The following is a 70,182-nucleotide window of genomic DNA, read 5'->3' as shown; positions in this document are numbered from 1 at the left end:
TGATTGGAACCCTAGCTCCTTGCGTGCTATCCCTGCCTATGAAGGCCGGGGTTGGGGTGTGATCACTGTGGCTTTGAATTGCATTTCTCTAATGACTAATCATGTTGAGGAGAGGCTGGGGAGGTGTTGATGGCCAGACCGCTACCACCCCCCTCCCATTCCCAGGCCAGCCGCTTGTCCAGGCGCCTGAGAGGCCTTAATGGTCTGGCCCGCTTCCGGGGCTGGTCCCCAGGGCCATAGGTCCAGGGATGGGCAGGTCCTCCTGCTCAGGTCCTCCTGCGGGTTGGCTGCGCGGAAGCTTCATGACTATTTCATGGTGTTTTGGTTTCTTTGGTCCTGTAGATCTCTTATGTCTCTTGAGTCATGAAATATACATAGCAGGATGTTCTTTAATCTGAGACTACATCACATTTTATGGTTTTATTTACCTTGTACTTTGTTTCTAGACTCAAGAATATTTTGGTTCAAGATATGAATCATCCAAATTTAGTATTTTTCTTGTTGGCTGTACAACAGTAGTTACCGATATCGATCGTTTCCCGCTGGTATGTCTGAGTCTCTGCTGACACTTCTTTGGGTGTATACTTAGCAGTGCAGCTGCTGGGTGGTTTTCTGATTCTACGTTGTACATTTTGAGGAGCTATTTCTGCAGTCGCGGCACTGTTTTATGTTCCCGCCCACAGTGAATGAAGGTTCCGGTTTCTCCGCATCCTCTAGGAACACATTACACTTATTTCCTTAGATTTTTATTTATTTTTGTTGTTATGGATACCTTAGTGAACTGGTATATCATTGTGGCTTTGAATTGCATTTCTCTAATGACTAATTCTGCTGAACATCTTTCCATGTATTATTTAGACACTTGTTTATCTTTGGATCAGTGCTTATTAAAGTCCATTTACCATATTTTAATTGGGTGATCTCTCTTTGTTATTGAGGTGTAACATTTCCTTATGTATTCAGAATATAAATTCCTTTTACACATATTATTTGAAAAAAGTGTTCCCCTATTCTGTGATTGTCTTTTCAAAACTTATCTTGTCATGTTCTCTAAAGCACAAAGGTTTTCCATTTTAAAGTCCAACTTACCTATTTTTGCTTTTGTAACTCATGCTTTGGGTGTCATATCTAAGAATTCATTGCCAAAGGTAAAGTCTTGACAATTTACTCCTAAGTTTCTTCCAAAAGTTCTATAGTTTTAGCTCCTACATTGAGGTTATTGATCAATTTTAAGGTAATTTTTGTATGTCGTTGAGGTAGGGGGCCCACTTGTCATTCTTTTGCATGTGGATATCCAGTTATGCCAACACTGTCTATTAAAGAGATTGTTCATCCCCACCGTCTGGTATTGCCATACTTCTCAAAAACCAATTGGCCATGGATGTATGGGTTTATTTTGGAAATCTCAATTTCGTTCCCCTGGACTAAAATATTTATAAGAATAGATAGATATTGCCATAAGAATTGCCATACGAATGGCAATACCATATCATTTTTATTTCTGTATCCAGGCTTTTGTTAATTTCCAGAGTTCTAAAAGTGTTGATTATCCATATTTTTGTTGTTTTTATGGAGGCGCAAATTTTCAGAGGTCATTTTACACTCATCTTTGTGGATGACCAGTTTGTGTTAGTCTACATATATGTGCAAAATTGTTCCAATAGTCATTGTGTAGTTCAAGCTTCATCATTATAAAAGTATTCATTTCTCTCTCTCTCATTTTCTTTTTCTGTCCCTAAATAAAAGTCTGTCTGATACTCAAGTTATAACTCTGGCCTTTTTTTTGGTTGCAATGGTTTGTGACGTCTTTTATTATCATTTTATTTTATTTTTGAACTTGAAAATTAACTGTGATCAGAGACACACTATCCTATTTGTAAAAAAAAATAATAATAATTTTGCAGTATAATTTACATAGAAGTGCAAAGAACTTCCACAATCTTGACACATCTGTGTAAATATTATACAGCTCAAGGAAAATAACATTACCCAAACCTCAAAAATTTGCTCACATTTCCCTCCAGCTGTTTTTACCCTTTAAGGATAAACTTTATCTTGACTTCTCATAGTGTAGGTTTAGTTTTACCTGGGTTTTTTCTTTTTCTTTTTTTGGTACTGTAAATAAATTATATACTCGCTGTGTGTTTTCCTTTGTGTGAGTTATTTTGCTAAACTTTATGTTTGGAAGTCTCCCTCATTGCTCTGTGATATAGTGGATCATTCATTTACATTCTGGATATTATCCTGTTATGTCAACTGTATCGTGTCTTCTCCTGAAGGGCACTTGAGTAGTTGACATTTTATGTATATGAGGAATACTACTGCTCAGAACATGCAGGTCTGTCTCGTGGTGCATATATGTTTCAGTACATATTTATTAAGTGTAATCTGAGCTTGAGACTGTTGGTAGAAGCATGGGTATATTCAGTTTTAGTAGGCATGGACAGAGTTTTCCAGCAGTGTTTCCAGTTTATTTATATGAACTCAGTAATACTTAGCATTTTAATCTTTTTATAAATCATAGCCAAGCTGGTAATATTTTTCATTTGCATTCCTTTAATCAAGTTGAGCGCCTTTCATGTGCCTATTTGCCATTTGCATTTATTTTTTCAGTTGCCTTGACAAGTCTTCTGACCCGCATACAACTGAATTTTCTGTCTCCCATAGTGATTTCTAGGAAATTACTTGTGGGTGCAAATCTTTTGTTGGTTGTATGTATATATTACAAATGTCTTCTCACACTTCGGATTTTTGTTATGTCTTAATAAACAAAAGCTCCTAACTTTGAAAAAATGATTCATTTATCTTTTCCATTCAGATAATCCTTATCCAACTCAGTTGGAGTAGTGCCTTGTCATAAACAGATGGCAATGCCTTGTAGAACTACTTCAGGGTTCTTTTTTCTGTTCTATTAATCTGTCGTCCTTTTTTGACATCAATGGCACTTTTCCTTAATTTTTATCATTGGTCTTGATATTTAGTTATGGAAATTCTCCTGCTTTTAAGTTCTTTTTCATGATCATCTTGGCAATTATAGGTCTTTTGTGCTTCCATATATATATTTAGAATTCAAATTGTGAATTACCAAAAAAGAAACTTCTGGAATTCTGATTAGTATTTTATTGATTCTGTAGCTCAACTTAGTGAGAAATGCTATTTTTAAAAAGAGATTACCATTCTTGAACATACTGTATCTTTCCATTTAAGTTTTTCATTCCACCAACAATGCTTTTGTCGTTTTCAGTGTGGAGAGTTTGCATATCTCATTAGATTTATCTGTTGTTGTTTAGTCTCTAAGTCATGTCTGTCTCTATGACCCCAAGGACTGTAGCCCACCAGGCTCCTCTGTCCGTGGGGTTTCCCAGGCAAGAATATTGGATGGGTTGCCATTTTCTTCTCCAGGAGATCTTCCCAATGCAGGGATCGAATCCACATCTCCTGCATTGGCAGGAAGATTCTTTACCTCTGAGCCACCAGGGAAGGCCAGGTTTATCTGCAGGTAGTTGTTATTTTAGTGCTACTTTCAACTGTATTTCTTTTTGTTTATTTATTTATGGCTGCGCTGGGCTTTTGTTGTTGTCCAGGCTTTCTCTAGTTGCGGCAAGCAGGGGCCACTCTCTAGTTGCAGTGTGTGGGCTTCTCATTGCAGTGGCTTCTCTTATTGCAGAACACGGGCTCTAGAGTGTGCAGGCTTCAGTAGTTGCGGCATATGGCCTCAGTAGTTGTGGCTCCTGGACTCTAAAGCACAGGCTCAATAGTGTGGCACACAGGCTTAGTTGTCCCACAGCATGTGGGGTCTTCCCAGACCAGGGATCAAACCCATGTCTCCTGCATTGACAGGTGGATTCTTTACCACTGAGCCACCAGAGACGCCCTCAACTGTATTTCTTATTTCAGTTCCATTCTATTTCAACTGCTTAGTCAGTAATAAATAAATGTTTTGTATTGTCCTTGTATCCAGTAACCTTTGAAATTTACTTATAATGATTATTTCTAAATTCTTTTGGATTTTCTACATATGCAATCACATCACAGGTGAATAACGATCATTTTTTCCTTTCCAATTATTATAGTGTTTCTTATTCTTGCTCTTTTGTTCTAGATAGTATCTTCAGCAAAATGTTGAGTAGAAATGGTATAAACAATCTTTGCCTTGTTTCTAAACTTAGAGGAAGAGTGTTCAGTATTTCACCGTTAAATAAGTACTAGATTTGGAGTAGTTTCCCTTAAATATAGTTTGTTCTATTTCTAGTTTGCTGAGAATTTTGTCCAAAAAAGGTGTTGAATTTTACCACTTTTCTTCTGCATCTATTGAGACGATTGAAGGGCTCTCTTTTAGTCTGTTATTATAGTGAATTATATTGACTGGTTTTCAGATATTAAGTGAAAGAAGTGAAAGTTGTTCAGTTGTGTCTGACTCTAGCCAGCCAGGCTCCTCTGTCTATGGAATTCTCCAGGCAAGAATACTGGAGTGTGTAGCTGTTCCCGTCTCCAGGGGGATCTTCCCAACCCAGGGATCAATTCCAGGTCTCCCCCATTGCAGGCAGATTCTTTACTATCTGAGCTACCAGGGAAGCCCAAGAATACCGGAGTAAATAGCTGTTTCCTTCTCCAGGGGATCTTCCCAACCCAGGAATCGAACCAGGGTCTCCTGCATTGCTGGTGGATTCTTTATCAGCTGAGCTACCAGGGGAACCACTGAAATTATGTGACAAACCCCTTTGTTCAGTGTTTATATAAATATATACACATATACATAATATATATATATACATAAATATGTATACATACACTCATATATATGTAGTCTCATTAGCTCTTTTGCATCTTTGATAATAAGGGATATTGGCTTGTAATTTTTATTTCCTTGTCAGATATTGGTATCAATGTTAGGCTGAACACATAAAATAATTTAGAAGTGTTGACTGTTTCTATCCTCTGAAAGAATAAATTTAAGATTTATATTATTTCTTCCTTATGTGTTTTGAGAAATTCATCTGTGAATCCATTTAGTTTTCTTTATTGGATATTTTTAAAGTAGATCTAACTTCTTAAAATATATAGAGAATTATTCAGATTTGCCTTTCTTCTGTGTAAGTTTAAATATTGTATTTATCAAGGAATGTATCCATTTCACCTAAGTAGTCAAAATTATTGGCATAAAGGTGTTCACACCTTTTGATACCTTTCTAATGTTTGTAGAATTTGATGTGATTCTACTTATTTATTCCTGAGAATGCTAATATATGACTTTCATGTTTTTATCTTCATTAGTTTTTCTGGAGGTTTGTCAATATTATTAATCTTTTCACATAACTATCCTTTGTTGATTGTCATGTGAGTGTTCAATCATGATAATTCTACCATTAATCTTTCCTTCTAGGTTCGTTGGATGTAGTTTGTTTTAGTTTTTTCAGATGACATTATCATTGACTATCAACTATTTTCCTCTGTTAATATATACATTCAGAACTAAAACTTGTCCTCAGAACTTTGCTTTAGTTGACAATAATGATATTTTCAGTATCATCCAACCCAAAGCATTTTCTTACATTGTGGTTTCTTCTTTGACCTTTGTTATGTAGAATTGTATTTCTTAACTGAAAACCTTTTGGAGATACTCTAATTATTAATTTATAATTTAATTCTACTGCGGTCAGTAGAAAACGACTCAGGCTTTCTCTTTTGAAATGAACTGAGGTTGTGTTCTCGCCCAGTGTATAGTCTGTTTTGGCAGCATTTGAAAGAATAAGCACACTGCAGATGGTGAGTGTAGAGGTCCACATATGTCAGTCAGTTCAAGTTGATTGAGCATGTTTTTCCCTGTAGGAATTTAGTAGTATCTTTAGTAATTTTTCCTTACTTGTTATACAAGTTACTGAAGAAAAAATGCTAAAACCCAAAACTGTGGTTGTGTATTTCTCTATTTTTTTCTTTTAGTTCTGTCAATTTCCACTGCATAAACTTTGGAAAGTATGCTATTAAGTACATACAAATTTAACATTGGTGTGTTGTTGTTCAGTCACCTAGTTGTGTCCAACTTTTTGCAACCTCATGGATTCCTGCATTCCCTGTTGCTCACCAACTCCTGGAGTTTGTCCAAGTTCATGTGCATTGAATTTGTGATGTCATCCAGCCATCTCATCTTCCATTACCCTCTTCTCCTTCTGCCTTCAATCTTTCCCAGCATCAAGGTCTTTCCAAATGAGTCACCTGTTCACATCAGGTGGCCAAAGTAAACTGCTATTGATCATCATTAAATAGCCCTACTGAACAAAAACAGTATTTCCTACCTTAAAGTTGACTCTAATTTAATATGACTATAGCAGCTCTCTTTTTTTGTTAAGTGGTATATATTTTTATATATTTTGTTAAGTGGTATATATTTTTAAATTTTATTATTCCCCATCTCTTTATTTGTATAATATGCTCCTCTAAAGGGTATACAGTTCTGGGTTTTTATCCAGTCTGACAATGCTTGTCTATTAACTGGATTATTTGGTCCATTTTAAATCAATGTAATTACTAATACATTTTAGATATTTTTAAGATTAACACTTTACATTTTTCTATTTACACAATCTGTTCTGTCCTATGCTGACCTTGTTTTACTTTAGGTCACATACTTAAATTATTTCATTGTTCACTTAGAGGCTGACTGTTCCTTTCAGTGCTGTAAAGATATCTCCACTATCTTCTGTCTTCCATTGTCTATGTGGGAAAGATTGTCATAAATCTTATTGTTGCTTCTTTGAAGATAATGATATTTTCCCCTGAACTTTTTAAGATTTTTCTCTGTATCTTTAGTTTTCAACAAGCTATTGTGTGCCTGGTGTATTTTGCTTTGTATTTATTGTCCTGTGATTAACTGAGCATCTCGAATCTGTGTTCTGATGCTTTGACATCTGGAGCCTTGCTGACCCTGGAGGGACTGCCGCTCCAAGGATCAACCACTTCCCAGAGAGAGCAGATAACTTGCCCACAAGTGCACTTTTCAAACACAGGCCAACCGATCCAGGGTCTACATCCCAACCACCGCCTTTATCAGGCCGTCACACTCCAGGCCATTATTCCCCACCCTAATCACCCTAAGGTCAGGCACCAAATAGTAAGGCACCATCTGTTGGCCTTACTATACACAAATGTCCTATACTTTAGGACACTAGGCTTCTCAAAAGTGTTGCCTGTAGACCGTGTCTCTGATTACTCACTCCCCCTGCCTCACCTTACTCCAGCCTGGAGTCTGTTCCATCATTCCACTGATACTGCTCACACCAAGGTTACCAATAACCTGCTCATCTGACGATGCCAAACAGAACGGGTGTTTTCTGAGTAGTCATTCATTCTTTCATTAAGTTTTTAGTAAGTTGCACTTTTGTGATAGGCACTCAGGTTCTGACAGTGAATAGGACAGATAGGGCACAGACCCCGAGGAGTTTACACACTAGTGAGGCAGACACAAAGTGAGCAAGTGTAACAGAGTGCTAAGTGCACATAACAGGCGATACTCCTGCTGCCTGCAGGTTGGCAACTCAGGCCCCAAACTGAGGACAAAGAAGAGCTGTGTGCCTCTTCTTCTCAAGAGGACTGGCTACCACTAGCACACCCTCCCAAGGGGCAGCCTGTCGGCCTGAGCACCACCCCCAGGCCTCTGCAGCCGGGGAGGGTCTTGTGCAGAAGGCCTGCCCCGTGTGTGCCCAGGCACATCCTGCTCCTCTCTGGGCTGCTGCTAAGTCACTTCAGTCGTGTCTGACTCTGTGCGACCCCACAGACGGCAGCCCACCAGACTCCTCCGTCCCTGGGATTCTCCAGGCAAGAACACTGGAGTGGGTTGCCATTTCCTTCTCCAATACATGAAAGTGAAAAGTGAAAGTGAAGTCGCTCAGTCGTGTCCAACTCTTCGAGACCCCATGGACTGTAGCCTACCAGGCTCCTCCATCCATGGGATTTTTCCAGGCAAGAGTACTGGAGTGGGGTGCCATTGCCTTCTCCCCTCTGTGCGGGCGGGAGGAAAGTGCTGCCCCGCAGAGCAAGGGCTCCGAGATAACCTGTCCTGGCAGGATAGAATGTCATCTCTTCTTCGAATGGCCAGTGGCTGAACTGCAGAGCCTGTGACTCAACCTATGCCCAAGAGGGGTCTTGGGGACCATGCAGCACCCCTGGCTCCTGACGTTTCAACCTGTATGCCTCCCCCACCCCCAACGCCCGTATTTCTGAAGGAGGGAATCTGGCAAGACCAGCTCCCTCAGGAAGGTTGAACAGTTTGCTGATATTCATCAGTTACTAATGGAGAGTGAATATTGTAAATGCTGGTGGTTTGTGGGCTGGGGCTGCGATGTCAAGGAGAAAAATACAGAGTGATCAAAGATCTAGGATTTCAAAGTCCTAGAGAAAGGATCCTTCCCACCGCCCCCAGCTGACAGAGACCAAACCATCTTGAAATCTTTCCTTGACACCATGTTTGTAAACCAAGGGTCCAAGGCCCCCTGACCAGAGGGACAGATATCCTGCCACATGGTCATGGTCCATCTGAAAGGTAGACTGAGGGAAAAGTACCCGACAAGGACTCAAGACTGAGGCCTCTTCTTTAAGGTCATTTCTTGCTGCCTTTAACCTTTGGGGAAGAAAGAGGGGTATGGAAAGAAGGGAGGGAGGGACTGAGGGATAGGAGAGGCAGTGGGCAGGGAGAGAGGGGAAGTGGGAAGAAGGGACATTGGCTGCTTGATTCTACCGGGTCTCATAGTCCATTCCTATCTCTAAAAAAGGGAGAACAAGAACCTTACTTAATTCCTAAGGTCACCATGGGTACCAAATGAAATGCACATGGAAGAATGTTCTAAAGTGTGGAGCACTGGGTTAGCGTGAAGTTAGGGACAATTTAAAAATAGATGAAGGGCCTTTAAATAACAGTTTAATACAGAAAAGAGGCTTCTGACTGAAACTATTTATTTCTCCTTACCAGTTAATTTTTTTTAAACTTAGCTTTGCCACAGAGCTGACAGATCTAGCCAGAAAGGTTCATTTATTTCCATATCCTCAGCCACACAAAATCCAGGGGTCCCAGTTTACAACCTGTGGTCAGGGAGTCTGAAGGGTTGGCACTCTTATTTGTGTGAAAACAGGAGACTATAAAATACTCCAAGTACCTGCTTTTAAGAATTAAGACCAGAGCGTATGAAATATCAAAAAAAGTTTTTTTTCATTAGACTCAAAAAGGATCAAGGAAACAGGAAACGGAAACTAGGAGAATGGTGAGAGTTCACTGAGGCAAAGAAAGCCAGACAGACACTGGGAGGTATGCCGCTGGCACAACAGCCCCACGACCTGGCTCTTAGGGCATTTTATATGGAGACTTTATATCATAAAAAGATGTTTTTAAGTTTGTAGCTGGCCCTGTTTCTGTTGGGCTGGTGGTGCAGCTGCTTTCTTCACTTGGAGCCGTGAGCGTAAATAGAAATGCATTTTGGTATTTGCACTCCACCTGAAGACCAAAGGAAACTAAAGGCAAGCATAGTCTGAGCCGGTACATGAGCAGCGTACTGCTAAGGCAGACCACAAGGAAGCAAGGCTGTTAAGAAGCAGGGGGCGGTGAGCCATGACCAGGGAGGAAGGTGTGCTGGTCTCAGCAGTCAGGTCCCCTGGGTCCACCCAGATGACGGCCCCTTTGGGGTTCAGCCCAGAGCGGCTGCCGCACCACCGACTCGTGTATATGAAATGTCACCACGGGCCTGCTTGTGAGGGCTGGGTCCCACTTGGACAGATGCAGCCAAAAGCCCGAGGACTGTTTTCATCACCTAACCGAAGAGTCAGCATATCTTCTCCCAGCTCTTTAAGATTTCAGGTGCAGTGAAAAGTCTACAAGTTAAAGAACTTTGTAAGTGGCGCACTCAGCTTTTGCTCAGGGGCTGACTTCTGTCTGTGAGGCCCCCAGCAGTGACTGAAAGGGCAGCCGACACTTCCTCCTCATTCCACCTGCCCCTCACCCTGCCTAAGTTTCTTCCCCAAACTCCTACCATCTTATTCTATTAGGTCAGTACAAAAGTAATTGTGATTTCAGAGCATGAATTTTACATCATGATAACTAGGCTCAAACACATCTTCATTAATCAAAATAGGAACCATTACAATCAATATGTTTGTGCCAACAAGCAATAAGTTTGTTTACTCCTGTAGCATAAAAATCTGTGCTTTGAGATTCAACAAACTCTTGGAAAGCATTTTCTGCATCCTACTGGTTATGGAAGCATTTTCCCTGCAAAAAGTTGTCAAGATGCTTGAAGAAGAGGTAGTCAGTTGGCAAGAGGTCGGTGAATATGGTGGATGAGGCAAAACCTCATAGCCCAATTCATTCAACTTTCGAAGCGTTGGTTGTACGACATGCAGTCAGGCATTGTTATAGAGAAGAATTGGACCTTTTCTGTTGACCAATGCTGGCTGTAGGCACCACAGTTATCGGAGCATCTCATCAATTTGCTGAGTATACTCATCAGATATAATGATTTTGTCAGGATTCAGAAAGCTATAGTGGATCAGACTGGCAACAGATCACCAAACAGTGACTATGACCTTTTTCTGGTACAAGTTTAGCTTTGGAAAGTGCTTTGGAACTTCTTTCATACTACTATGGGTTGTCATATAAAACTCACTTTTCGTTGCATGTTACAATCCCATCAAGAAATGGTTGTTGCGTAGAATAAGAGAAGACACTTCAAAATGACTTTTTTTTTTTAAATTTCAGTCAGCTCATAAGGCACCCCCTAATTGAGCTTTTTCACCTTTCTAATTTGCTTCAAATGCCGAATGTCTACAGAATGGTCAACATTGAGTTCTTCAGCAACTTCTCATGTAGTTGTAAGAGGATCAGCTAAGTTGATGGCTCTCAGTTGGTTATTGTCAATTTCAGATTGCCAGCCACTACGCTAGTCATCTTTAAGGCTCTTGTCTCCTTTGAAAACGTCTTGAACCACTATATTTCATTAGCAGTTCCTAGGCCAAATGGGTTGTTGATGTTGCGAGTTGTCTCCACTGCTTTAAGACCCATTGTGAACTGGAATAAGAAAATCACTCAAATTTGCTTTTTGTCTAACATCACTGCCATAGTATAAAACATGTATAAAATATAAACAGCAAGAAATAAGTCATTAGCAAAAAAAAAATAAAGCGAGAAATGTGCATTATTTTGATGTATAACATAACTACATTTTAAAATGTATTCCAATATCAAACTGCAAATTTCAATAATGCAAAACCACAATTACTTTTGCACCAACCTAATACATCTTGTTTTACAGGCTGTGATTTCCTTAGCACTATCACCTTGCTGTCTGTCTCCTGGAAGGGCAGAGGCCTTGCCTGCTCGCTCATGATAGATCCTGAGTGAGTGGAACGGTGATGCATGTGACTGGCCCTCAGGGCACGCCTGCTCAGTGAATAAAGAGAACTTCCTTCATCTCTAGCCTTAAATCCTTCCACAATCTTGTTGAGCCATAAGTAAAATCTGGGGTTGATCAGGGAGACCAAAAGCCAGAGGTGAGAGTAGATACCACCAGAAATGAACTCCTAGGTATAAATAAAAGTTAGAAAATGAACTTTTTTAGCAAATGTTTATTTCTATCAAAATACAAAACATTTCTGAAGCAGAGTAATGTTACATGAGAAGCAGTTAAACCCTAAACTTCTTGAATTTTCACTTGCAACACTCCCAGCATTCCTTCACTGGCTACACATCTCGTCTCCCTGTGTGCCCTCTCTTCTCCCTTTGCTCATTTGCCCATGTCTGTGTTTGTTTGTTTTGCTCTTTAACTCACGATATGAACATGCAGTGTTACTGGAGATGCATTGGTTAGTATCTGGCAAGCCTGGAAATGCCAGCGAGGGGAGCCCAGCATGGCAACCCGAGCCAAGGCTGGCCACACATCCTCTCCTAACTGAGTCTGGGGTGTCACTCAGCTTTCAACTGGCAGGAGCCTAAGGCCAAAGGTCACTGTCTGTGGTAGGCAGGGCAGGCTTTATTGCTTAGGCCACAGAGCAGGCATGGTCAAGGGGCACCTCTGGCTGGGTCTTTTGTGTGGATAGGGAAGAAGGGGTCAGGCAGCCTGAAGGGTGACAGCTAGAACAGGCTGAGGCCCAGGACAGGTGGTCAGGGGACCCTGCAGGAGGAACCCCTTCTGCAAGAAAGCAGCCAGAGCTGAGGGGAAGGAAGGTCCCTCCCTGTCCTGGCAGTCTGTGATTTGGTGGTTGACGGTGCCTGCCTCTTGGACAGGCCCTTTATAAATGCTTAGACTTTGGAGATCTTGAGGAAAAAGCACCTGGTTGAGAGTGTAGCTATTTCCATAAACCTCCACTCCCTGACAGAGGGGACAGGGAAGGAGACAGGAAATGGGAGGAGGAGGTACCCTCCCCTCTCAGTACAACCAGCCCACTCCAGAGCCAGCCTGGGTCTCCCCTTCAGGCCCCCAGTTGGTGCATTCACTTTGGCATTGTGCACCTGTAGCACACCCACACACGAATGTACACACACCCCAGTCCCCTCCCCACACACACACACACGCACACACACACACACACACACACACACACACAAATGCCTGGTGTCTTCCCAGAGTCTACTCAGGAAGCAGATGGTGTTCCATCTTCACCATTACCCTCTGCTCCAAGGGGTCTCCTTGACCCACAGGTTCCCAAGACCCAGCCCCAGGCTTGGCACATGCTGGCATTCCCAGGCTTTTGAGAAGAGGGTGACAGAACAGGGTACTCAGCAGAGACAGGTGGTACAGAGTGTAGGATTATGTTCATATAAGGCTTTGGTACAGCACCGGTTAAATGTTCTTATCATTTGACTTCTAAGTTGTCTCTTAGAAGAAAAAAAAAGCTTACTGAAAAAATAGTGTTTTTATTTACTTTTGAGTTACATACCTGAAGTTCAAAAAGTAAGCCTCTAGTTGCCATTCAGATTCACACTCAAAGGTGTTCTGTGTGCAGCTGTACAATTTGTTGATTTGTCTTTAATAGTTAACCAAAGTCAGCCAACCAGTACCATGAAGTCAGCTGCCCATGATTACCGACTTTACCCAGTGCATACATACAGAAGAGAGAGAGAACACAAAAGCCACCCCTACGTCTCCCACCCCAAACCCCCAGGGGAAAAATAGAGGACAAAATACAGCAAGATTTAAGGAACCAGTGGGACGAAGGAGGTTCAGTCCAGCTGGCCTCATCAAGAACAGCACCATAAAGCACCCTAGCGCAGTTACGTGGTAGTATCGACATTCAAGAAATGGAAACGAGGTTTGAAGGGTCTTCACAAGAAGACCTGGCGTGGATCGGGGAAAACCCCCAAAGAAAGTTGAAGAAGGAAAAAGTGTGCCATGAGAGCAGGCACTCCCACCAGCACGCTGAGTCGTACTCAGATTCCTAGAAGAAATGAGGCGAGAGGCCCCTGGACATCCAGAGGCGCAGAGCTGTTGGGGTCTCGGGAGGTGGCTGTGGGACCCCTCCTGGCCCACCCTCTGTGTGTCTACAGACCACTGGGTGAAACAGGGAAAAGAAATCCACACACATTGCTTCCCGGTGTGCTATGGAAGAATCATACCCAGGGTGATAAAGTGTCTCCTGGTGGAAGAGAAAAAGTCGGGGACGAGAGGAACCAGGCGTCACTGACGTGAGGCTGCTATAGCCCCTTCAGGTCAGCGGCTGTGGAAAGAAGGAGCCACTGGTGGGAGCGCACCCCCCGCCTCGTGCCCCTTCCTCTGGCCCCACAGATGGCAGTTCGGAAATGAAGTCTGAACAAGGCGTTAAGACCTTTGGAGATTGATGTATACAACTTGGCAAGGGGGGCTTTAAACTGCTGTTCTTCCCTAAACCAGCCGTTCAGTCTAAAGTCCCAGCGATCAAGACCACTGTGCAGAGTGTCCCCCCAGGCCCTGGGCACAGAAGAGACCCCCCCCCACCCCAGGCCAACATCGGGGCCAGACCCTCACGGACAGGCAATGTGCTGCATGGGTTCTCCTGCTCTCCCACCTACTGCCCTGACGTTGCCCAAAGTGTCACGAACACCTGCATCAGAGAGGAGATACAGGGCCAGAGGGCAGTGGGAACCCCACTTCCCCAACTACTGCTTGATGCCCAAGGGGGAAGGATACACCCACGCCAACTTTGGGTGAGGAACACCCAGTGCCTCTGTCCACTCCAAACCCTGGTTCCGTGAAGCAGACAGAGGCAGCAGAACTAAAACAACTCCACAGACACCCTCAGCACCCACCAAAGGGGAAGAGCACCAGGGTTCGGTGTGCCTCCCACCACGTGGGCACCAAGGCACAGGCACAGTCTGTGGGGTGGCCTCAAAGACCGAGTCAGCACACTCGTCCCACCAACCTGTCCTGTTAACTGAGAGGTTCAAAGGCAGATGCTGTTCGTTTACATATAATCAGATCTCCATCATCCATTGGTCTCACGTGCCTTTGTGAAAGGCCGGCTCCGCAGAGAAATTGGAGGTCTTGGCTGGGCTACCTACCCTTTCCCACCTTCCTGAGGCTCAGGGTAGAGATAAACTTTACAACCCCTCCAAGCTCTAATGTTTCAAGGTAGGGCTGTGTCACTTGTCTTCACTTTTCTTCCCAATACTGACTCCAGTTAGAGGTAGAGGGGTGGGATGGGAAGGCTGAGGGCAGTGACTCCTTGGTGCGAAGGACCACACCTTGGGTTTCATGTGAAAAGAAGCAGTTTCAGAGTAACCCCAGACCTAGTGCAGTACTGCGATGAAGGATACCAGAAGCGGGACAGGGTCTGTGGAGAAAGAGAGGATCGCTCCGAGAGCCAAAAGAACGGTAATGAAAGCCCTCTGGTCATGGAGGTTCGGGCAGGCTGAACAGGACAGAGACTGTGTTGCCCTTTTTGCCCGGCCTCCCTGAAAAGTCTTACAAGGAACATCTGGCTGCATCCTCCCCTGGTCTCCTGAGAAGACTGCAGGAACAACTGGTCACCTGCCAAGCACGGCCACGGCCACTGGACCCCATGCTGGAGCTCCGCCAACACAGACTGGACAGAGACCACTGTCCTCCAGTGCCTTGGGAAACGGGAAGCATCTTGAGCCAGTATGCCAAGGGCTGAAGGACAGGCCTGAGTGAATGCCAGGACCCCTTAAAGCTACACTGAGGCACGAGAAGGGTCAGGGGTCAGACCCGAGCTGCACCCTCACCCTCTTCCCATGGTACTCCAAAAAAAGCAAAAAAGCCCCACCCATGGCTGAGGCATGCAAGCTCCTCTAAATGACTGAGTTCCCTAAGACAAAACCTCTTGGCCTATGTGACGCCCTGCTTGGGGAGGAGGGGTCAGTATTGGCTCTTCAGTTGATGAGTGGGATGCAAGCAGAGACTGCACCCACGGGTGTCTCCTGGCTGCCGGCACTGTGTGGCCCTGCACCAGCTTCAAACACATAACCCTTGGCAAGTCAGAGAAGGAGCTAGCACCCAGGGACAACTGTTGAGCCGCAAGGTGCGAGATCCTTGCAGCGTATGTGAGGTCTTGAGTTCTCAGAGAGGTATTCTTCAGGGCACACAGTTTCCTGCTCAAATGCTAGTGAGTACCTGTTCCCCCAGAAGCTCCAGCTCTGGGTCAGACTCTACGATACTCTGCTCTGTTCTAGAAGTCCCTGGCCAGGTGCCAGAAGGAGGCTTTGTTAAAATTAAATTTTCATATGTACATATTTCCATCAGAAAGACCCAAGCGACTCTGAACAGAGAATGTCTCAAAAGACAGATGAGGCATGGAGGAAGGACGGGTAGGCAGAGAGGGCACCAAGGCGTGAGCTAGAACCCAGGCCACCCCAGGTGGTCGTGCTCCAAACATGTCTAAGCACGAGTACAAAAATAAAGCAAACTATGACTGCATATAGATATATAGATATATAGACAAGCTAGCTAGCTAGACTTCATATATATGCGTGTGCCAAAGGCACAACCCCGCTCCTCTCCCCGGCTGTGGTCCGCTGCCCTCCCAACTCCCACTCCCCAGAGGCCCCAGCTCCCAACCACGTCTATTGCATTCGGTCCCTGCACCCACCCACCCCCTTACATAAGCTCCCCTCTCTCCTTAAAATAGAACAAATCATATATATTTATATAATTTTATATACAATCTCCATAAAAAATACACTAAAGATGGCATATTACTAATTTCACCCTCCTACCAAATGAGGAGTTGCCTCGCAAAGAAAAGAGTCAACGAAAAAGAGGGCCTGCTAAGCCTGACGCTACTCAGGCAAATTAGTGTGTCCCTACAAATCCTGTACACACACACAGCACACTCAAATGCATACCCCACCACACACACACCCCACACCACAAACACACCACACACACCACCCTCACACATACACACCACATACCATACACATAGGCACCATACATACAGAACACGCCACACACACACACACACACACACACACATACACTCTTACTTCCTGAGCCCAGGAAAGGAACATGGACAAGATAGCCGCCTGGGGCTGGAGGCTAGTCTGGTGACTGCAGAGGGCCAGGTGAGACAGCCCCACCTCTCTGCCCCAGCCAGGACACTGTCCGCTCATGACAGACCCTTCAGGTTCTCAGCAGGTAATAGAAATTTCCAATGAGAGTGATGGACAGTTTCCCTTCAGAGAACTGCAAGATGGCTATAAGGACATCTGTCCCCATGCCAGAAACAAGATCTCTTAGATGCTGTAAGCCAAGAGCGGGCAAAAAGTCTCTCAGCCCTCATCACCAACACGAGGAGTCGGCATCGGCCCCCTCCCTCTACACGGGTGGAAACCCCACACACCGTCAGAAGCACGCTCACAGGGCTTCTAAGGTGGAAAATGGAAACCACCCGCCACGAGCCCAACCCTTCTCCCCTCTCAGATTCCCTTCCCTACCCAGCCACCTCCCCGTCGCAAACCACGCACAAGGTCAGGATCCCTGGAGCCATGAAGAAGTGGGGTGGGAAGGAAACGAGGTAACTGGTGTGTATCTGGGGCAGAAGGGAGAGCATGGCCTGGTCCTAAAATAAAGCCAGGGAATCCAGTGCCAGGGAGAGACTGGTGGGACTGGTGGAACACATTTCTTCAAGATTCAAGAGGCCCAGCAGCTGTTTGTGTCACCATCAAGGGGGCTGGGACAGACAGACGGCAACGGACCAGGGCCAGGGGCAGAGAACTTGCAGCACTTCTCCCTACCACCCGGCCCAGCTCTCCCCACCAGCAATCCAGAGCAAACACTGTTTCCTCAGGCTCCTTCAGGCCCACCAAGGAAGACTGGCCCAGTGATGTCATTAACGGCTGCTGTCTACCGAGGATTCAGCAGCCCAGATGCGCCGCTCATCTGGAAGGGACGGGCGCCAGCAGGGCTGTCTGCACATCCGCCTCACTCTTCCTCGTCCTACACAGACACCCTGGGGTATGGGACTGTCTAAGGATCAGACTCAACCTATTTATTCTTCCAGCTTAGAATGGGTCATGAAAACACTTCTACCCTCTCAGGAAACCAACATGCAAAATAGTCCATTTGCTCATGGAAGCATTGATGAGAGCCCCAGAAGTAAAGTACGGGACCAAGGTGGACTCACTGCTGGTCAGTGGTATGGTGGTTGACACTCCAACCAAACTCCCAGTTGCTGAAAGCAACTCTTCTCAGAGCAGCAGTGCAGCCCCGGGGGGCTCCAAGCTCCAGCCTCCCTTAATTTGGAGAAGAAAGAGCTGATCAAGGATGCCCACTTCCTTGAGGGGCCCCCCAGGCCCCTACCTACCTCTGCCTCCCTGCTGCTCCCCAACAATCCCTGCCCCCCAAAGCTCCATTACATGCAAGCAAAGCAAGCCCCAGATTAGCCACTAGCTTTTCCTTCCCTATGTTTCTCCCTATGGTAATAAAATGTACTTTATGTACAGTTCTTCCCCAGCCCACCCCCAATCCCCTAAAAGGCTTTTTCTAACAAAACTGGAATTAACAGCTCCAGCTATGCCCACTTGGGCTCTGAATTCTAATCCTGGAGAGTGACAAGGTCGCCCTGCTGCTCTCTGAAGTCTGCCTCCTCCCTGAAGCTATTTTGTCAACCTTAAAAAAAAAAAAAAGCCTAGTCAGGAAATTTCACATCTGATCCTACCAGATTTCCTCTGTATGAAAAGGGCACAGGAAAACAGCTGAAATCAGTTTAACCCCAAATATTTTAGATACCAAATCAAAAAAAGACAGCATTGAAAAATATTAATGGTGACTCCAGTCCACCTACTTGAGACGCCCCCACGCACAGGATCATGGGTCATGGGCCTCCTCAAAGTGGGGGCAGACCCTGCCCGCCCATCGTCGCCCTTTCAGACCCACGTCTGGGAAAAGTTGAGAGAGACAGGCTGAGGGCTTGCAGACAGAGATCACCACTGAGTGCTGGGCTGTGTCCATACTCAACCCCACTGACACCACCAGCAAATCAAGACAAGGCCCTACCTTCTCCTTATTGCTTGCTTTCCACCAAACAGCTGCAGCCTCAGGCTCCCTCGGGCAGCACTTCGGCCTTTCCCTGGTCTCCAAGTCACCTAGCCTGAAACAGTGCAGCCTCCAGGCACGATGCAGGAGGAAGGGCAGGCTAATTCTAGGCAAGGTTACCAGATGGGCCGAGGGGCAGTCTGGAGGACACCTGATCTCCCATGGACTGGGGCCTGAAAGTTGGAGGAAGCTTCAGAGTTGTCACTGCACTTGGTCACGGGCAGAGCGCAAAGGGCACCTGGTCCTTAGAAATGGCTGCACCCCCATGCACGTACATTCACACCTGCACACATCCAGCACTGAAGCGTGCGCCTCTAACAGTCCTGTCTCCACCTCATGGACAGAGCAGACTGTATTCTGCCGATTTCCATCATAGTCCTTACAGGAAGTGCTGAACCAGCTCCCCGGGGTGCAGGAATGCCCACGTCCACGTCCACTGTCACAAGAAGGAAGCCCTCTTGGGAGGAGTAATGAGTCCAAAGCTATTGAGAGATAGGTCGGCCTGGTGCCCCTCCCCAGTCCTGGGGACGCCCAGCACAGCTGACACCCAGCGGCCGGCAAAAAGCAGAGCTCCAACCACTTGGTCTTCTGTGCTGAGGTACCAAGCCTGGCCGGGGGAAGGCAGGCAGGCAGGAGTCAGCACCGTTGTTACCGCTGGCGACGGCGCATGGCAGGGCCCTGAATGCCATCCCCTCTGTCTCCTCTCCTGTTGTAACCTCAGGGCCTACAGCCCCAGCACAGGGCTCAGAGAGGGCGGCCTAGTTCACCCTGAAGACACACAGCCCTGACGGTGCACACACAGTCCTCCAGGACCTGCTCCACTCAAGAAACAGCCACCATGAGAGTACAGACAAAGGCCACAACCGACCCCTGGGCCCAGTAGAGGTGCCCGTGAGCCCCCCGTCGGGCACAGCGGCAGAGGTAGTGCTGCCTCGGGGAGGAAGCAGAGTCGCTGCTTCGCTGGAGCCGCCGCCCGGGTGGGGCTTGGACATGGTGCCCAGCGAAGTACATTGGCCAGAAGGGGCAGGTTCCACCAGGTCAGTGGTGGGCAGTGGACGAGGCACAGCCATGAACACTGCTCCTGCCACTTCTTTCTCCACGATGGTCATGTTTGGAGAGAAACTGTAGTTGTGTGATGTGTGAGGCAGAGCCCCAAGGGTGGAATGGGTCCCCACTCAGCGGGCGTGAGAAGGAAGCACTGGGCTGAGGATTCACCCCTAGGATGGATGCTCCCAGGGGGATGATGCTCCCACACTCAGGTTAGCTTGCCAAGGTCCCCAGACTGAGAGCCAGAGAAGTGTCCAGTGCTGCGACGGGGCCAATACCCAGGCAGGTAACTGGGGACAGGGGCTGTCCCCAAACCCACCAAGACAGCAGCACCAAGAAGGAGGTACTTGCAGGAACCTGATCGCCACCATGATTCTCAGGTAGCCAGAAGGGCAGACTCTGGCGCAAGAGGAGGAGAAAGAGGCCAGACACACCCCAGCCACACACAGGCCTTCTGCCCGCCGAGGGCAGCATACACTGCGCACGCACGAGAGACAGAGGCCTCTCCTGTCGCCGTCAGACCACCTCGCAGAGGCTTCTGGGTGCTAAGAGTCTGACTTAGGAAGAGAGCTCAACAGAGAAAGGATGGAGCCCGGCTCCCACCTCCCATCCCTTTCACCTTCAACCCCAGCCCTCAGCCAGTTCTATACAAACAGCCCTGGAGGAAGGTGGGGGTGCCCAGAGCACCCCCAGAACCCAGTATCCAGGCCCCCAGCTTTATCTGACCCCATCCTGTGGGAGTTCAGGTCTGCAGGGGGGCACATGGGGAGCATGGAGAGGAGTGTGGGAGGGCTCCCCACACGTGGCAATTAATCAATCTGGGGAATTAGCTCCCACAAAAGGAGAGGAGGAATCCAATCAGAGCTTTGGAACAGCGCTCCGGAGGGCACAGGATATAAATAGAGCCGCAGCGCTGGGTGCTCGGCACAGATGGCTCTGGAGCAGGAGGCCCCTGGCCACAGGGCTCCGGGCCCGGCTGGACCCCAGGGGCTAATGAGGAGCTCCAGTCTGGGCACAGGGCCACCCCCAGCCCCGCTTGTTAAGCAGCTTCACTTCCAAGCCAGACCATGAAAGCAAGAGAGACGCCCGCCTGGCCGCCCACCAGCCACCCTTCTCCGCCCGGGACCGAGAAATGGAGGCAGTGTTTAGTTCCATGGTAATGGACTGCTGAGCCCCCGGAGTGGGCAGCAGTCACCGTGGCAAGCCCTCACTCTGCCCTGGATGCGACAAGGTTGAGACAAATGGGGGACCCAGCTGAGAAGGCGTGAACCCCATTTCAGGGGGACTCATTCCCGAGACGGACACCAGAGCCCCCGCCAGCTCCCCCCAGTCCTCCTTGCCCAGCCCACACGCCAGCTGCCCCCTCCCTCCTTCCTCCACTGACCACAGGAGTGAGCAGCATTTGCTCCCACGTACATATATATACATAGAGAAACCCACAAACTACACACATACACACTTGCATCTATAGCTATATATATGTGGAGTCTGGAAGACGGCGGAGTACAGCCCTCTTTCAGGACTCAAGAAACTCGACAGAAGCAGAGCATGATGCAAGCCACTGCTTCGCTTTCACTCCACTGATAGCTGAGGAAGTGGGGAAATCCATCTAGTGAAGTGGGGAGAGGGGGGGAGGAGGCAGGTCTCTCCCTGTCCCCAGTTCACTTCCCAAACTCCACCCACAGCCATGGCGGCCGGTGTGCCCTCTGCCCTCTCTTCCAGACACGAGGCCAGCAGGCTGGGAGGTGGAAGAGATGCCCACTCAGACCAGAGGAAGAACAAGCGGAGCCAGGGTCTGAACAGCCCTGGAGGCCAACAGCTGGGCCACTGCTCCCCCGGCAGGGGAGGACGAAGCCCCGCACACCCATTGCCTCATGCCCACCCTTGCCCCTCAACCAGCAGCCTCGCTCAGGGGCCACTTAAGTGGCAACATCACAGCAGAGTGGCGTGGCCGGGGTCATCGTGCTCCACGCTACTGAGTATTGCCTTCTGGTCTTCCGGGAGCTGACGGTGGCACAAGTCCGACAGACGGGCGAAGGGGTCGGGCCGGGAATGTCTCTTCTTCCTCCGGAGGCAGACAGCTTCGTCGGGCCACAGGACCTGAGAGTTTGGAAGGTGCTGAGCCTGGGAGGCAGAACCATCTGTGGGGGTGGGGAGCAGGTGTGAACAAGACAGGAAAGGAGGAGAGTCTGGTAAGAGTGAGAAGGCAGCGGTGCACCCCTGCTGTCCCCGGCAGGGCATGTTGCCTGGCCCCCAGGGCCACACGCTGGAGTCACCCACCTGCCCAGAGACCAGAGCAGAAAGTGCAACAGAGAAGACAGTGCCCCGGCCACCCCAAGTGCTGCTCTAGTGGGAGCCGGAAAGCAGGGTGGGCGTGGCTGCACCTCCTGCAGACTCAGATCTAGTCAAGCAGCATCCCTCATCTTGTATTTAATATTGAATATATTCAGTACCTTTCATCTAATTTTTTTTCTATTTTTTTAAAGAAATATTTACCCATTTTAAAGAAACATTAACCCATCTCTCTCAGTGCCTCCTGGATACCAGGTCATCATTCCAGGCATGGGGTTGGGACTCAGCACGCTTACCCCCCACCCCCTCCCACAAGTAGGGACGCATGTCTCACAAGATTTTACTTGTCTGCATCATAGTCAGGTCTGGCCCACCCTGGACTGCCAGGCCATCCCTCTGCCGCATGGTGCTTCTGGGGACACAGAAGTGAAGCCCTCTCATTCTGGAAGGTTATACTTTAACGTGGGGATGGGGAGGAAGAGACAATAGAGATTTGAAAACCACACCCGTAAACCCTTCAGATGCTGCAAGTGCTACCAAGAAAGGTAGCACAGAACCCTGAGACAGAAAATCTGGGGCGCTGCTTCTGCCCTGAAGGAGCAATACCGAGGTGAGTCTCACATTACGAACCTTCCACAGGCCTCGGGGAGAAGTGTTCCCTCAGTGTGACAGCCCCGAGCGAGGGGCAAACGCAACACGACCTGGAGACTGAAGGAGGGCCGCCACACTCATGCAGAGGGCGGGCAGGCAGAAGCCTGTTCTGGTTGCAGGGGGACCTTCCGGAAGTTTTAGCCAGAAGTGTGTGTGTACGTGTGCTGCACGTGTGTGCGCGCACACTCACGGGGCTCTCTAAAACCACTCTGGCCACTGTGTGTTGAATACACTGCAGGAGCTGGGACGGAGGCTGGAGGACCAGATAGGAGGCTGCTGCTCTGGTCCAGGGGAGAGATGGGAATGACTGAGAACTAGGCTTTAGCATCTGAGACAGAGAAAAGGGGACAGATATAGTGTGTGTTTTAAAAAGTTAGTCAACAGGGGACTTCCCTGTTGTTAACATTTTGCCTTCCAGTGCAGGGGGGTGCGGGTTCAAGCCTTGGTTGGGGAGCTAAGATCCAACATGCCTTGTGGGCAAAAAACCCCAAAAAATATAGAAACAATGTCACAAATTCCATAAAGCCTCGAAAAATGATCCATATCAAAAACATCTTTAAAAAACAAAGTGGAGTCAACAGACCTCACGAGATGGACAAGATGTGAGAAGAGAAGGGGAATCAAGGAGCTTGAGTGACTGGGTGGGGAGGAGAGCCTTTTATGAGACTAGGCAAGAACCGAGAGAAGCAGACGTGGAAGATCATCCATAACTTGAGACAGAACACCCAGCAGCATGGGCAGCAGGCACCCAGAAATATGAGACCAGCTCATAGACAAAGGCTGGGCTAAAGACAGAGCACTGTGGAGTTGTGAACACATACCGGGGACAGGACCACTTAAATAAAAAAAGAGAACATGGGCATCTCATGGGACTTTTTTTTTTTTTGCCAAAAAACAAAAAACAGATGATAGATAAATAATATATAGGTAGATAGATAGAATGGGCTTAAATGGGTTGAAAATTCAGCTTTGGACTCTTCTCTTCCAAAAACATAAAAAAATTTGTTTCTCTAAACTTCAGTATCCTCAGCTATAAACTGATAGGATAATAGTACCACCCAGAGGCCAAGTGAGAACTGAGAGCTCACTGCATCCCGGAAATGCAAGGGCCTCCGTGTCTCATTCTTCCATATTCTATCTCTGTGGTAGATAAGAAAGACCAGCAAGGAAGCCATGCAGTGGTCTTCTCAGCCTGTCACAGCACTCCAAAAACCACAGGTAGAATGAGAGCATGTGATAAATAGTAAGGAGTTTTCTAAGTCTGAAATAAGGCTTAACTATTTTTGCAGTATCTTAGAAGCTGTGTACAACTGCTGGGTAAACAGCACCCATTTCAGCAGAGATGTCTTTTCTATGAAATAAGGCAATTTCACTCTAACTCATGGACAGAAGTCTGCCCCTACCTCAGACACTGAGTCCATGCCACAGCGACCCCTTAACACTGAGTTCAGTTCAGCTGCTCCGTCATGTCCGACTCTTTGTGACCCCATGGACAGAAGCACGCCAGGCCTCCCTGTCCATCACCAATTCCCAAAGTTTACTCAAACTCATGTTCATTGAGTAGCTGATGCCATCCAACCATCTCATCCTCTGTTGTCCCTTCTCCTCCTGCCTTCAACCTTTCCCAGCATCAGGGTCTTTTCAAATGAGTCAGTTCCTCCCATCAGGTGGCCAAAGTATTGGAGTTTCAGCTTCAGCATCAGTCCAATGAATATTCAGGAGTGATTTCCTTTAAGATTAACACTGAGTAGGACCCCAGAAACCCCATGTCCAACCAGAGGCCTGATAAGAGGAAATACATAAGGAAACAGGGATCTGTCCAAGGCATATGGCAGACTGAGGGGAAAAGTTCTATTTATATTGTTAAAAAAAATACACTAGGACTTCTCTGGTGGTAGAGTGGATAGGAATCCACTTGCCAGTGATGGGAACACAGGTTCGATCTCTGGTCCAGGAAGATCCCACATGCCACGGGGCAAGTGAGCCTGTGTGCCACAACTACTAAGCCCGCACGCTACAGCTACTAAAGCCGTGACCCTAGGGCATGTTCTCCACAACAAGAGAAGCCACCACAATGAGAAGCCCGCACACAACAACAAAGAGTAGCCCCTGCTCACCACAACTAGAGAGCCCGCGCAAAGCAACAAAGACCCAGTGCAGCCAAAACTAAATATTTTTAAAAATACACTAAAACAATGCCATTATTTTCTAAAGGTGTATGCACAAAAGGGTTCTGAACACACATGCCCCCAAGAAGGATGGTCCCTAGGTTGGATGAAACAAAATTGGGAGGACAATCAGATTTTAACCTTATTTTTCTCCTTTCTTGATATGAAAATTCTATTTGTATATCACTTGGCAATTAGCATTAAAGAGAAGCAAAGAGGAAGACACACTAGAGGAGCTGACTCTGCAGAGAACCCAGAGCTGGGATCTGTAAAGGCAGGTTGGGGTGGGGAGGGAGGGATAGCACGCCTCTCCACATTTACCGGATCGTTTCTTTGACTTCGAGGAGCCCTTGGATGACTTTTTGGGCTTCTTTATCCGTTGGTATTTCAGAGCCTCCAGCCTCTCAGGTGCAGCAGCATTCCCGGGTGCAGGCAGATGTGTCCTGGAAGGGACAATTGGAGAGGCACAGGTAAGTGCACAGACGAGGGAGCTTTGGAGGAGGAGCTGGAGAAAGCCAAGCAGCTGCCCCGGAGAAGACAGAGCACAGGTCCTGACACCTGCCTCCCTGCTGCTCCTGGAAGAAAGAGCCCCAGTGGAGAGCTCCCGCAGCGGGAGGGCCATCTGCCGGGCCACCAGAGGACCTGGGAGAGGGAGAGAGACAGGCTTTAATGGTGAACCCGTCATGTGGCCCTCAAGCTGGGGAAGGCAGTCTGGAGAAGAAAGCAGCTTCCGTGTCTTAAGTTCTTGGAGCATCACAGTTAAGACCTTTAAGTGAAAAGTACAGGAGCAGATTAAAAGGGTTGGGGGGAGAGCAACCCCACCCCTGACTGTCCCCACCCCCACCCCACCCCCCACAGGAAAGACAGGCCCAGCCAGACAGGGCCCTAGTGCCCCCTGAGATCAGCTACTCCACTGCCAAGAGTCAGGCAGAACCCTGCAGTTAACAGCAGCAAACGGCTGTCATCCACCCACATTTCAGCAGCAGACGGGGCTCAGACTTCATGGTCGCATGAGAGAACAGGCAAGGGCAGAAGTAGATTACGATGGTCAGTGTCCAAATCGGGCAATCTGGCAAAGCCCGGGACACCTGCAGCCAGTGTCTCCATGGCTTAAGATACAGAGAAACCAAGGTTGTTGGGACAGGAGACCGGTGTCGGAGTCTCCTCCTGCCCCAGCTGTGCAGTGGCGGTAGCAGCTCACCTAACAGAGTGCCTGTGCAATTAGGACAAAGGCGACACCCGGAGTCACCCCGAGAGGACAGAGAGCTCAGAGAGAGCTGAGAGGACGGGCTGTAATGACCTGCACTCACGGGAGAGAAGAGCTCGGGAGTCAGAAGAAAATCTAGAAGATCAATGCCATTTCTTCTCACAGGAAGCCAAACGTGGAGTGTGAGAAGTAAAGGGGGAAAGGGAGACACGAGTCACTCTTTCTTTCCGGCCCCTACTGCTGTCAGCACGCCCTCAGGGAATCAGGGCCACCCCAAAACCCTGAGGGCTGGGGGGCAGTCACTCTCCCCATCTCCCTCCCCACCCCTCACTCTTCCATCTCCATTACAATCAGTGATGGTAAATCCTGATTGAAGGAAGGAGGACAGCCAAACCTGTGAGGGGAAAAGCAGTCCCCAGCGGTGAGCAAGCAATCTAAGGTCAAAAAAAAGAGAGGGGCAGGAAGACCACAGACGCATCTCCCCAACCTCAGGGATCTTTGTAGGGACAAGGAAGAAATCACGCAGGCTAATTGTAGACGAGCCTCTGGTTCCTGGGGCTTCTTGATCCAGCTGACAGTAAAGCAACCTGCATCTTCTCTGATGGATGCCATCCTTCCACGGTCTTTCTACACATACAGTGCAGGGAAGCTCCTCCCACGTTCAGGTCAGAGACAGCATCTCAATTCTCATCAGCCCCCTCGAAACACAGAGCTAAGAGCCCCGCTGCATGCACACACGGCCTCAGAGAGAAGTAGGCCAGCTCACCATCAGAGGTCTGGTCTTCACCCAGAGACCCAACTGCCAGCTCCCCCTTCCCTCCTCTTTCACAGACACCGCAGTCTACCCCCGGAGGCCCTACACAGCAGCAGCTGGAAGGAAATCTGGAAGCAGACCAAGAATGGAGACAGCCAGGCCATGAGGGAGCGTGACTGCCTGGAGCTGATGCGGCAGCCTCACCCCGCTCATCCTGGACTAAGGCTTCCTGGTGCTGCCTGGAAGGAAAGAGATGTGAACGCACGGCTCGGGTCATCCGCCTGCTGGTGCTGGCCGGCCTCTTCCAGGGGCAGACAAGTGAGCAACACACGATCCAGGAGGCATGTGACAAGCCAGCAGGCCAGAGGCCAGGGTGCAAACCACACAATGCAGGGTGACCCACTGGGCATGAGAGAAACAGGTACAGGATGTCCCCGAAAACTGCAAGGGATTCCCCCAGGCAGCTAAGGCTTCCAGGGTCAGTATCATTATCACTGTCATCATTGCTCTCATCATACAGAATTTGTTCACCACTCACCACAGGCACTGATCTATGTTCTCTGCAGTAATTCTCCTGAACCCTGACAGCATCCCTAAGGGGTAAACATGAAACGGACCCCATTTTTCAGATGGAGAAACTGAAGTTATGCCATTTGTCTCATAATCCAGTTGTCAATGCGACACAGCCAAGACTCTCAATGTCCGGTAAGCTGTGTGCGCAGCTTCTTCCTGATGGAACAGGCACCAGCCCCACGGGAGGAGGACACTGTTCTCACACTGCAGCCCAACCATGCCCCGAGCAGTCAGCCTGCCCTGGACGCCCGCGCTGCCACCGTCTTGGACGTTCCCTGCGTCGGTGGCAGAACCAGAGAAGACAGCCTGGAGAGGGAAGCTGGCTCAGGCATGCCCTCAGCAAGGATTCCCAAAAGGAAGAAATAAGCCACTGGGAGGTGGACGCGGGGGCAGCCAGTTTTCCTTGTGAAGCAACCAAGCAAGCTCCAGCCCTTCCAGGACACCTGCTGTCCACCTGTTCCTGCGTTTGGCTCGGTGTTCAGACTCTGACGCACAACAGGAGAAGCCCTGAGGCACTGGGCTGTTTGCCCATACAGGAGGCAGAGATAAAAAGGCAGGGTCTGGAAGGACGGGGGTGCGGGAAGGGGGGCACAGTGGGCCTTCATATTCAGTTAATTAGGCAGAAAAGTCACACGAAGCGTCCCAGCAGGCTGGAAGCCAACTGCCCGCTTCTCTGGAAAGGGGGACCCTGTCCCCTGTCCAGGATAAGCCCCTGGGGGACTTCCAGGCAATGCACTTTGATGCCTAGGAGCTCAGACAGGGAGGCAAGGCCGGAACTCTCTTTCCATTCAGCCCCAGTCCTTCCAGAACACACACAGAGTCATCAAACTTGGACCCCTCCCTCAGAAAGTACGAGCATTACTGGAAGGTGAGGCCTCAAAGCCTGGCGTCCCCGGTGAACTCCAGGTCTATGAGCCACAGTGCTTCTCTGTGGTTCAGACCTACCAAAGATGGCCTGAAATATACCTTAACACTCTTTGACTCTTACTCATTATAAAATTCATGCAAAACCCAAATCAGTCACACAGCCCCAGAGACCTCTCAGCTGCTTTCGCTGTGCCCACCCGGAGCAGGGGAGGGAAGGCACAGCCCAGCTCAGAAAGGCAAGCCGCAGTGCAGGACGGCCGAGACCCTGGGCCCCTCCTGCCCAGGAATGGTCACCCGCCTGGCAACGGCAAAGCCGAGGGGAAAGAGTGCGGCCTTCCCCTCCAGCGTGCACACTCTGCCTGTCTGTCTCGGGAACTGGGGAGGAGACCGAGCAAACGCACTCTCATCCACGGGGTGGCCAGGACGTGGGTGAACCCGCCTTCCAGGATAGCACAGCCACCAGGACTCTGCCAAGGGGTGCCCTCCCGCCCACCGACGGCCCCTCCAGTGGGCCAAGCGTGTGGCCTCCCAACTCAGGCCAGGTTTTTACCAACGGGGCCGCCTTCCCTGGGTTCACCCAGTACAAGGGTCCCCAACACACTCCGACATGCCTGCCTCATGGAGGCCACGGTCAGCATGAACAGGAAAGGGGACCCGAGAGGATGGGAGGCCCGGGCGGCTACTAGTGTTCAGACAGGGAGCTAAGAGCTCCGGCCACTGACAAGCCGAGTCCTCCCAGAAACCACCCGCCACTGCCCGTTCCGAGGAGGGAGCTGGAGGAGGAGGAAAAGGAGAGGAGGAGCGGCCCAGGGCGGCTGTGGGCTGGCAGCAGGGAGGGGGGACAGAGCAAGAACGCACGCAGACGAGACGAGTCACACCTTCTCCAACAGACCCAGCAGGACACATGCAAAGGGGGCAAGACGGCAGCATCCGTGGGGGAGCCCGGCGCCTGCGGGGGTCCTCCGGCCTCTGCCCGAGCTCCTGACAGGCAGCGCGGTGAGGGCCTGATTCCCGAGGCCGAGGAGCTGGCCAGGCCAGGCAGAAACCCAGCTCCCACGTCACACCCCTGGATTCTGGGCTTGTCACAACAGTGAGGGGACACTCAGCCACCAGATCTGGGACACCAGGGAGGAGAACAGGGCCCAGGCACTTTTCAAGAATGAAGGGGAAGCACTGGGCCCGGAGTCATCAACTCCTCGGGGGGTCAAACTGGAGTCAGGAAGGAGAGAGGGAAGGTGGAGGGCCAGCCTGTCACTGTCATTCAGCTGGCCGCTCAAAACTGCTGTCCCTAGGCTCCCAGAGCGTGGCACCAGCCAGCTTCGCAGGGCCCGGACCTCTGGCTGCAGACACCTTCCCAGCTGCAGATCATGAGGAGCTAGCAAACAGGCTCTGGTTTATGGGAGGCCACTCTCATGACTCGAGGAGACAGGCAGCCCCCCCTGCCTCCCTCGCCCCCTGCTATCTCCAGGTGGGGAGGAGACGAGGCTTCCTCCTGGAAGCCAGAAGTACCCGGGGGAGGCTCCGCTCCTGTCTGAGTGCCTGGTGCCCGCCCTGGCTAGTCCCCAAAGGCATCCATGGCAAAAAGCAGCATCTTCTTAGTCACCATGAGAGTGATGGGGTTAAGGGGACCACAGAAGCCTCTTTAAGAGACTCGGTACCCTTCTGCTGTCAAGTTGCTGAGGCCGCCACCTAGAAGAGGAGGTACCCACAGTGGAGCAGAGGGAGGAAAGTGGTGTTTGGTCGGCTTCTTGCCAACCCCCTGCCCGGGACCAGTTCTCTCCTCTAGGGGGCTCCTCCCAAAAGCCCCCCGAGCTGCGGCCCAGAGAGGGCAGGAGTGGCCACTGCGCGGGTCTTGAGAGCAGCGAGCCTCCGGGCGAGGTCTGCACCTCAGTCCTGCAGCGGCCAAGAACAGGCTGCCGTGAGGGCTCAGGAGTGGTGACCTTCACTGCCCGGGGCCCTCACAGGACGATGAGGGGCCTGGACCAGAGAAAGACCCAGCTGGTGAGGAAAGGAGCAGGCCACAGCCCAGCCCCGAGCTATGGGGAGGACTGGTTATCAATAGGATCCCCAGAGGACAGGGAGGGAGCAGGGCAGATCAAGGGGCCAGGGAAGAAGGGGGCCTCTGTGCTGGAGGCTGTTGGGAAAACTGGGCAGAAGAGAGCAGGTGCTCACAGATACCCCAGGGCCCAGACAGGTTTCCCAAGTGCAGAGATGCAAAGCGCTCTAGGCATTCTAGGTCCTCGGGTGCATGCAGGCGCCAGGGCTTCTGTGGGAAGCTCTGGACAGCAGGATGCGGGTGTCTGGATGCAAAAACCAGGGGGGGCTCTGGGCGGGGCTCGGAAGCTGCAGCTAGGCGGTGGCCCGGCGGGCTGTGGCAACAGCATGATGTGGGGAGCCCAGGAAGCCGCAGGGAATTGGAGCGGAGGCTGCCGCCCCACAGAGAACCAAGGGGCTATGGTTTGGATTCCCCCGTAGAGGAAGCAATGGCCCTGCCGAAGCCCGTCCGCCGGTCCGCCCCCCACCGCCCGCCCAGCCGGAGCTCCCTTACCTATTGAGCTGAAGAGAGGCTTGTCTCGACAACACTGCCCAGATAGCTGAGATCAATCAGAAACAAAGCGGTTATCAACACGGGCGCCGGGACCACCCACGCACACCCAGAGGGGAGGGGAGGAGCACGGGGATCAGAGAACCGACAAGCGAGGCCAGAGAATGGGGTGAGGGGCAGGAAGGAGAGAGACAGAGACCCAGACGGCACGATGGGACGAAGCAGATGAGGGCTGCACAAAGCGCAGACGGCAGGGCACGGCCCCCAGCATCTCCTGCAGACAGCGCACGGCTCTCCTCCACCTCCCGAGCCTCCTCCCCCACCGGAGCCGAGGGGTGGGCGGTGAGGCTTGTGCTTCCAGGTACCAGAGGGGGCAGTGAAGGGGGCAGGGCGCCGGGCTTCCTCCTCTCAGCCACCTCCCGTCTGCCTACCACCAGGCCAGCCTCTGCTCTGGACTCTGTTCCCCGGCACAGGCGGCCACACCAAAGAAGAAGACCAAAGGACGGAACCAGAGGGGGCGGGGGCAGGAGATGTGGGGTCTACAGACGGTGCAGGCTCTTCTCAGCAAGTCGGGCCAACCCAAAGAAGATGGAGGAAGAGAGACAGACAGAGAAGGACGGACTCGGGGAGGAGGAAGGAGGAGGGCAGGAGAAGGACCCGAGAGAAAGAGCACGGGCGGGCGTCCAGGCTCACTGGTACCTGGCACACCAGCTGCTACCGTTTACAGTGGGCTCCCCCAGGCCGGCTGATCGCAGGGGCTTGTTTGTCTGTCTGTGTGTCTGCAGCTTCCTGCGAGGCACACAGGCTGGGGTGGGGTGTGTGGCTCGGGCTCAGGGTTCACAGGCCTGAGATGTTGCTTTCAGCCTCCAGGAGGACACAGCCTCTAGAGATCCTGGAGTGTGTGGTGGTGGGTTGTGGAGCAGGGGGGGCAGGGAGTGGTGCGGCGCTCACTAGGCAGCAGAGGGCAGGAAGTTGGGGACAAGAGCCTGGGGGCCCAGGGAAGCCAGGCCCCAGGGTCCTGCTTTCAAGGAGGAGGGGTCAAGGAAGAAAAGAAGGCTGGACACGAGGTCTCCGGTTAAACCCTGGAACTACCCAAAGTCAGACTCCCTGGGAAGCACTGGGTGATCACTCAAGGGACGCACAAACCCTCCCCCATCCATGTCCTCTCCCCTGGCCGCCCCCCCGGGCGGGGGTCTCCTGCGAGCTCTGGGCAGGGTGGAGAAGATCCCTCATGCTCCTGGCCAGGTACCTGGGCAGGTAAGCCGCACCCCCACCCCAGTGACCACACCCTGGCGATGCCAAGACCAGCACTCCTCTCCTGAAGGATCTGCAGCATGTCCAGACAAGCCCTGTCATTCGGTGGATGGAGGGGCGGGGGCGGGGGGTGGGGGGCAAGGGGCGGAAGATGATCAGGTGCAGTGGGCATGAGAGACCAGCTCACACTCACCCTGAACTCGGTAAGGGCGGAGGAGGCGCCTCCGGTCTGAGCAGCTCCTCCCCCAACCTTCGAGGGGAAGGCGTCTGTCCAAACACATCCAAGCTGTCCGCAGGCCCCGTGGGGCCTGGCGGAGGGGAGGGGTAGGCTGTGGCCAGAGTGGTGAAGCCCACGGTGGGCCGGAAGCTGGGGCTGCCGCTGCGGCTGCTCTGGGATGGGGAGCCCGTGGACGGCGTGGACTTTCGTGAGAAGCTGACGGCGGCCGGCGGCTGCAGCGTGATCTCTGACATCTCGGCCTGCTGCAGAAGGCCGGGGCGGGGCCGGGCCCGCGCGGCCAGCTCAGGAGAGCCGGTGCGGGAGCCGATGGGGCTTTGGGTCAGAGGCGAGAGCCGGGAGGGCTGTAGCACCACTTGATGTAAACTGGGCTCAGTGCGCCTGGCCTGCCGGGGGCTGGGCCGGGGCCGGGGCTGGGGTTCGTACCACCGGGTGTCCAGGCCCAGCGCGCTGGGGCCGCCGTGCGCCCCCGGCTCGGCCGGCTCGGGGTAAGGCAGCACGGGTATGCCCATGCCTTGGCTGGTGTGTCTCAGCTGCCCTTGGCTCACGAGAGGCTGCACAGGCCTGTCCTGCCACTTGGCGGTGGGGGGCACTGGGGCGGGGCCTCTGCCCGGCGATTTGCCGGCCCAGCCCTTGGGCGCCTCCAAAGACAGGATGCCTGGGTAGGCCGCGGGCACCTGCAGGGAGGCGGGCGGAAGTCCTCGTGGGAGGCCGGCCGCAGGCTGCAGGCTCTCGGCCACTTCACAAGGGTGCAGCTGGTGGGGGAACATCATGGCCGGGGTCTCCAGACCCCCGAAGGGGAACTCCGGCCGGCCCCAGGGCTCCGGGGAGCGCCCACCCGTGGGCGTCTGAGTCAAGGGCAGTGTGCTGTTGGAAGCGTTCTCTCCGTTCTCCTCGGGGATGGTGGGGTGGCCGAAAGGCCCCTCGGCGTGCAGGGGCGGTGAGGACATGACGGAGCTCAGGGGGCTGCCCACCTCCGGCATGTAGAAGGGAGGCGGCTCCACCTCCCCCGGGCTGCTGCTGCTGAGGTACCCATAATACTGGCCGTGCTGGAAGGGCCGGGGGGCTGGCGGTCGGGCTTGACCGGTGGCCTGCAGCCGGCTCTCCAGGCCGCCAGGGCCCTCCAGGCCACGGGGCTGGAACCGAGGGCTGTATGCTGGTGGTGGCAGGTAGGACTCCTGGCTGGACGACAGAGGGGTCAGCTGGGACTTGAGGGCGGTCACAGACGCAGGCACCAGCGGGTCCTCGTTCTCCTCATCTGACTGGCGGAACTCGGGGTACATGTCGGTCTCCTCAGCGAAGGGGAAGCCCTCGATGCGCCGAGCCTTGGCGGAGGGCTCCACCTCAGAGGGGTCCATCACGAAGCGGCCGTCCGGGCCCCTGCTGATGAGCTCGATGGGCGTGGTAGCCTCTGCCTCAGCCTCCGCCTTGGCCACACTGTACTTCTTGCTGCTGATGGCCCTCTTGGTCTTCTTGTACAAGGACAGCTCCTTCTCGCGCGAGGGGCTCAGCATCCTCTTGGCCGCCGGCTGGCCCTGGTCATCGGAGGACTCGGATGGGGCACGGAGCGTGCGGATGCTCTCAGGGCTGACCTTGCCAGAGGACAGGCTGGGGGCGGGGAGAGAGCAGGCGGCGTGAGGGGGGCTCGGAGGACATGACTTCTTTCTGTTCTTCCCGCCAAGTACCTGAATCACTTGGGAGGGTGACAGTGAGGAGGAAGAACACAGGAGGGCCACGTGCTCTGGCATGAGATATTCTGGCTGGCTCTCAACTATCTAGGTGGGTGCTGTCCGTTTTCCAAACGGACACCCTGTTCCTACACTTCTTCTGTCTGCTCCTACTGTTTGCCACCTCTCTCTAGTCACACCTGCAACTTGACTCCTAGATTGCTCAAGAAATGCAAGCTCCTTTTACTATTAACTTAACCAAAACATATTAAGAAGATACACCTGTTAGAATGGGGGGAAAAAAAATCAAAGAAATACATTCCAAAGCCAAAGAGAAACAGTTCATCTGCTCTCTTGAGTTGTCTGCACTACTGCGCCCTCTGTCAGTGCGGACAACTTGAAACTACCATGCAGATCAATTATGGGGAAACGGCTGAGCGAGCCCTCCACCCTCCACCCCGGACAGCCGTGCCCTCTCCTCCTGGGGAGGCCACTTACGGAGACTCCAGGCTCTTCCTGCAGTGTGTGATGGAGAGTGGAGGGTCTGGAGGGAGAAAGGACGGAGCTGGCTGAGGCTGATGCCCCAGAGCCCACCCCAGCTGTCAGCAGGGCCCAGGGCGAAGCCCGGCAGGGAAGGTGCCCCCAGGCGTCAGGCATCGCTCCATCCAGGATGCTGCGCCCCCACCAGGCCCGCCTCCACCCTCATTCTGGTCCCAGCCACCCCTCCCACCATCAAGGCAAGTCCCGCTGGCAGCTCTGCCCACAAGGTCCGGTTTCCCTGTTTTCAAGGCGACACCCACCTTTCTTGCGCTTGAGCTTCCGCTTGCGCTGCTTGTTGACGAAGCAGGCGGCCAGGGTGCTGAACAGGATGGCTGCAGCCAGGAAGCAGATGGTGGCCACAATGCCAGCCAGTACTGGTCGAGCCAGCCCCTCGTCAGTCAGGTCCGGCTGCGGGAAGATGTCTGGGGGGTGCGGGTGGGGGGTGGAGCACAGGTGAGACTCTTCCCTCCCCCAGGGCCCCAGGTGCCTCTCCACCTGCACAGGATCCACATGTCTAAGGCTCTGCCCTAACACTGAAGAGGCGGAAGGGCATTCGGGGAGCCAAGGAGTCGCCACGCCTCCTCCCCATGGGGCAGCCTTACCTGGTGATGACCAGGCCATCACTCACCTGATGGCCTCACCAGGTGCCCTCACCAAGCAGCACGCTCCACCCGGAAGCCATGCCCGGTTGATCAGACACTGCGGGAGCCTAAGTATCACATGGCCACAGGGACTCCCGCCAGCCTCTCTACAGGACCAGGGCCCAAGAGGGTGACTGCAGCAGCACGGGGCTATCACTCCAGAATGCAGGCTCCTGTTCTACCATGACGGTGCAGGCGGGCAACCCTGCAGGGGGTCAGCACGTCCTGGCCATCACAGGCTCATGCTGGCGTGGACAGGGCCATCAGGCAACATCCTGTCCTATTGGCAGAAGGGCCCAGATTCGCAGAGCTTGTGAGAGACAGCGGGACTGGATGGGTCCCCAGGATCACACATCACCCAACAGCTCGTTAGGAAGTGCCACCCCGCAGGCTCATCAAAGGGAAGCCCACATATCTTTGATACGTTGGGCCAGAACCCACTCCATGTCGATGAAGACGTGGATTAAAACAACCCAGATTGTGCTGAGTAGAAAACAAGGGCTCAGCCTTTGCAAGCTGGAGGCTGAAAGACAGGGAATGCTGAGGCAGTTGGAGGACGTTCACCAGGGACTCTCGCAACTACTGGAAACCAGACATTTATGTCTGAGCAGAACAATTCACAAGAGGTGCCCCCAAACCCTCAAGTCCTCTACTCCGGCCTGGGCTGCAGCTGTCTCCCCCAGATGGACGCCAAGACAGAAGTGTGCTGGGCTACAGCAGGCACCTCCAAGGAGAAAAAAAAAACAAGAGCAGGCTTCCTAGGGGATCAGTGGTTAAGAAGCCGCCTGCCAGTGCAGGGCACACGAGTTCAATGCCTGGTCAGGGAAGATTCCACAGGCTGCAGAGCAACTGAGGCCAATGCACCACAACTGCTGAACCTGAGCTCAAGAGCCCAGGAGCCGCAACTACTGAAGTCCGTACGCCCTAGAGCCCGCGCTCCACAACAAGAGAAGTTACAGCAATGAGAAGCCCGCACACCTCAGACAGTAGCCCTGGCTTGCCACAAGTAGAAAAAGCCCATGCAGCAACAAAGACCCGGCACAGTCAAAAACAAAAATAAATCAATTAAAAAAAAAAAAAAAACCAGAAAAAAGAAACCAGCCCCACAGTGCCTAACACACAAGACAGAAGTGTGTTAGGCTCGCCACAAGGCTCGCTTCCCTGCCCACCCCACCGCACCAGCATTTCCAGGAATCCCAAGCATGAACTTGTCGGGCCCCCTCCTGCCCCCTGCCTCTGAGGTGCCCCGCGAGCACTGCCCAAGGACGTGTGCCCCAGCTTGATCGCTACGCAAAAGCCTCTTCCCAAACCGAGGGAACCACTTCTGGGGGAGGGATCTGCTACTTGGCAGGGACTGTAACTGGAGAAACATGCGTAGAATTGGGACCAGGGCCAAGAGAAAGGAAGATAAATGGAGACAGTGCTAGGGAGTTGGCTTTATTTAGCCTGAAAAAAATCTAGGGAGAGGAAGGAGCGGAGGAAAACAACACCAAACAGCAATTTTCCAAATGAAACACCCTAATTATGAAGCTGCCTTACCAAGAGGCATCGGTAAGCACCGCTGACCTGTTTCTGTCTCTTTGCTCCAATTCGCACCCCCCACGTCACCCCACAAGTGGGTAACACCAGAGGAACAGAACTTTGACAGCAAAAGGACTGAAGTTCTTTTTAGCTATTCTAACGAGAAGGTTAGCTGGATTTCCTTCTGTGGCTACCGCAGAGAAATGGTCATGAATTTGGCTCTTCTGGTGGAGAAACCCTACCCACCTGAAGGTCATGACACAAACAGTCAGCTGGTGCCCCCTCCTCTATTCCGGCTCAGCCTCTCCCCGCACGAGCTGGCAGGCCGATGCTGCCCCGACCCCAAGTACCTGTGCTGGAGACGCCGGCAATGTTGCTGGGCTCGCTGATCAGATCCTGCATGACGGCCAGGACCCGGAACTCGTACCACGTATCCTACAGCCCCAGGGGTGATATCCCGTCAGCTGCGCAACTGTGACAGCCACCAGCATCCCTCCCAGCTGACCCCCACCCCGACCAACTATGCAATTTGGGGTATCTGCCAATTTCCATGGGATAAATACTCGGACTGTGATCGATTTCAAGCTATACATGTGAGGTCACTGAAAGCAGAGCTAGAAAGAGATGCAATGTGGGCTTTTGGGACCAATCCCAGCTCTAGAGCATCCAGGGAAGGGAGAAGGGAAGACAGGAGAGACAGCAGGCACATGTGCGATAAGCTGCTGCCTCTCTCCAGCTAGAGAGACGCTAAGGTATAAGGGGAGTCAGCTGGGAAAAAATGTTCTCCAAAGGCTCAGAATTGCTGAGGGAGGGCTCCCACCCTGGGATGCCCACGTCAGACTGCAGCCCGCCCCGTGCTCCCTGGCTCTTGGTGGCATGTGGAGACCCCTCAGGGTTGGTCCTGAACTTGTAGACCTCGGCTGCTGTAACCCAAAGACCCCAAACCCTGGCAGCAGCCCTGGGAGAGCAGGAGTGCGGGCTTGTGGCGGTATGCAGCCAGCACCCCCAGCACCTCCAGTGATTCTAGAAGCTCATCACAGTGATGAACTCCCAGTGATTCTAGAAGCAATTCAGGGTCACTTCCAGCAAACGCCAGGCTCTGCACCTGTGACAGGTCCCTGGCAAAGAAGTCCCCCTCGGTGCCGGGAATGCCGTCGTCCAGCGTCTCCCAGCGCTCTCCGACGCGGAACTCCAGGACGTAGCGGTCGATGGGGAAGCTGTGGTTGGCAGGTGGGAGCCAGGACAGGAGCACGCCCTGCTGGGTCCGGTTGGCTGTGAGGCACCTCGGTGGGGTAACCAGCACCAGGGGTTCTGGAGTTGTGACAGGGAATGCTGCAAGGCGGGGGGGGGGAGAGAATGAGGGGGTTGCTGAGGCTGCTGCACCCCCTCTACCCACGCGTTCCTGCAGCACAGGGACCCCAAGGCGGTGAGGGTCACATCCCCTGGGAACAGGCGTCAATTTAAGGACCAGAGTCACATGAAGAGCTGTCCTGATCCAAGGGAAGGAGGCCGGGCAGCGGACCTGAGCTTCCTGATTCTGTCTCCAGAGCACGTCCAACAATACCGAGGGACAAGGGACGGCATCAAGTCCCTCACAGGAAAAACATCAGGAATCACCGGGAAGTAACGGGGTATCTTTAAAAAGATACTTTCATTCCCTTCCGAAGGAGGAGGAACACCTTCCCTCGGCGCTGCCCTGTCCATCCACTTCCCTCTGGCCCAGGTGGAAAGCTGGCCCCCACAGGGGGGAGCTCTGGGGCAGGATGAGCCCCCCCTCCACAGCTGCCCCCTTGGTGGCAATAAAAGACCCCAGGCAATGCTGGCGTGGAGCTCCCCGGTCACAGCTGCCCTCGCTGGCTGCAGAGAGGGGACAAATGCAACAGCAGCCAGGAGGGCATGGCCCCTCCTGGGCCCCTGGGTCAGGAAGGAAGAGATGGGTCCACGCCTGCCACCAAATGAGGCTGGGGGCCAAAGGAAGGAACCAGCAGAGAACAGGAGGAGAAGGACCCCCAATCCCCTTACGAGGAAAGTGGAAACAGGTGGTCAGCCATGAAGGATGAAACCAAAGCTCTTCCATCCACCTGAAGACTCATCAGGCTGGCCCACAGTGCTCAGCTGGGGCACTCTGGTCCAGACCAACCCCGAGGGATGATGGGACAGACCCCTGCTGCAACATCAGTGACAGTCGTATAGGCACTTAGCAAGGTGCCTGCATAAAGCAGGCAGGAAACGTCTGCTCCATCCCAGCTCCTCCAGGAGCGCCCCAGCCCGGCCTCACCTAAAGTGTTCACAGTGACCACCTCACTGAAGGCGCTGGTGCCCAGTTTGTTCTGGGCCAGGACACTGAACTGGTACGCTGTCTCGGGCTCCAGGGCTTCCACCAGCAGCCAGCTGGGTCCTGGAGGCACGGGCAGGGACAGCCAGTCATGGGGCCCAAACTGTGCCCGCTTCATCCTGCCCGAAAGGGAGAGAGGATTGGGGACAAGAAGACGGGGTGGGTTACACTGGAGACAGGAGAGGGCACGCAGGTGCTGGAGGTGGGGGGCACCCCGGCCTCCCCAGGTTTGAGGTCAGAAACAGGCCACGACCACTCAGCTATGGCCCTGTCCCCATGAGGCCAGGTCCCTAGCCAGTGCTGGTGCCTCATCTATGAAAGGGGACCCTTGGCATTGTTGACACTCAGGAAACTGGTCAGATTACCAGTTGCATTCTGAGAGAACCTCACCCTGGGCAAGAGTCTTTAGAGTGGCCCTGCCCTGAGAGTGAGGACACTGGGAACAAGGCAGGTGCTGAAGTGGGAGAGCAGGGATGAGCACCAGCGGGACCTGAGGGGAGGCCAGGTGCCCAGCTGCCTGGCTGCTCTGGGATGGGTCAAAGCGGGCCTGCCTGTGTGACCCAGGGGGTTTGCTCTGTTCAAGCAGGCTGGTGTCGCTGAGGAGGAGTTGGGCACTGGACAAAAACAAAGAGTGCTTCCCCACAACGGGGACAGGATTCTAAAGCCTTCCGGGTTAGAAGTCACTGTGGGTGCAGAATGCTGGAATCTGGGGAGAGGGTCAACCCCTGCTCTGCGGCCCGCCGCACTCCCCACTGGCCATGAAGCCGGTGCCCAGGCGCACTGTCCAGTGCCACCATGGGGAGGGGATGGCCTCCCATTGGACTGGCTGTGCAGATCGAGGACCCCTGAGGAGACCAGGTCCCTGCACACCGACGGCTCACAGTTGCCTCTGCCCAGGAAGCAGAGCCAGGGCACCAGAAAGCACAGCAAAGAGAAGCCAGCATCAAAGGTCACGATGGGAGAGCTGCAGGCAGGCAGAGAAAAGGGGGGAAGGAGACCCCTAGCCCGAGACTGCCCCTCCCACCCGGCACCCCAGCAGGCAAGCAGGGTGACACAGCGAAGCAGAGCCACAGGCAGCGAGGGGACCAGTCCATGCCCAGACCTTCTGCTCAGGCCTCCCGAAGGTGACCACATGCCCTGCCCTGGCCACACAGCCCCTTGGCAGTACCCTGACTGCCCCATGGGGATGGGAGGGGGTTCGCTTCAACTCTGAGCCCCCCGAAGCTCACCACCTGGGTCCGCTTTGCATCCAGAACTCAGAAAACTCAGGCATTCAGAGTCTAGGAAACAGGCCAGGTCCCTCTCAACCTCCCTTGTGCTGGAAGTCCACGGAGGGCTCTGCCTGAGTCTCTAAGAGCCCGCGACTACGTCTCCTCCTCTCCAGGCCTGGTGAGCCTGGGGCAACACGCACCCTGAGGGGACAGGTCTGGAGAGGAGGAGGTTAGCACTCACCCTCCCCGATCAACAGTGTTGTCCCTGAGGCAGGTGGCCGGCTCTGGGCTCGGGAAAACCCTAGGTGAGTGTGGACCTCAACCAAGGGCTCTCCTCCCAGTTTTTCTACCCCTCCTGTCCTCAGCCTGACTCACACATCACTGAGATGCTGGTCGACCCCAAGGTTTCGGCAAAGATCTCCAATCCCTGCATCTCACCAAGTGAATGTACAGCCAGGTACAAAGGCAATGGACACACAGTCCCAGAGAGGAAATGGACACGTGCAGATGAGGGCAGGAAGGTGAGCGCCACTTCACACTGGCCTCTGGAACCATGGGGGAAGGGTCAGGATAAAGCTAATCCTAGGCTTGCAGCTGGGCTGTCTTAGGATGCCCAAGATCAGGAGTCTCTTCCAGACTCCAGAGGACAGAAGAACCTAGAGGAGTGAGCCAAGGACATGGAAGGGCTGCAAGATCAGCTGAGGACACTCAGCACGGGGTGGTGGGCCATTCGGGCCCCGGCGTCATCCCAGACGCCCCGCCCACAGAAGCCTCGCCACCAGACAGCACATACCCACCGTCCAGAGGAAGGTCAAGCAGGTGGAGACCCACACCCTCCTCATAACCTGCCCCCCAGCCCCGGGGACAGATGGGGGAGGGATAAGCAGAGAGCGAGGCGTGCAGGGGTGACTCACAGAGGTCCGTACCAAACAGAGAATGTCTGCTCAAATCCTCCGTCGTAGCCTGGCTCCCAGGACACATTGGCAGTTGTCATGGAGACCTGGACCCGGACACTGCCCGGGGCATGGGGGCTGGTGCCTGGAGACCAAGCAGACACCTCATGGAGGGGGGAAGTGAACCTGCGTAACTGGGGCTGTGACCCCGAGTGCCCTGCAAGCACAGTGGCCCCAGGGGGGCAGTGGGGGCCACGAAGCTCTGGAGAGCTGGGTCCAGCCCAGGGCCCTGGGGCTGGAGGAAGAAACCTGTCCGGCCAGGGAGGCTAGTTCTTCCAGGAGGAGAACGGCCTGAACATCAGGGATACGTGCTGGGGGTGGGGAGTCAGCCCCTAGTCATCAGGACTGCGCTTGTCTGCAGAGAACCCAAGTGCACCTGATGGCGGTCAGCAAAGTCAAAAGGCCCTGCCCCACACGACTCTGGCCTGAGACCCAAACACCATCATGAGAGCAGCCCAGTCCAGCCGGCTGTCAACATCTCTAGCAGGAGTTTGAATCCAGGGCCCACCACTCAGTGCGGGGATGCCAGGCGAGGTGTCCCACCTAGGCTGGCCTCGGTCTCTGTGAGCGAGCCTGGGGGGAATACCAGCTTCCACCTTGCACCACTAGGTACCAAGCTTAAAGCCAGTGGTAAATGTCCAATGGCTGTTGTTACGACAGTGGCTGTCTGTCCCAGAGGGCCAGGCATAATGTCCAGGCTGGGGTCCTAGGGGCAACGTCTCCGACAGTGGAAGAGCCCCAGGGAACGGGACACCTGCGCCAGGCCCCGCCCAACCCCCAGTCCGTACCGATGACGGTCAGGTGGGTGCTGGCAGTGATGCTGGTGACCACGTTGGTGGCGACGCACTCCCACTCCCCGTGGTCCTCCTTGCTCAGGGCGCGGAACTGCAGGCTCCCGCTGGGCAGGGCGTTGTGCTTGCTTCTGCTGGGCTTCCCTACCTTGGCCAAACATGGGGGCGGGAGCGGGCGGCCAGGGCAGAAGAGAAGCCACCGACACTCAGGGCTCCAAAAGGGGGGCAGCACTGGGCTTCAGCCCACAGCACTCCGCTGCCCCTTGGGAACACAGCAGTCCCGGCCGTGCCCCCATGGTGCTCCCCGCAGCCCTCCACTGCCCCGGGTCACCCTCGCTGTTGCCCCTTGGGAACAGAGTGGTCCCTGCCATACCCCCACGGCGCTCTTGCAGCCCCGGAGTCCAGGGGTACCTTTCTACAGGTGATGACAGGGAAGGGGCTCCCACCCCGCCCCCTGCAAGACCCAGAACCCAGGGGTACCTTTCTCTAGGTGATGATGGGGAAGGGGCCCCCACCATGCTCCCTGCAGCCCCGGAGCCCAGGGGTACCTTTCTCTAGGTGATGATGGGGAAAGGGGCCCCCAGCGCTCCCCACAAGCCCTGGAGCCCAGGGGTACCTTTCTCCAGGTGATGACGGGGAAGGGGTCCCCAGCCGCGGCACAGGGGATGAGCAGCTCCCTGCCGGCCTCCTGCCTGTACTCCCAGCCCGGTAGCACCGTGAAGTACGGAGGGTCCTAGGAGAGCAGGCCGGGCCGTGACTCCAGGCACTTGAGGAGCCTGTCTGCCCACACGGAGGCACCCGCAGCCCAGCCTCACCTTCAGGACAAGCCTCGCGGGGGCAGACTGGCCCATGGTCCCCAGGGTGTTGTAAGGCACACAGGTGTAAGTGCCAAGAGCCTCCTCTGTGGCCTCCTCGATCCGGATGGAGCCGTCCTCCATCAGAGTCCAGCCCAGGTTCTGCCAGGCACAGACAGTGCAGTGGAGCCGTGGTCAGCGCTGACGTCCAGTCCAGACCCACCGGCCAGGCCCAAGCTGACCCTCTGTGGGCAGGCATGTGGGGTGGGGCATCTCGGGTCTGGGAGGAAGGCCAGACCTGCTGGACCTGGCCCCATGGGAAGCAGCTCTTTGCTCTCCCAGAACTCTGAGGGGAGTGGAGGGGTCCTGGCGGGAACCAGATCCCCAGAGGCAGCATCTCAGAGCCAGGGACCTCCCGAGACCCACACGTGGCCCTCCAGCACCTTCTCAACCTGCAGAGGGCGGCCGTCCTTGTTCCACTTGACCACGGTGGCCGGCGGCTCTGCATCCACGGGGCAGCGGATGTAGCCGTGAATCCCCACGGGCACATAGATCACAGGGGGCATGTTGAGGACTCGGGCTGGGTCTGCAGGAGTGGGAGTGGGGGCAAGGAGGGGTGAGAAGACACAGCTGGGGCCGAGCCACCCCACAGCCCAGGGCCCCACACTCTGTGCAGCACCAGGTGCCAGCCCAGCAGGGCCATGAGACAGCAGAGCCCACCCCCAGGGCTGACCACCCAGAGGCCAGCACGCCTGTCCCGTTTGTCCAGTCCTGTGTCCTTAAGAACCCCCGCCTGAATGCACCGAGGCACCGCCGCTCCTGCCCACCTGCAGTTCCCCCGAAACACCTCTGTCCGCAGACTTGACAGCCGGCGGGGACCCTCAGCACCCCAGCCCCTGGACTCCCAACCTCAAAGCCAGCATATGGCCACTCATAAGACCGGTAAGATGACAGCATCCCTCCCAAGTCGGCAGGACCCCAGGCCCTTTCTCTCCACATGCCCTCGGGACAAGGCTGCTTCTGCGTGCTCCCCGCACCTTGGTCTCCCATCTGTGTAGCTGGGATGCAGAGTCAGCCACGGAGCCTCTGGAAGGCTCTCGGGCGACAGGAGCGGCAGCCCAGAGACGCGGGTGAGTCATCACCCAGGGGCCACGCGGGAGAATGATCCAGAACTCCCCAGGAGGTGGTAGGGATGAATGGGCGGCTCTGTCAGCGTCTGGAGCCCTTCACAGAAGAGCATTACATAAATACCAGGCCGAGGTGTATATTTAGACATAGCTTCCTACTTTTGTATGGTGGAGGCTTTTTTTTTCCCCCTCCAAGGTTTTCAAAGGGTTTATGAATGGGAAATACTCTGAACACTGCTTTTTAGTAGAAATAAAGATCCTTGTCTCACCCACCTGAAAATCTCATTCCTCCCCCCGCCCCAGATTCTCTTTGAAGGCAGGAAGGAGGTAAGAAAGGACAAGTGGGAGTGGGTGATGCACCGGAGGGAGACGCGAAACCACGCTTCCCTGGCAGGCACGGCCGCAGCTGGAGGATAGGAGTCCTCATCCAGGCAGGTCAGGGTCCTCTGGGACCACTCCTACCAGCCCTGTGCCTCTGTCTCTGCCCCGCTGTGCCCCATGACACAGCAGATGGGATCTGCCCCACGAGGAGTCTACAAAGGAGCCTCTTCCTCTCGCAGGTGTGGGTGGGACAGACCTGATGCCTGGGTCACACAGCCATCCCAGGGACTCACAGGACAGCAGCTGAGAGTGATCCTCTGCTCTGGAAACTGGAGAGGAGGCCTCTGACCCCACCCGCAACAACACTGCATGAGGGCGTGAGGTCAGCACTCGGGCAGCCCCCCACCAGGCCCCTGCTCTGCCAGCCTCCTGGGTCACCAGCTGTTCTGCTCACATCCTCAGCTCAGACACCACCTCCAGGCCCTCTCCAGACGGTCACACTCGCGTCTGCCTGCACCTCCGTGCTGCGGAGGAGCCTGGTTCTCCCACACGAGCCATCAAGTGATGGAGTGCCTGTCATCTACCACATCAAGAGGGGCCCGTGTGGCCTGAGTGACAGAGCCATCGGCCAATCAGGAGGGAGGGGCGAGCCCTCATCACACGTCCTCTCCCCACCACGACCAGCAAGCTGAACGATGCTGCACAGAAGCCCTCGGCCACTCTGGGTCTCGGGCAGCCCTGGGAGCCGCGGAGGAAAGGCCCCGAGGGGCCTGGTGCTGGCTGGAGTGGATGAGCCACTGGGAGAGGGCCTGTGCCCCTCGCCAACACGGCGACAGCCACCCACCAGGTGTGAGCCACACGCCCTCAGATAGTGAGAAAAAGCACTTCACTCCAGGTGCAGACAGAGGAGCTGGCTGGCACCGGCATGAGGACAGTGTCCAGAAGGCCGGCCCGGCCCCGAGCCCAGCCAGGGTGAGGCCGGCGGGACGGATCAGTGGACAGGAACAACCGCATGGCCGGGAGAAGGGCCCAGAGCGGGCTCCATTCACCTGCACTAACCAGCCCCAGTCAGGCCTCCTCTTGGGGTGACGCCCTCCTCGCCTCGGCCCCTCCTCTGCCCACCTTCCCCGAGGCCGCCCTCCCACCCCCAGCATGGCCAGCGCACCCACTCACACTGAACGGTGAGGTACGCCGAGGCCGAGGGCGAGCGCCCCAGGCTGTTGCTGGGCACGCAGGTGTACTTCCCCGCGTCCTCCGGCTTCACCCGGAAGATGATCAGGGTCCCGTCGATGAGGATCCGCACCCGCAGCTTCAGGTCGCTGCAGGGACATAGGACACAATGTGGGGGGTTGGGGGGACCGGGGAGGAGAGAGTCTTCCATGCGATGCCAGGGCAGTGTGCCCTGCCCGAGTCCTCCCCTGATGCGTGGGACAGGTGTCCCCCGCACTGACATTGGTCTCAGCACACAGAGCACAGGAAGGGGACCCCAGCCCACCCTCCCGCCCCAACCAGCTCCCGGAGCCCAAGGGCAGTCCCTGCTGGGAAGCCTCGCCGCCGGGAGGCCTGGCTGGGCCCAGGGCAGGGCGCGCACTCACTTCTGGAAGTAGACGTTCTCATCCTGCCAGTACCAGGTGTAGGTGAGGTTGCCGGGGTAGGCCTCTGCCCGGCAGGTGAGCAGCGCGTCCTGGGAGATGTTGACAGTGATGTTCTCAGGAGGGGAGACGATGAAGGGAGGCCCTGGGGGACAGGGACAAATGTGACCTCTCCTGGGGGGAGGGGGGGAACCACAGCACCAGCTGCCAGGGGGCTCTGCCCCTTGGAAAGGGGTGCCCTGAGCCCTGGGAGGGACCAGGCCGGCACTGGTCCAGAAGCAAGCAGCACAACTGAGCAGTTGTCATGGAGACGCATCCAGCTGCTGCCTGTGCTCAGATTCTTACTCGCCCGGCAGGTCCCAAGGATGCAAGGGGCCCAGTGGTGTGGCCACACACAGCTCTTGGCAGACACCCACCCATGCACAGCCCCTCTGCAATCTGGCCACCTGAAAAGCCAACTAACCCCTCCACAGATACACATACACAGAAAGGAGAAAGGCTGCTCTCTCGACCCACAGAAGGAACCAGCCTGCCTCTAGAGGAGTAAGAGGCTCCCCAGACACAGGTGGAAGGGCGTCAGGGAGAGGAGGCAGCGCAGGCAGAGGTCATGGCTGGAGTTCCAGCAGCCCTGGTGCTGACTTTCCAGACACCCTGTGGCTGCCACCAGCTCTCGCCCAAGTCAGGAGGCCGGGCGCAGCCACCCGCTGGCTCCCTTCAGCAGGGGTGGGGGAAGTGGAGCAGGTGGACAGAGGCCACCCCTTCTGAGAGGCTCAGGGCCCCAGGCAGAGCATCGCAGGTGCTGACCCCACAGATGCCAGCCCTGCCCAATGTCCTCCATGTTATTTAAGCCTCTGGGGTTGGACTCAATTCAAATCTTCACTTATTAAGGCAGTCACCAGAGGATGGAGTCGGGGGGGGGGTGGCGCAGTTCTCCCCCGGGGAAGGTGGAGACACTGCAGGACACCACCTGGACATTCAGAGAAACCAGAAACCCAGTCGGCATGGCACCTCCTGCCACCCCATGGGAGGGTCACTGTGGGCCACCAAGGGAGCCCATGATGCAGGGAGGAGACCCCACCCGGTTCCCCACCATCATCAGTTGAGCCACCCACACCCTGGGAAGACCCCCAGCTCAGTGGGGCCAGGACTCCCTGCAAGAGGCCTCACCTTGGACGAGCAGGTGGGTGGTGTGCACCGCCTCCCCCTGGATGCTGTATGCGCGGCAGGTGTAGGCGCCTCTGTCCTCCCGACTGACTGACGTCACCGTCAGGCTGCCCTCACTCACCTGGAGCCAAGGAGATGGACTCAGCTCCCACCCTGGGCCCCACCAACACTTTCCCAGTTGGAGGGGGCCTCGGAGCCTATGCACTGGGGAACCTCCAAGGTCACAGATACCACCCGGTCCGCCTGCCACCTCCAGCCCCACCTGCGCCTCTGCAAAGGTGAACTGGTAGCAGGACAGGAGGCAGGGGGCAGCAAGAAGGGGGTGCAACGGCCCACGACAGACCCACACTCACCTGGTACTTGTTGCTAGCACCTAGGAGTGTCCCCTCCTTCAGCCAGGTGACAATGGGCTTGGGATTCCCAAAAGCCGTGCAGGTCATGGTGACGCTACCGCCCTCCTTGGCCTCAATGTACTGGGGGGGTGTTTCTGTAAAGGTGGGAGGAGCTGCAAGAGACCCAAGGCATGGGGGCGGGGCAGGGGCGGGCTGGTCAGCTGGCCATCCTGCACATGGGACCCTGCTCCAGGCCCGCCCCACAAGTCCAGGGCACTCCTGGAGGCAGGAGGTAAGCAGGAGCCAGGCTCTGCCCGCCTGCCTTACAGAAGGGAGATCTGGAACTCAAGAGTCTGGCTGAATCCCAATTCTAAACTTTCCCTGTTGCATCTGCCTAATTCCAAATAAAGGACTGTTTGTCCAGCACCCACAGGGAGGCCCCCCATGCTCAGCACCAGGGATACAGGGATAAATGAGGCACCCTTACACCTGCAGCCCTTCACACCTCGACCATCCAGATACCCGTCTTTCCGTAACCCCAGCCCAGCCAGGCCCACGGTTGCAGGCCATACACCAATCACAAGCCAGGTGACATGGGATCACCTAGACCCTGCAGAAACAATCCCACATCTTCTCCCAGCCCAGCCATGGCCACTCCCTCCCAAACTGCTCCCCCAGCACCCACTTCAGAGTCCTGACTAAAATCCCACCCTGTTGAAACAATCAGCTTTTAACACACCCCATCTCATCTGTCAAAGCTGCTTTTAGAAGCCACCTGATCACCCTCAACCCTCTGGACAATCACCTGGGGTCTTCTGGAGTGGGGACACTGGGGCACCAGCCTGAGGGTCCACAACACCGGGCTGGGCCAGGACTTCTGACCTTGTCTCAAGGCTTCAAGCTCAAGTCCAAATGTCCCTCACCCTGTAGCCCAGGGCTCAGCCATTCTGGGCTCTACCTAAACCCCTGCCCTCCACACTGATGGGAGGAATGAGCCGAGTAGAGTCTGTGAGAGGAGCTGGTAAAACGTAAAGCTACTGAACGGTGGTCATCTTGCCAGTACTGTCATCACTGTTAGCTGCCCAGGGCTTCTGAGGCCCCGAGGTGAAGCTGTGAGAGGGGTCTCCTAGGAGGCAGCCTCGCCCCAGGCCCAAGCAATGCTAGGGTCACAGCTGTCCACCAGCCACCACACATCCCTCAAATCGACTCCAACACTCTAGCCTTCGTGTCTTCCTACAAGTAAGAAATTCCATCCCTGGGACTGCTGCACCTGCCATCCCCTCTTCCTGGGCCATATTCACATCTCACCCTTCTGGTGCTCCTACATCTTTGCTAAAATGCCACCACTGCCTCACCTGGTCAGCCGGTGGAGGAAGGCACTTGCTGTAGTCCTGTCCCCTGAGACAGTTTAAAGCACTTAAGGACCAAGTCTCCTGAGAGCAGAGATCTCTGTAAATCCCACTATGTGCTCAGCTTTTAGCTCAGTTCATGTATGGAAGTGAGAGTTGCACCATAAAGAAAGCTGAGCGCCGAAGAATCAATGCTTTTGAACTGTGGTGTTGGAAATGACTCTTGAGAATCCCTTGGACTGCAAGGAGATCCAACCAGTCCATCCTAAGGGAAATCAGTCCTGAATGTTCTTTGGAAAGACTGATGCTGAAGCTGAAGCTCAATACTTTGGCCACCTGATGTGAAGAACTGACTCATTGGAAAAGACCCTGATACTGGGAAATATTGAAGGCAGGAGGAGAAGGGGATGACAGAGGATAAGATGGTTGGATGGCATCACCGACTTGATGGACATGAGCAAGCTCGGGGAGTTGGTGATGGACAGGGAGGCGTGGCGTGCTGCAGTCCATGGGGTCGCAAAGAATCGGACATGACTGAGCGACTGACCAGAACTGAACTGGCAGGAAACAGAGTCTCAACAAACGGCTGAATGAACGGACGAATGCAATGGAATAGGTGCGTGCTGCGAGCACACGTGTACATGCGCACACACACCAACACAAATGCAAATATAAAACTGAAGACAAGACGATGGTGAGACAGCCTTCTTCAACCATCTCCCCAACGCTCCGCTCAGTGTGGCCACCAAGGTGGCCACGAGTGAAGGCGAGGTGACCAGGGAAGCGCTCTTCATCACGCACAACAAACATCTTTGAGAAAGTCATTCCTACCCCGACGTTCCACACACCAAACGTGATGGTAAAACACATTCTGTGTTCGTTGCACAGTCATGTTCGACTCTTTGTGACCCCATGGACTATAGCCTGCCAGGCTCCTCTGTCCATGGAATTCTTCACAAGAATGATGGAGTGGATAGTCATTCCCTTCTTCAGGGGATCTTCCCGACCCAGGAAACGAACCTGGGTCTCCTGCACCGCAGGCAGATGCTTTAGCATCTGAGCCACCAGGGAAGCCCCAAAACACATGCTAAGCCCTTGCAAAGGGAACCTGGCTTCCGAGCCCCAGACTGCCTCCGAGCCTGGCCTGTGAGCCCATCCCAGCAGAGTCCTGCTGCCAAGCCTGCTCTTGAACTACAGCTCACAGAGCCTCGGCCTCTATTACCCCTGTGTCACGCTTAAGGAAAAGATAATACGGTAAATTATTTCCTGAAGTGACAAATTAATTACTAATTACATAATTACTTTATTATTTAGGTGCTAATCAGGAAAGCACTTTGAACAATTTCAAGTTTTCAGGAAAATAATGGTTTGACTCCCGATTATTTACCGGATTAGGTGTGAGCCTGCCAGCTGCATTTCCAGCTTAATTCTTCTTTTTTTACACATGCCCTATAATTAATCACGCAGGTTAGAAACAGGCTGGCCTCTCCTCCAAGCAGTTCACCGACAGAAAGCGAGGCCTGACTTGGGCTTTTCTAGTATTTCATATGCAATGAGGAAATAATTGGATTTGCTTCCTCCCAACTGGTCTTGAAGAAAACACAAAAGGAGAAGGAGATAACTTGTGATTCTAATTTTTCATTTTCCTAGGGTGATCCCGGTCAGAAATGCCTGACAAGAAACATTCTAGTTTGGAAGAAATGCAATGTTTGCGCTCCAGACTCTTTCCTTCAATAAGGGAAGTATGTACGCTAGAAGAAACCTCAGAATGCAGGAGAAGGGAGGCAGGAAGAGAGGGTGAGGTCACTCACCTTGGGAGGGGTGCCCTGGTAGGGAAAGCATTCCATGATGAGCTGAGCTCTGGTGCTGAAGCCTGACCCTTCATTCCAACAACCAGCCAGGCTCCTGAATGTGGTGACTCTGCTTCCTCTGGGCCTCCGGGCATACTGTTTCTCTGCCCTGGAACACCCTGCCAGCCTGACCCCCCGACCCCCTTCACCTGGCCAACTCCTCTTCCCCAAAGGGTCTCTGCCCAGGGCTCATTTCCTCAAAGAAGTCCCTGTCCCTCATGCTCCCAAAGCTGTACTGTAGTTGCCTGTGGACCTGATTGTCCCCTGACGATCCTTCAGAGCTCACTCTGCATACCCCCAGAGCCTGCCGAGTGAACATTCAGGAACGCATGTTGATCATGGGTCAATTCCCAAGGGCTCTTCAACCACCCAGGCCGCCTCTGCCAGCCCAAGGCCCCTCCTGGGCTGCCCAACTTGGTCTCTCTCTCCCTTGAGGGGGAGGGTGGCCAGTATCCCACACAGAGTGACCCCTGCACAGCCGACGTTCCAAATGCGGCATCAGGCGTCTTCATCCACAGCCCTTCGTTTAATCTTCACTACAGCCCTGCACACAGGCACGGTTCTTGGAAACAGAACAGTGAAGCTCAGAGAGGGGAGGCGGGCGACGTGGCTCAGACAGTGAATGAGGTGGACTCACGACACAAGCTGAGTATCGTCGGGCTGTGTTCCCTGCTGGTCCACCCGCCTCCACTCCCTGGACAGGACCCAGCGGTGATGTGCGGCAGGCAGGCAGGGCTGTGACGGCATCAGCCCACCTTGGGAGACGGCACAAGAAAGCAGGCAGCGTGGGGGCTCTTGGCTCAGCGCTCCATCAGTGGTGCCATCCGCGGTAGGTTTACCTTCCTAATTACATTTTGCTTGGACTAATATTAAGCTGAGTTTTCATTCCCGGCACACACAACAGCTGGCATTGAAAGGAAGTTGACTCCAAAGCTCACCAGTAGTGGGGACAGCCCACCGAAGGTTTAAAATCAGCCCACCGCGGGTCTCTGGGGACTGATGCCAGGAGTCGGCTGCGTGCAGTGGGTCAGCAGCCTGGACCACTGCCCCAAGGCCACCACTCCTAGGTCTGCTTGGTCCCAGGGGCCAGTCTCGGGCTAACACACCATTTTCCCAGGGCCCCCAATGGGCTTTCAGGGCAGAAGGTGCACGACCTGACCCAACCTCGTGAGACAAGGCCAGTGGAAACCGGGAGAAGCTCACAAGCCAGGACACTGCCGGTTTCTCTCTCCTGACCGTGGCATTCAGGGTCACAGGCGTCACAAGGACCTAAGCTGTGCCTGGGCATCCAAAGCACAAGTGCTGTTGAAGCCTCGACAACCAGCTCAGGATGCACGGCATGTGGCAGCTGAACACACCATGCCACAAACTGAATCAAGAGTAAAATAAAGCAAAGCAAAAACCCTGCTCCCCTCCACCATGGGGATCACTTCTTCTTCCACCTTCTCTGGGTTCCAGTGTCCCCAGCTCCTTGGGAATTTCTCCTCCCAAGGGAGGGCTCCCAGGGGCACAGGGGGCCCTCAGTCTGGGAAAGACCCTGGCTCCATGAGAGACCCGTCACCCTTCACCCCAGGAAGTAAGTACCCACTGGCATCAGAAGGGTTACCCCCCAGGCCGGGACCAGCAGGATCGCCACCCAGCCCTGCGTTTGCCCTGCCGCTGCCCATCAATTGCAGCTCAATGGCTGGCTGGTGCTCAACGGTTACTCACGCAAATGGACTGAAGGAAGGCTCTAACAGGGGATCCCTGAAGAGGATCTTCCTGCAAATGCTCAACCCTCTGGGATTCCAGAACCCAGTTCCCGCCCCTACCCATGGTGACCGCCTTCTGCCAGGAGCTGCCTGGCCTCTGGGACTCCAGGACAACCAAGGGGCCAGGGTGCGGCTGGTATCTGACCAGCGGGCCAGACCAGGGTCTCCAGGAAGGCTGAGGAACTTGGGGCACAGCTGCACCAGGGTCTCCAGGGCAGGCTACGGTCGGGGCTGAGTCCCAGGGGCATGGGGAGGAGGCTCATGCACACGCAGGACACACACCGAACCCGCTCGCATGCAGGCGCATGTCCCGCACACCACGCACCGTGGATGGTGAGATGCACCCAGCTGCCGTTGTGGAAGGTGTCGTACTGCTGGTCGAGCAGGAGCACCTTGCACTCGTACCAGCCCTGGTCCTCGGCACGCACCTGCTCCAGCCGCAGGGACGCCTTGTCGTGGAGGCTCGCACGGCCTGTGGAGAGGGACCAAGAGGGTCAGGGAAGGGCGCTGCCCCCTGCAGCCCCAGCCCCACAGGGACAGCCCCCCTTGACCCCAGCCTGGGGCAGGCAGGCCCAGGGCAGGCCGGCCCCAAAAGCCCTGCTCTCTCTGCCCACCAGCTGCACTGAAAAGGCTTCAGTTCCCTGCACTGTCCCATTCTCTAGAGGCGGAGGAGAGGAAGGAGCTCTGATGAGGTGGGATAGGAGAGGATGAGTGGGCCTGGGGACCTCTGGCCAGGCTGAGCGACATCCTGTCCCAGGGGCCCCAGTGGCTGCCATGCCCAGCACCCTGTCTGTGTGGCTTCCCTATAGCAGCCAGGGGAGAGGCCACCAGGAACAGGGTGCTGACGTCCCCTCCCAGTCCTGCTGCTGGGGCCAGAGAGCACTGATCCAGACAGAGCCCAGGCCCTGAGCTTGGCTGGTATGGGGGTAGGGGTGGGGGAGTTGCGCGTAGCCTGAGAATGCAGAGTGGCTGGCAGGCAGAGCATTGATCCATTCTGAGCCACCCTCCCTAACTCAGATCCCTTCCCCAGAGTGCCCTCCGGGCCCTCCCTCCGCCCGGCCCACTCCTCGCCCTAATGTCACGACCTCCTCTGCTTTCCTCCTGTGTTTTCGACACTGGCAAGCTGCCTACAAACCAGACAGTCCCAACCAACCAGGGCCGGAGAGACGCAGACACAGGAGGAAGGAGAGGGGCAGAGAGAGAGTGAGAAATAGAAGCTGACAAAAATGCAAGGCAGACCTCAGAGCCCAGAGGTAAAGATAAAACCCATGTCCTGCCAGCTTCCTCTCTTCCTTTAAACCCCAGCGCGCGCACACACCCACACCCACACACACACCCGTGCACACACTCACACTGCCCCATGCCCTCCTCCCTGGGGGGCAGGCCCTGGCAGTGACTGAGGGAGGCCTCCGCGGGCAGGAGTCATTGCAGAACAAGGCACAGGGGGCCAGGAGGAGGCGGCAGAGGGGGTGCCCAGACGCTCCCTCCACCCGGGACGAGGCCCCAACTTCAGAGCCAGAGGGAGGGAGTGGGCGAAGCCAGACAGAGCAAACCCCGTGGCTGCCTGCCGAGGCTCTGACTCAGCTGCTTCTACTGAGCCGCCCTCCAGCCGGCCTCCTCTCCCACGCGGCGGGCTCTGGGCCTCCCTTCTCCTCCGACCTCCGGATCCACAGGGGCCCCTGCGGATTGGTGAGGCTGTTCAGGAAGCCCTGTGTCCGCCCCACCTCCTTGTCCCTCTCCTCTCGCCACTTAATTAAAACCTACCAGAGTGCAAAGGATGGGAGGACAGAGGCAGCAACTGGAAAACAGAGATAAGAGGCCCATCGGAAAGGACAAGAGGTTACGAGACACAGGCGGGAGGGACAGGGCGGGGGGCCCCCCCGGAGCCAGGTGGGAAGCCAGGGCAATGGGGCAGCCCTTACCTGCATATTCAGGGTCCACGTGAGGCGGGTAGTAGCCGAACTTGATGAAGATGGGGATGGGCACCCCAAACTTGAACCACTCCACGACATAGGGCGGGGGCTGCCCCGTCACCGGGTGGACCACGTCGCATCGCAGGACCACGGACTCGCCAGCCCTCGCGGTCACGAACTCGGGCTCCTCTCGCAGGCCGTGGGCACCTAGCGGGACAGCCGCATTGGGACGCAGGAAAGGAGGGGCCAGGAGATCCTGCCCGGCTGTCCCAGAGACCACCTCTGCCCTCCCAACCCTGAAGAGCGCAGCCCGACCATGCCTTTTCCCAGTGACACTCCTACCAGCTCTGAGGGCCTGAGCCCCTCTGTGGACACCAAGGTCCGGGCAGGCACTGCAGCCAAGGGTGAACGGGGACCTCTTCTTGCACCAGGATGCTTCCTGCTAGAGCACATCGGGGAGACTCGGAGCCGGCGTCCTCCCACGCCCCACCCCCAGCTCAGCCTGATGTTCACAGCACCAAACAAGAGCATTCCACACAGGAGCGGGGAATCCCCAACAAGCTGAGCAGAGCTGCTCCTGGCATCGCCAGAGGGAAAACCCCACCGGCCTGAGCTGGCCTCTCTGCCCCTCCTCCCTCTGCCCGCTGCGTCTGCCGCAGAGGAGGGAGAGGGAGGGGCCTCCAGCCCTCCAGTGTCCAAGCCCCAAGTCTATCAGACAGGAGAAGCCCCAGATATCACCATTCGGACCGCAGGATGCTGGGGACAGGGGAGGGGGACCCTGGGGCCACTAACCTCAGCCAGCTAAGGGGACCACCCCTACCTGGAAGAGGACAAGGCACGTGGCTGGATAAGACACAGACATCCTCCAGAATGGGACTGGAAGGGATGGGAGGTGAGGCCAGCAGAGGCCCACACCCTCCAGCCCCAGCCCCAGGCCCCACCCCAGAGAGAACAGGTTAACCCAGGCTCCGCCCCAAGCCTGCGGCCCCACCTCCAGCCTGACTCGGGCTGCCACACCAAAGTCACCTTGTCCACCTTCCTTCCCAGGGAAAGAGCCCGCTGGGAGGCCCCTCCCCCTGCCTTCCCTCCCAGCACTCACACAACCCACCAGACCCCGCCCCTCCCCTCCATGGCCAGCTGGGCCCCTCCAGGCAGCACCACGGACAGCGGCTGCTCCGCTGAGGCTCTGGCCTGACTCTGAGCACACCTCTGACTCCTGTGGGCTCCTGCCAGGTGCCTTTGTCTAGCTCTCCTTTGGGTCTCTGTGTATCTGGCTCTTTCTATGTGCCTTTCTGTTTGGTTCTATCTCTCTCTCTCCAGTGTCTCTCCTGTGTCCATCTCTCTCTTGCTCCTCCTCCATGTCTGTCTCTCTGTGTCTCTGTCTCTCTCTAGCTCCCACCCACATGGGTGATGCTCTCTACCTGCTCTCCTCCTTTGTATGACTCTATCAGCGTGTGTGTTGGGGGCGGGGGGTACATGTGGGGTTCCGTTCGCCTATGCTGGGGAAGGGGTTTCGCTTTTCTGCTGCCTGGCCCCTGCGTGCTTGTGTGGTCTGCCTCTCCAGGTCCGTGTCTCTGTCGGCCTCTCCTTCTCTCCCTCCCGCTCCAGCTCCCTCTCCTCCTCCCGCAAATTGCGGAAGAAGGAGGAGGCAACCCTTCTGGAAGCTGATTGGCTACTGGTGACATCACTGTTTTCTAGAGAAAGAGCTAAGATCACAGAGTATTTTTGGAGCAGAGCAGTGTTGCCCTCACCTGCCTGAGGCCCCAGCAGGTTTCCCAACCCTCCCAGACTGCTTTAGGCAAAGGCTAAATTCCAGCCCCTCAGGGAAAGTATAGCAGGCTCCTCCCAGCCCCCACCCCATCCCCTGGGGGCATCAGGCAGGAACTGGGCCCGCCTCACAGCACCCTGGCACAAAGGCTGACCCTGGGCCCCGGAGGAGTGGGTAAAGAACAGACATGTGTGCACATGAGTGCATGTGTGTACAAATGTACATGTACATGTGAGTGTGTAGACTTTGGAGGAAAGAAGAGGAAAAACAGGAGCCAGGGCAAGAGGAGGGGGTGCTTCCCAGGGGTGGCCACCTGGGGAAGGGGGCAGGGTTGCTTGCCCTCCTCTCATAGCAAAGGTTCTGGAGGCTCTGGGAGGCAAGACCTTGACTGCCTCATTCTCCGCACAGCAACTGGGCAACGAGGCGGCCTCTTCCACACCCGCCCAGGCTCAGGGCTGCGCACCCCACCTGAGAGCCAGCCGGACCTGGGCCCCACCCCACAGCTTTTCCCACGTCCCTCCGCCAGAGACAGCAGCTGGAAGAAGACATGGTGAGACCAGCAGCACAGAGACAGTGAGCAAAGCCAAAACAGATGGGCTTCCAGGATGAAGGCAGTGGGGTGGGAGGCCCTGTCCCAGCCCCCGCACTCAGGCCAGTCCTCCTGGCTTTCAAAATCCTAAAATATTTATCAGCTTTCCTCATCTCAACACACACACACACACACTCTCTCTCTCTGCGTGTGCTCTCACTCCATCACCCACGAGTACTTCCCCCTCAGCCTGAGCCTTTCTGAGCCAAAGCATGTCTAATAAAACACTTTCTCCAGAAAAGCTTGCTGCAAAAAAAAAAAAGTAAACAGGCTGGCAGTAGAGATGGAAGAGGGGTTTGATGGAGGAGAGAGATGCCTTCAAACCTAGGACACAACCCAAGTCAAGAGCAAGAGATTCCAGGGTCAAGAATGGAGACAGACGGTCAGGGTGTGAACAGACAGGCAGAAACAGAGAGAGAGGTCAAGGGCACCCAGGATTCTGCCAGGGACACAGAGACACGGGCCTTCAGAGGATGGAGAATCAGGAGAGTCAGGAGGGGACAGAGCCAGGCCCCAGGAGCAGTAGGGAGGAGGAAAGAGGGGGGAAGGGAAGGCAGGGATGGACGGTGACCAAAGGGGAGGGCTGCAGGAGGGGAGACCCCAGACCCCTCCCTACCACAGAGGGCTGCAGCAGCCTCAAGGGGACTTTGGCACCCGTGGGGTGAGCACCGCAGGGAGCAGGAGGTGTCCTGGATTCCACGCATCCTTTTCAGACACGGCAGGACCCAGCTGTACCCAGAGGAGCAGAGCAAATCTGCACTTTGGGGTTCTGCCGGCACTCCCTGGTAGGGAGAGAGGACACAGGAGGAGGAGGTGCCCCGCGGTCTGGCTAACCTTTCCGAAAGCCCACAGGGTGCAGACCTCCTGCTCTCTGGGCCAGGTGGTGCCCAACGGGTCGCCGGGTCCAGGGCTGCCACTGGATCCCCTGTGAGCACAGGACCACAAGCCCTCCATGGCCTGGCCCAGCCCCCACCCCCACTCCCAAGCTGGAGCTCTTCCAGGGGCGGGACTTGAGGGAGGAGAGGTGGCAGGACTGCAAAATCTGGTGGCAGCAGGCAAAGTCTGGGAACCAGGCAGGGAGGGCCAGCTGCCAGGCAAACCAGCTTCCTCTAGGTCACTACTACATACCAGGTCTTTGTGGGACCCCAACACCCATCTGACAAACATACCACCATCTCTGCTTCAGGGGTGAGCAGACTGGAGGGTCCCCTGGCTGGGCCAGCGGCCTGGAGGCGGGGAGGCGGGGGTGGGGGGCCAATTAGGTAGGGGCAGGTTCCAGCTGTCCTGTCTCCCCTTTGCCCCTACTTGCCCCCTGCCACAGGCTAGGTACCAAGGCACAAGGCCCCTCCCACACTGACCCAAGAAGCAGCCCCCTCCCCTCTGTTCCCTGAGTTGGAGGCCAGCCCCTCCACAGTGCACCCTCTGGACAGGTTCTCACAGCCAGACCCCTGCAGTCCTGAACCCGAGAAGGCCGGCGGGGCAGGCCTGGGTCAGAAGGTAGCTGCAGGTGCAGGGCTGAGTTCACCCTGCCTGGGACCCAGGAGCTCTGGCCGCGTATGGCTGCGATACAGGGAGACCTCCCCCTCCCCGCCATGAGTGAGTACACGTCCCCAGGGAGGCTCCCCCCTTCCCCCGCCCCCTCGGGCACCAGACTCCCAAACCACAGGCCTGTTGTCTAATAATACCAGCGACAGCCACCGCCACCTCCATCTGCCAGCCTAAAAATAATCCCTGCTGAGTCCAAAACAGGCACAGCCCCCAATAGTCCCCCAGTCGCTCCGCTGTGACAAGCTAGGGGGTTCCAGGAGATCCCAGGAAGCTTGAATCGGGCTCCCCTGGGACGCCCTTCCCCCGCCCCCCAACCCACACCCGGGAGATGCAGACCCAGAGGCTTGCATGAGGAAAGCAGAGGAGAGACTCCATACACATATAGGCAAGTGTAAGATGGAGAAACAGCCATGTCCACATGAGGCTGCACCCTGGTTGTCCTTTGCAGAAGGTGGGTGGGCCAGAGGTCACTGGGACATTCTGCCTCCAGCCAGGACCCCCACACCCCACCTAGGAGGTCCTTGGAGAAATCCCCACCTTTTAAGGTCTTCCTGTAGCGCTCCTCATGGCCTTCGGCCCCCACTCCCCATCAACCTCTGAGGGCAGAAGTCAGAGATCAGGTGAGCCCAAACTGGCCCTCCCGTCATCTAACAAGGCACTGGGGGAGGGACAGGACACCCCTCCTCCGTGGGTGCCTCTCCTCCCTAACTCTCCGGCCCAGGCAGCCCAGGAGGCAGCAGCTATTAGCCACCTTAATTTGCTCTCGGCTAGATTGTATTTCCAAGAGCCTGTTCCCCAGGAGCCACTGGCAGGAAGCAGTCAGTAATCCAACCTCCGCTCTGCTCTGCTCTCAGCTCCTCTGCAGAGAGGCCCAGCCACACCCACCCTGCCCACCGCTGGCGCAGGCCTGGTCCAGTGCCCCTGAGCTGAGCCAGGGAGGGCCTCGGGTGAGGCGCCAGGTGGAAGCAAGTAAGCAGGGGATCGAAGCCTGAGTCTGCTCACAATGAAGCGTCAGCACGCCCTACTCGGAAGCCGGAAAACCAGGACAGCAGCTTCTGCATGTTACCTGGACAGTGTATTACCTGCCACGGCCCAGCTGGCCAGGGGCCTGGACCAGGAGGGAGCTTGGGGGCAGAGGGCACCACCCGGTCACCTCCCTTTCAGAAAGACAGGCAGGCTGGCTGGGACCTCGCTCATAGCCTGGCCCACAAGGAATTGTTCTCCAAAACTCTTCTGGAGGCCCTGACTCTGCTCACCAGTCTCCTGCTTAATCACGCAAGAGAGAACAGAAAAGCAGGAAGATTCCTAAGAAAAATAGGTCAGCTGCCTCAGGCAGGCTGAGCTGGCTCCCTTGGGCAGTGCCCCGGCAGGACCAGGCTACAAGCTGCCTCCGCACCCAGCTCCCAACCCCCAGGGACCAAGTCCCTTCTCCATTCGGGAGTCTAGGCTACCGGGTAGCCAAGGTCAGAGCCAACCCTTAGCAAGTCAGACCCGTCTTCTGCGTCCCCTGGCTCTGCCTGTGTGTCCCCCACTGAGGCTTTCTCTCAGAGCTCAGTCTCCCTTCAACCCAGCCCCAGGGCTGAGCCTCCAACTTTGGGAGCTTCTGCGCTGTCCATACTCAGGTGTGGAGCAGAGAGTGGGAAGAGCCGGGCATCTGCTCCAAGTCTAGCCTCACTGCCACCCACGGCCATCAGCAATCAGACAGGAAAGATGCCCCACCTCACGCCTGGAGACTCTGGGTCTCCTGTCTGCTACATTCATGTGCATACGAATACACACAGTTGCACACAAAGGCAGGCGCGTGCGCGCACACACACACACACACACACACACACACACAGATGTGTGCAGGCACTTCCAGCAGCTATCATCAGTGATGGCTCTTTCCACTATTCACATTCACTCTCTCACACAAACTGCTTTACCCATCACTGGGCACAGACAGGAGAGAGCTGCCCTGGGACCCTGGCCTAGCCCAAGGAGGCACAGGACTGGAGGGGGTTGGGGAGGAGGCGAGAGGGGGAGGGAGTGTGGCTCTCCCTGTGGGCCAGGTCCATTCCCACCCCCTCAGCGCAGCAAGGCCCTGACAGCCAGGCCAGAGGCAGAGAATCTGAGGATGGTGAGCACAGGGCTCAGAGCCAGGAGAGACTGGGGTTCAGCATCTCCCAACCAGGCAGCCTCTGCTCCTTTGGGTAACCGGATCCTAGCTTTCTGTCTCAAAGCCTCAAACCTGAAACCACCACTGGCCCTGGCCCCTGGCAGCTCCGGGTCAACACACGAGATGAGCTTGGGGCCAGCAGCTGAAAGCTGACTCTTCCCACACATCCCCTCCTCAGCTTCTCCCAAACGCGTACTGCCAGACACACCCCTGCCTGCCTCCAGCCGCGGGTGCTGGGGACACACACACGCATGCCACATCCTGAGCCAAGTCCCGCTCAGCTGAGAGGCTGCCTGTGGGGGTCTCTCTAGCAGATTCCAGGCCTAAATGCCCTCCTTCGTTCCTTCACTGCCACAGGGAGGGAGGGAGGGCCAGGCTGAGAGTAGAGGGCATTAGTCCAGCTACCAGCACGGTCCGGGTCAGAACCCACTTTATCTGGGGACAGCGGTAAGCCAGGCACGGAATCTGTGGTCCACAAGAGGAGGCAGCCTTGGCGATAAAGGCCAGGGTCCTCCCTGGAAGCTTGCTCAGTGAAGGCCTGGGACGCAGGCTCCACTCGCCACCTTCTAGGCTCTCTGCACGCCCTCCCCAGCCTCCGCACTGCCCCCCAGACACACAGGATTCAAGCCCACCCCTCCCTCTGTCCCAAGCCTTTCACTCCTCTGCTGGAGCAACCCCTGCTCAGCCAGACCCTAAGACCAGCATCTCAAAGCCCCTCCCATCAAGAATCTCCTGGAAGTCAGCTCTGCCAGTCAGAGAACAGCTGAGCTGTCATAGCAGCCTCTGAAATACTGGCCCATCAGCCATCTCCCACTCCCGGAGGCTGCAGAGATGATGCCTCCTGGGTGTCCTGCAGCTTTTCCACCAGGTTCCGGCCACTGACACAACTCCAGTTCTGCAGATCTTTCAAAGGATTTCCAAGCAGCCCTCCACATCTCCCTGGGCAAGGTCAGCGGCGAAGGCAAACTTGGTTCTGAACAGAGGCAACTGTCTGAACTCCCCCAGGGAACATTCCCAGTTCCCAATGCCCTGAACCATTCAGGGGAAAGAAATGGAACCAAGATCATCATCATTTACTTACTCACGACTTAGCAACTAAACCACCACCACCACAGAACACTCAGCCAGCCCCTCATTTCTTCATGGCACTAATGTTCACAAACACCCCACAAGCTCATACTGTTAACCCCCAATGAGGCAAGTGACAATCAGAGAAGTGAAGCAATGTGTCCAAGGTCACAGGCCAGCAAGTAGCAGTGCTGGAACCTGAGTTCAGGTCCTTTACAGCCACACACAGAGCCCCTAGGCTAAAAAGACCCCTCCCAAAACCCACAGGGATGGCAGGCAGGGGTTCATGTCCAGCCACCCACGACAGAAGGACCTCTCCATTCCCTGAAAGAAGGCAGAAGCTCCAGAACCAATAACCTTCAATGCTGGGAAGTCCTTCCTTCATTCTGGCCCTTCTGTGTGCGCTGTAATATAAGCACACATCTCCCTTGATTCTGTGCTTAAACTTGCAAAAAGTCCATCCTCCTCCCTGGACTTCTCAGGCTGGGATCCTATTTCAGAGCCTCCCTTCGATGTCTCTCTTTTATTCAAAGATCCCAATACATCCTTTCCTGCGACAGTCCCATAGCAGGAACATACCACAGACTGAAGGGGAGGAGATGCAGGCATCACAAGATTACAAGGCAATAGGGAAGGGGCGGGCACTGAGGCTGAAGACAAGTTCTGAAGCGCAGCTCAAGCCACCTCACACCCCCACCCCACTCCATGAGCTTCTGCGGCCACTCTGGTCTGCTTCCCCACCTGACAAAGAAAGAGTTTTAAAACCACCCGGGGTCACACACCATACAACAAAATCACTCTTCTCTTCGCCTTCCTCTGCCTTTGATTTCACACCCCCGCAAACACCAGCGAGACTGATCCCATTCCAGAAACTTTCCCAAATCACTTCCCCTCCCCCTACACAGCCCCAGACAAGGTGAGCAAAGGGTCCTCCTGCGCCAGCGCGGCCGGGCGCTGGGTCTTCCGCTGTGCGTCCTCCTACTGCTTGCTGTCCACCTGGCGGTTCTCCCTGGAAGCCATCCCGGCCGGCCCTGGGGGCCTGCCCGCAGCTGGGTCGTGTCTGCGCGCTGAACATCGCGCGCTCAGAGTCCGGGCACCTCCAGCTTCCATAGCAGGGCGGAGAGCCGAGATGCCACACAGAGGCGTGCGGGCCTCTCTGCGGTCTCCAGAGCAAAAGCCCGCGTGCTCACGCGCGCATCACCCAGCTCACTGGCTTCCCTCTGCCCTCTTCCCAGCTCAGACCGGAAACACAGAAAGAGGAAAACCTCCCTCCGCCCCGAGACGCGGCAGTGGAGACCCCCTCCCGCCGCTCTCGCCCACAGCAGCTGTGGCCAGCTGTGGCCGGCTGCGGCGCGCTCCCGGGGAACTTTTGCCCGGCCAGGCCGGGCTCAGGTGCAGCGGAGCCGGACGCGGAAAGAGCCAGCCGAAGTCGGCCGCTCCTCAGAGCAAGCGAGAGACCCCGCGCGGAACCAGCTCTTCTCTCGCGGCGCTCTGTGCGCCCCGCCCTGCGAGGGGATCCGATCTCCGGCTGCCACGACGTGTGGTCCGAAGGGACTCGATCCCAAGCCGAGCCCGCACCGGCTCCCCTGCGGACCGGTGGCACTTCGCGGGGTCCAGCGTGCCGCAGCCAACCGAGGACCGGAAAACTCCCTGGCGGCAGAGTTGAGAAAGCCGCCGCCTCCCCAGCGCTCGAGGCGGCGGCTGCGCCCGCGAAGGGCACCGGGCGCGGCACCCGCTGCAAAGCCCTGGTGCCAAGGGTGGCGACGTGTACCCTAGCCCGAGGCGTTCTCTCCCGAGCACCGGCAGCCCGAGTTCAGGCCCTTCCCGCCGACCGCGGATACGGCCCCCGCCCTCCCCGCGGTGCCCGGAGCGCGCCCGCCGGGAGGGCGCGGGCTCAGCAGGAGGACGGAGCCAAGATCCGCGGGAGGCGCAGGGGAGGGACGCTGCACTTCAACTCACCTTGAGCCGCAAGACCTCGGGCGCTGATCACACTTGCTATCAAAGTGGCCACATACCAAATCATAGTACTACCGCGCGCCAGCCAGGAGCCTCATCCTATCGCAAAGTGCCCCGCGCCGCCTACGCCCCGCGCCGGTGCTCTTGCGGCTCCTGCGGCTCCTGCAGCCCGGGCGGCCAGCTCCCCATCCCTCCGCGGATCCGCTCGGCTCGGCGCGCAGCCTCCCGCCCGGCGCAGCGGCACCTGCACTGGAGCCCGGGCGGAGCGCAGCCAGCGCCACGGAGAAGCCCGGCCGCACCGCCCCGGGCCCGCCCCCGCCGCCCTCCCATTGGGCGCGGTCAGCAAGCCCGGGGTCCGATTGGCCGGGATGCCTGCCCGTCGCGTCGAGGGGGGCGAGCCCATTCAAGGTGCGTTGACGTGTGGCAAGCCCAGAGCCGCAGAATCATGCGCATTGCCGGGGAGAAGGCGCTGCCGCGTCTCCGCTCGGCTCTGCTCCCTGCTCCCACTGCATGGCAAGTTTCTGGGGGAAGGAATGTGGCCGCCGGGCCGGCCAACGGGACCCTGGAGTCTCTGCTACACTGTAGGTCTGAGGGGTCGGTGCCCCCGCCCATCGAGGGAACCCAGCATCCGGTTTCCATCCAGCAAAAAGGCGTCCCGGGAGGACGGTGCTGATTCAGTGATGGGGAAACCCGGGAACAGCAGCCTGGGGAAGCTAAGAACGTCCTTCACTGGAGATCTTTTCAAAGGGGTCACGCGCTACCGCCACCTCCCCTCCTCCCTTCCACACTCGGCCACTCTTTCCTCCCCAGCGCACTCCCTGCCACCCAAACATGAGATTACGTTAAACTCCATCCAGCCTGAAGGCAGGGGGATGACTAAAATGACCTCTAAAAGTGGCTAAGATTTGGGGTGAGTCATTGGCTCAGCTGCAGGAGTGTCACGGGCCCCCCTCAGGAACACACGTGTGCACACTGCCACCCCCAAGTGCGGGTCATAGTTGCTCATCGCCAGGAAGTCTCCACTTTGAGCAATGAAAGTGTTTCTTCTTCTTCTAAAAAGACTGCCTCCTCAAGCACAAGATTCCTCCCCCGTCCCCACCTGCCTGGGAGCCTGGCCCCATCTCAGCAGGAAGAAGCCAAGATGGATTTGGGGAGCAGAGTAGGGATCTGGGACAAGGGACCCAGGGAAGGGAAAGGTGGTCTTCTTATCCTTATAGAAGGGGATAAGGAGGAACCTAGGTGTTCATATTTCTCAACCTCACGCCCCCCCCCCCCCATTATAGTTGTATTTGCAGAAGAAATAAACCAGCGCCATGGAAACATCTACAAACAGTCCTCTCACACCAGGGACCTGAGGCTGCAGTGAAGATGCCTGATCTTTCACAGCGAGAGCAGAGGTGAGAGGGGCTCAGTTCCCTAGGATGGGCAGCAAAGGGGGCTCAGGAAGGTCACCCTCGTCACCATCACAAAGCACTTGTCAACCACAAAGCACTGGCTCTAGCATATGAGGCTCAAAGGAAAAAAAGAAGAAAAAACGAGGGAAACTTGCTTGTAAGAAACGCACACATTCATTCACACAGACCATGCATGGAAGGTGGCCTGAACATGGGAGGAACAGCCTTCCCTGAAAGGTGAAGCCTCTTAGCTCACCACCAGCCGGGACATGAAAAGCTGGAATGCCCCTTCCTGGCACAGCAGCAGATACATTGGGCAGTCTAGCACCTGGATGTAACCTGGAGAACCAGAACGCTTAAATGACCTCCTGCCCTGTCCAGCCACTCTAGTTATGAGTTGTAACTCTGCTCTCTCTCTCAGCCCTCACTTTAGGGTCTCTTCCTCTGCCAAGATGCCTTTCTTGGGGAATGTGAAGTGAGTTGGAAGCTAATTCCCAGCCAGCATGCCCAAGAACTAGAGCTCCACCCTCAATATATACATGCACCCACGGTCCTAGGGTTTTGAGCCTTGCTAGGATCCACTTGAAGAACTGGCAATAACAGGATTCTCTTTCCAGAACCTCTAAGCATCTATCTGGCCTGAAGAGAAATGCTGGACCCCCAGGGCTGCCTATGTCCCTAGCCCTCTATAGGTAGAAACATGGCCGAGTGGATAATGTTCTTCTAGGGACCTGAAAGGTAGGGAAGGGGGCAAAGCCACTATCACCATCATCTTGATTGTTTTTTCTTGGCCATTGACTTTTTCCCGCTTTGCATGGTAATTTCTACTAGGGAACTGAAATTGTCAAACTGAAAGGAAGAAGTAACACAAAGAGCTTAGGAGCATGAGTTGAGTTGGGAAGGGGTTCAAAAGAACTATCTGAAAAGAAGACTAATTTCTTCTGGGTAAATCTATTGGAAATGCAGTGGAACAGGGGGTGAAGGCAGAGAGGAAAAGGAGAAGAGTTGAGATTCAAAAGGAAAAAGTTAGCGTCATCATCAGACGTGTCTCAGATTTGGTTTCAGATCAGCTCAAAAGTGATACAGAGTATCGGGTCACAGTGAGGAATGAGACCAAAGAAGTCTTTCCCTTTTGCCACATAGCTAATCTCCAGACCCAGGAAGGATGGGACACATCCAGTGATAATCTCAAGGTGAGTGTGGACCCCAGCATCCAAGAGGGACGTGAGGGAAGGTGTGAGCCACTCCCAGGATGTACACCACTCTCAGCGTACCTGGTTAGTTATCAGCACCTCTGATAATACAGATGTGTGATAATACCTTACATCAAGTAAGGAAATAGATGTCATCTCTCCCACATTTTGGAAATGCAGTATGCTAGTCTTATGGGTTTCTCCATGTAAAACCAGCTAGCCACCTTTCCACACTTCCCCCTGGGCCCCTGAAGGATGAGTGTCTGCAAAAGCTTCAAGTCTAGAAGAAGAGGAGGCAGGGACTTCACATCCACATTCACAGCCCACTGACTCAAAACCAGGAGTTCAGTCACCCTGCTTGCTTAGTCGTTCCAGACCCTTTGTGGAATCCTAGTGAGGATGTTCATCAGAGCAGGTGCAGTTAAGTACCAGAGAGGGTGTTCATGTCTCTATAGTCAGGGAACCATATCCATTTTCTCACTGTATAAAAAACCACAGCAGGGCTTCCCTGGTGGTTCAGTAGTTAAGAATCCACCTGCCAGTGCAAGGGACACAGGTTCAATACCTGCTCTGAGAAGATCTCACATGCCACTGGGCAACTAAGCCCTGCCCCACGACTACTGAGCCCACGCTCTGCAATGTGAGAAGCCACTGCAATGAGAAGCCCATGCATCACAACTTGAGAGTAGCCCCCACTCGCTGCAACTGGAAAAAGTCTGTGCAAAAGCAACAAAGACCCAACATAGCCAAAAATAAAATAAATAAAAATTTTAAAAATCCCAAAATGTAATGACTTACGATAGCTCAGTTGGTAAAGAATCTACCCGCAATTCAGGAAACCCTGGTTCAATTCCTGGTTCGGGAAGATCCTCTGGAGAAGGGATAAGCTACCCACTCCAGTAGTCTTGGGCTTCCCTTGTGTCTCAGCTGGTAAAGAATCCACCCACAATGCGGGAGACCTGGGTTCAATCCCTGGGTTGGGAAGATCCCCTGGAGAAGGGAAAGACTAGCCATTCCAATATCCTGGCCTGGAGAATTCCATGGACTGTATAGTCCATGGGGTCACAAAGAGTTGGACATGACTAAGTGACTTACACTCACTCACTCAAAATAAGAGTCATATATTTGCTCACACATCTGCAGTTTGGGCAGGGTGTGGTGGGGATAGCTCATATGGCATCTGACCAACCAGGAGAGGGAAACTGTGCTTTGTAGATGCTCACTCACATGATCAGCAAGTGATGCTGACTGGCAGCCAGGGCTGCAGGCGAAGAAGTGCAGTTCCCCTCCAGGTGGGCTTCCCCGTGGGTTTGTAAGCTTGGGCTTCCTCACAGCATGGTGGCTGGGTTCTCCAAGCTGGCATTCCAATAGAACCAGGCAGAAGATGTACTTCCCTTATGTCCTTGCCCTGGAAGAAGCATAGCATCTCTTCCACCAGTGTCAAAACCCTGCTCTGATTCCAGGGCAGAGAATGTAGATCTATCTCTCAATAGGAGCGGTGTCCATGGCTTCTGGGCTGGGAGGTCCTGCTGTATCCTCTGAGGGACGATACAATTTCCCGTGAAAACAGTCTCCAAAGTGTAGCCAAAAATTACTCTAGAGGGAATCCCTAGAAAGAAAGGGTTTGTAGACAGACAGTGTCTAGATCTTAGAATTTTCTCACTTGAATTCTAGCTGCCACACCAGTTCCAGGCACACAGGGGCATGGGGGTGACTGTTAGTGAAGCCTAGACCATTTGTGAAGCAAATTCTTTCACCTTGTTTTCTCTCAATATGCCAGAGACCAGTCAGCATGTTTAAAAGAACTTGGAAGGAGAGAAGAAAATAAACAAAGGAAATTGGATTTCCGAAGTATAAATATCTCATCTTAAGATCTGATGCAGGAGAAGTGTGTGTTGGGGGGGAGCTTTGCAGGATTCTAAATGTTCTCATCATAAGAATTTTCCATCTCTGCTCAAAATGCTCACAGTTCTTCGTAGGCACCTGCAGCCTTCGGCCGCACGTTGTTTTTCTGGACTTGAATAGCTACTCTAGCAGTCCACTTTGTCCTCCCCAAAAATAAATTCCTGGATACTTTCCTTATTAAAACTCAAACTTCATTATGATTCAAATTTCCCAGAATAGCCAGTGTTCCCCTACTCAGTTACAATTTCCCTGAAGGCCATGTCTTGGTTAGATGCAGGTGCTGACTGGCCCAGAGTCAGATCCAGTCCTTCCTGGCTTAAGACAGCTGTTCCAGCCACATGGGATCATGTTATGATGTCTCCTCCAGATGGGTCCCCAAGCATGGAAGAGGGTCTCCCAGAACCCCACCTGTCACAGAGTGTGACACTTCTGCACCATGTGCATGGGGGGATCTAGCGATTGGGGAATAACACCCTCCCAGACCTGCCATGTATCTGCAGAGCAGACTTCTCACACGCTAAGCCTTAAGTCCGAGTCCTTAAAGATGTGTTTATAGCATCTTTCATAGAAATTACATGATAAATCAGTTCTTAGAATTTTAGCCAAACTGTATTCTTTTCTTCTCTGGCTGAAAAGCGATGAAGTTCTTGCCTTCAGAAGAAAGCAGATCCATAATTTAGGATGATTTTATCTGAAAATTAGATGATGATCCTCTCAGCCTTAACAACCCCACTCCACTTCCTTATGGTTTCCAGGCCTACTCTATGAACAGTCTCAAGGAAGACATGTTTCATGTTCATGTGTTTTAATCTAAGAATGCAAAAGAGAGGCTCTCTTCTTTGCATCAGATCTGTCTTACAGAGTGCAGGGACCCTAATGACAGCCCTCCCTGTGGAGTGTCCACGGAAATACGCGGCTGTCACTCTTCAGAAACCCCTCACCTTGCTAAGGGCTGCGTCACAGAAAATGTGATTCACAGGACTCCACCTGAGTCTGCCCTCACCTGCCCAGAGCTGAAGGTGGACAAATGTGGCCCCCACTCACTGCTCTGGCTTCCAGGCATATAGAGGAGCCTGGGGCAAGCTGGAGTTCTGAGTGATCATCTCTTCATCTATAGAGGGGCCAACTGAAGGTATTAAGGGATGAAGGTCTGCAGGAGAGGAATCTGAGAGTTGCATGTGCTATCTCTCTGTCTCTGGTTCTGTGCCCCAGCTGCCTTACAGCTGAGGGAGACTGCACATGGCCTCATCCCATGACTGATGACAACCAGGGTTTCTAGTATAGTATAGTATATGCTATATATATAGTATAGTATAGTATAGTATAGTATAGTATAGTATAGTATAGTATAGTATAGTATAGTATAGTATGGGGGCTTCTGTAGAGGCACAGGCAGTTGTGGAAGGGAGCTCCAGGCATCGCGGGAAATGGCAAAAGGCTAATGTCAGCAGAGGATCAGAAACTTATGGGGAATCCAGCAAAGAACAAGTCACAAGAGCACGCAGAAGATGGACAGATCCAGGGACTGGGCTCCAGAGCATCGGAAGAAGGAATTCTACAATGGACAGGCAACCTCGAAGCTGGCTTGTAGTCAGCACTGTGCCAGGCACCCAGGAGAAGGGCAAGGGAGTCACAAGCACCGTCCCTGTCTCTCAGAAGTGTGGCATCTAGCCGGAAGGATGAGGCTGAGCTCTCAAGCAACACTGAATCCTCTGTCAGCAGTAGCCTGGGGAGAGGCCGTGGCCCAGGCTAGAACCTCCAGGAGGTGGGGATGGTGGAGACTGTGAGAGCTGAGGAGAGGGCGCGAGGAAAGAGTTTAACCTTTGGTGAAGGAACTGAGGAGGCAGGATGGGGGAGCGGGCGCTGCTGCCAGGGAGCCCTGGTCTAGGAGCCCTGAGGGCAGAGCAGGTCTGCCTCGCTCCCTGCTCTGCATGCCATGGTGCCTGCCAGGCAGCAGCGTTCAGTGGGCACGCGTGAGGATGGACAAACGAAGGGACAAAGGAAGGGAGGAGGCAGGGGCAGCAGAGACCCCATGGGGGAACTGAGGGACGGGTAGGCCAGGACAGGTGAAAAGGAGGAGGCAGGTAGAAAAGAGGAGAGGAAGGTGGTGGTGAGAAGCAGGCTGAAGAGAAGCATCTCAGTAGGTTTCTGAGCGGCAAACGGGCATTGGGGGATGGGGAGGGGGATGTGCTTCTGCTTTGGACCCGCAGATGGATGGCCGGGGGTGGGTGAGCAGCCACAGCTGGAGGGCTCCAGCGGGTCTATTTCTGGCACACATTCGACCCCCAGACCTCTCTCTCAGGCCCCTCCACACTGGGTTCTCAGCCCCCACACAAAAGGGCCTTGTATGGGAGAGCAAGGGCTGCCCGGCGCATCTTCATTCCGCACCCCCACCCTTTCCCAGAGCCTTGGCAGGAGTGTGGCTCTGCAGGTGCAGGAAGCAGGAAGAGGGGCTGCGGACCAGATGGAGCCAGAGGTCAGGGTGCAAACAGTAGCCCCGCCCCCCAACCCCGGGGCTCCCTTGCTCCGGTGCCTCCTCCCTGAGTCTGCCCTCAGGGCCCCCAGCCTCACCCCTGCCCCTTTTTCCCTGCACCCTCCTCTTTTCACAAGCCCTCACTTCCCAGTTTTCTCTCCTTCTCTCCCTCTCTGTTC

The 70,182-nt window shown here is 54.8% G+C and overlaps 1 protein-coding gene across 5 annotated transcripts; it reads right to left on the bottom strand.

The window, feature by feature from the left end:
• Positions 1-16,084: 16,084 nt before the first annotated feature.
• On the bottom strand, positions 16,085-63,264 carry IGSF9B (immunoglobulin superfamily member 9B). 5 transcript variants are annotated; one of them, XR_006266484.1, is made up of 21 exons: positions 63,042-63,264; positions 53,961-54,158; positions 52,364-52,510; positions 47,110-47,261; positions 46,760-46,877; positions 45,596-45,737; positions 45,174-45,319; positions 42,996-43,138; positions 42,574-42,714; positions 42,375-42,491; positions 41,756-41,906; positions 40,941-41,052; positions 38,747-38,922; positions 37,574-37,800; positions 36,819-36,903; positions 34,567-34,728; positions 34,265-34,310; positions 32,058-33,707; positions 30,614-30,659; positions 24,986-25,107; positions 21,684-21,694 (listed from the first exon to the last, which is right to left on the bottom strand). XR_006266484.1 is itself a non-coding variant. In XM_043452625.1 (20 exons), exons 1-20 carry the CDS (start codon positions 63,103-63,105, stop codon positions 21,486-21,488), a joined length of 4,308 nt encoding a protein of 1,435 aa, XP_043308560.1. In that variant the 5' UTR covers positions 63,106-63,264; the 3' UTR covers positions 16,085-21,485. The 5 variants fall into 5 exon arrangements, 4 of the variants coding, with proteins under 4 accessions (XP_043308560.1, XP_043308561.1, XP_043308562.1 ...); XM_043452625.1 differs by lacking the exon at positions 30,614-30,659 and having other exon boundaries at positions 16,085-21,694; XM_043452626.1 differs by lacking the exon at positions 30,614-30,659 and having other exon boundaries at positions 16,085-21,694; positions 43,005-43,138.
• Between the last annotated feature and the right edge of the window lie 6,918 nt (positions 63,265-70,182).

This window comes from Cervus canadensis, chromosome 29 (assembly GCF_019320065.1).
Source record: "Cervus canadensis isolate Bull #8, Minnesota chromosome 29, ASM1932006v1, whole genome shotgun sequence".
Taxonomy (NCBI): domain Eukaryota; kingdom Metazoa; phylum Chordata; class Mammalia; order Artiodactyla; family Cervidae; genus Cervus; species Cervus canadensis.
This window is presented reverse-complemented; position numbering and strand designations above follow the sequence as displayed.

Bases quoted from the DNA above. Each gene is read 5' to 3' on its own strand.
- IGSF9B (XM_043452625.1), bottom strand. From the start codon at position 63,105: ATGATTTGGTATGTGGCCACTTTGATAGCAAGTGTGATCAGCGCCCGA. The intron at 37,801-38,746 runs GTGAGGCCGGGC...CCCGCCTTGCAG, and splicing joins GGTCACTGTGAACACTTTAG to CATTCCCTGTCACAACTCCA. The intron at 21,695-24,985 runs GTAAATGTGGAG...CCACCCCCACAG, and splicing joins GAAGTCAAAGAAACGATCCG to ATGGTTCTGCCTCCCAGGCT.